We start from the raw sequence: 72089 nt of genomic DNA, 5'->3' as shown, positions 1-72089 counted from the left end.
TATGCTTTCTTAAGATCAATCTTTGAATAGAATTGCTTGCCTGATAGGCCAGCTAAACATTCTTCTATATTCGGAGACTGGAAAGGATCATTTACTATAAGCTCATTTGCTTTAACAAAGTTCCCTACAATACGATAACTGTTGTCCTTGTTCTTCACCAAGAAACAACTACTGGCGTAGTTCGAATGGTCTACTTCAATTAATATCCCCTGCCTAACTAATTCTGAAATTTGAGCATCAAATTCTTTTTCTTTATTTTTAGGCACAGGGAATGGATTTTGCTTAAAAGGTTTGTTGTCGGACAGATATAATTTGCCAATACAACCCTTTATACATCCGATTCTATTCGTAATAACGTCAGAGTACTCAGCTCTTATCGAACCCATGAAAGAATCTATATCAGGATTCCGAAAACTCCACGATTCTCGATTAGAGTTTTTCACCTGTATGTTTTCTGGGTTTTTCACCTGCGGGAATCGATCAGAACTATTAACTGGATCACGATTAATTTCCTCCCCAATATATTTCTTATTCTTCTTTAACAAGTCGTGGAATTTCTCTGACTGCTCGACGTCCACGTCAGAAGTTTCCGAAGAACTAGATGGTTCATTGTTCTTAACTTTCGAAGTCGCTGCAGGAACTACAACAACGTTCTTCTTTTCCTTTTCACACACAACACTACGATCGTGCTTAATCTGTTGATCATTTGCACAATCCATAATGTTTGTCTTCTTTTTCTTTGGCCTCTTCTTCTTCGATGGTTTCTGCTTCTTAATCTTGGAATCCTTCTCTGAAAGGTTTAAATCCGGAACAGTCTGATAACCGGTGTCACAATTCATATCTTCTTTCGAATTGTTCTTATCTTCAATGTCACCAACATTCGTCGAAATCATCGCTAAGTCCACTGAAGATCTACGATGTAAACCATCTTGATCACTATCCAATGACTTATGCGTGATGGAAGAGGTTTCTGGACATCCCTGATCAGTACCCAACCTCTGAATCTGCTGGTCTACACTAATGCTGTCTCTCGATAACTCTCCTTCAATTAAATTTCGTAGCCCAAGAAGCTGCGAAGCATCAGGAGCATTTATAGTTAATAAATGTTTTCCTAGATGTTGAAGATCGAGGTCGCACTGTACTCCCTTTTCGTTTGGACGGATTGAATATGAATCTGCCCTAATAAACATTGAAGATATTCTAGAAGATTTGTTAGATAAGTTCTTCTTTCGAAACTTTAAACCAGTCCCGTCTCGTTGACTAAGCTGTTCTCCAGATCTAACTCCCTTTCGGAATGATTCCACAAAATCCCTGCGATAATTAAGTCGCACACGTTTCTTTCCATTACACAGAACCAACAAATGTTTCTCGTAATCCACTAACGCCGATGTTGAACGCAGGTATGGAATTCCCAATAAAGAGTCGCAAGGAAGATTATCAGTTATTCTGAATATCACAGATTGAAAAAATCCGGATAAGTTTATCACCAAAGTCACCTCTTCGTCCCTAACAAAGTTAAGGCCAGAAGGCGCATTGATGGTTCGTTCTTCCACCTTACGAACATGTTCTTCCACATTGCATCTTTTCACTAGATCTCGATTCACTAGATTAAAACTAGAGCCCCCATCAACACAAATATTTGTTAAAATATTATTAATCGTTCCAATGACGAACGTTGCCACTAATCCGTTCATCTCTGATGGGACACTATTCTGCTTATTAATTGGAGGAACAAATCGATTCCTATTAAAGTTCCCAGAAAATCTTGAAGTATTCGAAACCCTAAAACTATTCTTCATAAGGTTCGATTTTACATTAGGTAATGTAGAATTCGGATTATTATTAACATATTCTTTCTTATTTACTAAAGAACCTAAATTCGAACAAGACATTTTCTCTTTGCCTTTGTTACTCCTCAATAATTTAACATACTCCATTTGTTCCCTATTTTGCGAAACATATTGTTCTGATATTTCTAACAATTCTTGTCTATTCGCTGGACAATAATAATTTAGCATCCGAAATCGTTGATTTGGATTCATACCATTTAAGATTATACCAACTAGTTGACCTTCATTCAACCCGAGTTGTAAAATATCCATAGATATCATTAAAGATTTGACATAATCGTTAATTAATTCTGTCAACCCCTGTTTTCTATAAACCTTTTCACCTACTAGTGAATGCACAACTGTGGGTGTAATATATCGATGCATAATATTATCACTAAAATGAACCCAATCAATATTATTATTCAAAGCTGAAGAAACTTCCTTCAATAAACTACCGTCACATCTAGAGAGAAGTACTGAAAGAATCATATTAAATGAATAACTAGTATCCATTAATATTTCTTGGATCTTAAATAACATCTCAAAAGTCTGAATGCTATTATTTCCACTAATGTTCTTTATTTCTGACAGTTTATTCTCTAAATATGTTAAAGATTTCTGAAAGGTAAATTTAGTCATCAGCTTATGTTCTAGATTAAGGTCTGAATATACATGATCTTGTCTATTCGTAGGAACGTTAATATCCCTATTACCTTCAGAACTATTCTGATTTCTATAATTCGAGTTATGATCATGCATTCTGAGATTAGGATTATTTAAACCCACTTTAGGAATTGAACTCAAAACATTAGAAACTCTCTTATAATAGTTTCCAAGATTTAGATATCTATTCTGCATTCCAACTCGTTCTCCTGAGTTACCACTATCAGAAATATTCGGAATATTTCTATTTAAAGGCTGTTCCGAAAAAGTTACTCTAAGATCATTTCTAACAATTTGACTATTAGATGGATTAGCCATACGACTGGCTCTATCTAGGTCAAATGAGTTCATAATCGATAGATTATTATCAATAGGAACACTAAACGATCTTACATTAAAGCTATTAGCTAATGGAGGAGTAAGTTCCATGCTCAAATGACCAAAAGTTGAGTTTTGATCTAAACTAGGATAACCAGTAGCATCTACTGTTAAGAAATCTGCATTTGACATATCAATGCTAACATAGTCTTGTCGAGACTCCATTATATAATCAGAATTTAAATGAACAAGTTTATAAAGAACAACAGTACAATATAAGAATAATATACTATAACTAAACATATACTACTATTATCTACTCTACAATAATACTGAGATGGAAATCTACACGACCAAAGTAACAACGCTGGAAGGAAAATCGAAAATTTTCAAAGATTCCAATAACATTTAATATATACAAAAATTTGTAAAGGCTGGCTGAAATATTTCTATCAAAATTCAAAATTCAATAAAAATATTATTCATTCAATTAAATTAAATTAATTGAGTCACTATTATTTCCAAAAAGTAATTCTATATTTAATTCAGTATTCAGAATTTCAAAAAAAATTTTGGTAGAATTATAATGTTGGAGAAGAACAAAATTTTTTCTCATTTTCAAAATTTATTCCAAATACAATTCAATAATCAAAGAACTTATTAGAGACTGAGAATCTATTTTTAATATTAACAATAACAATAATATACTAAACTAAATATAACAAACAAAAACTACTTTTACTTGTGTTCGTAACTTGTAACGCCCCTTCCACCTAGCATACACAGAAAGCTCCCAATCCAACAACTATTATTACTCGAAGATATAATAATAATCATAATAATAATAATAGTCAGACCGAATGCAAACCGATTAACGCCTAGTCGATGGGACTTTGAACCAGAAGATTTAGTTCTCCATCGTACATCCAGTCAGTGTGAAAGAGAATTATCATTCCAACATTTCCACACAAAATTAAATTCAAAATAATTAGGAAACAAATTATTATATATTAAATAAATGACGACAACAACAATTCAATTTTCAATAACAATTTTATTAACAATATTGGGTTGTATATTTGCACTATTGCGTTAGAATAGTGTAAATATACTATTGAAAAAAATACAATCAAAAAAATTTTATATAAAAAAAATATACTATCAAAAAAATCTGAGTGAATCTATAGGCAAAAAGTTTCTTTAATAAACTTGAAAACTAAATAGTAAATATCCAAAAAATAATTAAATGTATCTTCTATTATGCAAGAAACTACAAATGCAATACATTAAGTTCCTCTAAATATCAATGATTCTCAATTATTCTATAAACGTTACTTTTTACCTAAATTCATAAAGATAATCAAACTAACAATTTACAAGCGCGCATCTAAATTTCTCTTTCTTTAAGAATTCTAATAATATTTTATTACTGAAATATTCAATTTCAAGCAAATAAGTCTATACAATATGACTATATGATGTATTAAACAATGCATCTATTATATGAACTCTCAGTCTCAAATATTATAAAAGAGGAATGAAATTGTTGAATCTCAATTCTTAATTTAAACATATATTATTCAACATTTCACACAATTCTTAATCAATACCCTTTTAATTTCTTTCATTACTCTTTTCAATCAAGTGGAATGAGAATGTTAGAGGAAAAGATATTTGAATTCTAGTTTTTCAACGGCAAAATACTCGGAACTTTTCATATATAATGAATATTATCCATGTACTGTAAAAGAAACCAAATTAAGCTGGAAATATTGGAATTCTTAAGGATTTTTAATAATTGGTCACTTTTGTCGCCCGTACTACTTAACTCCGAAAGATGGAAAATTCCATAAAATTCTAGAAATTTTCGTAAGGGTGAAAAAATGATGGAATTGCCTTAGCAATACAACCTGAAGTGGATTTCAAATCGTACAACCTCACGATACACAGAATAAGACAAGTCACAGTCACTACTTGTAATAAGTCAAAAATTACACTCACCTTGACTTGTTTATAGTATGGATTCCCTTCTATGTGTAATGCTCGCTCTCTTTCGGTAGTCAGGCTTCCGTCTGAGCTTTCTGATGTTCGATTGAAATCAGATTGGTGGTAAAGACATCTTTTTTCGAAAGTAAAGTAATTCCTTGCAATAATCCTTTTATGCCTTAATTTCCGAACGAAAATATACAGCAAGAAAGAATTATTTTTGGTGTTTAAGCTAACTACACCAGCTAGTGCCCGATAGGAATTACTAATAAGGTGATCTAAGCGGGCTTTCACTCGGCACAATAGGCCCCACAAGCACTGCCCTTTAAACTTCACTATTCCTCTGCACAGAAGTAACAAAAAAGCAAGAATAAGCTTAAAAAGCAAATAACACTCTGTGCTACTATTTCACAAGCATATAATTCACTATGAAAGAAAACTTTCACTCTACTATTTACTTTCATTACTTAGCGACCACAAAACGATGAAACAAAAAGAGCCCGTTTGACTTGCCACTAAGTTTGCTTGCGAGAATAGAATAGACGAGGAATAAAACATTCCTTTTTTTACTGATCACTTCGTTATTTAACTGACTTAACACCAATGTGATTTCATCGACAGTCGACGATAATACTCTCATCACACAAAACAGGAATAAAAACGGTGAACAAATTCTCAAAAGAGAAATCTTGCCGAAACGAAACAAAACTCCATTGACTGCACAAATCCTCTCGTTATACCAATACTCCGTTTTGACACTATTCCAGCTATACAAAACGAACAGAGTAATCATCCGGCTATACCACTACGAAACAGAAGAGTAACATTCGGGTTAAATAAATACGACAGAGTAACCTTCCGGCTAAGTAATTACGAACACAAGTGAAGTAGGCACGGGACTCACTTTAGCTTGTAGATTCGGATTTTTAAGACCACGCCCACTATTCGCGACTGCAATCTTTCCTCTAACAGTCTTACCAACTCTACTTACACTTTTAACAGTTTCAATATTTTTTCTTCCTTCCTTCCAACATTTTTTACTTTTTCTTTTTTTAAAAAGAAAACATAATATTACAATACCAATGGTTCTGAAACAACCCATAGTGACTCTTACAATGAAATTTGATCAACTCAATCTAATTTTACATTGTTTTATCCTTCTTTGGATTAAATTCTTCTTGTGTCGTGTCCATACTCGTCAGCCTCATTCCACAGTCGGCCTAATTCCGAAGACGACACGGCACACCGGGGAGTATTGCGGATGTAATAGTGTTTCCCATCCAAGGCGTAGAATGGTGTCCCGGGTCATCCTAGCCACGTGGGGCTTAGCGTTGTTCTGTAACAGAAGGACAATTTTCCGATTCAAAAGTGGTGGCTCCAGAGTTTTGAGTTTTTCTTGAACACGGCTCAACTGCTGACAATACACAGTGGATGCTCTGACCAGCTGGTAGCAGTTCCCGATGAACGATGCCGCGAGCAGTCCACCAAACACACAGTAAGACCTTCTTCTGGCACAGTGATGCTAATCAGTAAGCTTTGTTCTCAGCCACATGTGCCATAGAGCCGTATTCACCACTTCACCTACCTTACTCCAAATTGGCATATATCCACTAATGTTACACGTTGTTTTCAAACACAATCGTTTCTGCAATGTCTTAATATTATATCACAACATGTTAAAATATATATGTGATATTTTATGTTCAAATTACCTCCAAAATTCAGCGCTCGTTTCTGCAACTCTTCTTGCCTTGCAAAGGCTTGCAAGCGGTATCTGCCATATTAATCAATGTTGCAAGATAACTGAGAAACTTTGTTCTGCGCATTAAACCCGTATGTGCGTTTTCCCCTGAGTGAGTCTATTTTTATTTTTATACATAGTGTTAAGAACAACAACAAAAAAAAAAAAAGGTCTACTAAACATTTGCAACAGGTGCAGAGTTGTTTAAAAATCAATTTAAATGAAAGAGGTACGGTATGAAACTAATGAGATCTGCATATTGAAGTACTAGAAAAATATAAATGCAATAAAACCTGCATACTGAAATACAATTAAAATTGAAATTTAATGAGATACTTATGTGTGTGAGCGAATAGTATTTTTTTCTGCAAGCTGGCCATTTTATTTTATTTGTTTCTCAAATCTTAAATGTAAACAACTTGCTTTTAACAGTTTTGGGTGATACTGAACATATGCAAAACAAAGTACCAAATTTACAACCATATGAGGTAAACTCAAAGTGTCGGCCTCGGGAAAATTAAAATACTCATTTTTTTTAAACTGTCCGAGTTTCTTTTAACCAAATTAGAAATCACGGGGGCTATGAAGTTTTAAAATTTTCAAACGAACTCCATTTTGAAACAGTATGACGGATGGAATTCGATATTTGTAATATGAATGAACTGATCAAATCTGGTTTTAATCCATTCGCCTTTAGGAAGTTTCTGCATCCACTATATATAAGAAATTGATTCTACTACTATTATTATAGACATGGATGGATATCGTGAAATCTCTACAATAAGTATATTAAAAATCCCACACAAGCTTATTACAACCACAAATTAGAAGGGGTTGCTGGCAAGAGGATGTGATAAAATGGGGGTCGTGATAGGAATTAGGTTGAGAACCACTGGTTTAGAGGAAGCTTGCGAGAACAATACTTGTAACTTCAATTTATACTTGCAATTCATTCCATATGCATTTGATCTCTTTCTGAAAATACATTGAGACTCAGGAAATACAATCTATCTGTTACTTGGAATGCAAAGTGAACTTACATCGTGTTGTGGTAAAGTATTGAAGGAATTTATTATACAGAATTAAATTCAGCTCAGAAAGTCAGCGTTATAGCTGATGACGCACGTGATATTAGTATCAAAGAACTACTTTATGTATATTTAAGATATAGGTATGCTAAATAATAAACCAGTGGAACATTTCTTTATCTCTCTCTCTCTCTCTCTTTTATTTTTTTTTAATTTGCAAAATTTAGAAAGGCCCCTGCGAAATCAAAAACTATTATAAATGTCTTGTGTGATTCGGGAGTAAAGATGAAAAGTGTATGTGTCGGTCAAGTGCAAGCGGTAGAGTCTATGAGATAGCACATTTCAGAAGTTCAGGCTATTTTCAGAGAATATATCTTTATGAGGCCTATACACATTGTTAGGCACATCAGCTTAATCTAGTATTATTACATGCTTGTTCATTAGGGAAAGCAAAGCATATTTTTTAATGTTTTAGAAAGTATCCATAATTATTTTTCCTCAGAGCTTCCTTACGGATACCTTCAAGATATTCAAATATCACGTGATCTGAAATCTCCCAGTATACCGGGCTCTTAAACATTGCGTTGGTTATCTCACAGTCAAACTCTAGCAGATGTATTGTACAATCACTGTGTAATTCTTGAAGCTTTACGAGAGGAAGAAAAGCACCACTCATCTTATGATACTAAGACCTACATTTAAAATCCTTATGGGCCTATAAGGTCTATACACTAAATATGAGTCTAAATATGACACTCAATATGGGCCTATAAGGGTCTATACACTAAACATGAGCCTAAATATGACACTAAATATGGGTCTATAATCATGCAACTGAAAAATCTACACAAAATCGCGTATTTATTTATCTTTGCACACATTTTTGGAATCACGGGTAGACTGAATGAATTTATGTAAGGTAAACATATTATTGTTCCAGATTCTTATACATTAATTATTTTAGTAGAAAAAGAAACATTACAGGAAATACGAATGAAAGAAGGATCTTTTCCAGAAGATACTTTGCCCTTTTCCGACTGAATTATATTTTTCTTACTTTAATTTGATATGATAGTAAATTATAGCAAATTAAGAGTACATTAGATTATATAAAAATGAATTTTACTTCTATTGTTGCTCAACAATGCTGAGGAAAAGGGAACTCAGATGTCCCGTCAGGTAGGTAGGCTTCGACATTATAACGCACACCAGTATTGCCAATTTGGGGGAAAAGTCGCTAAATCTGGAGGATTCGACCTCCACGATAGCAACAAAAAATAAATTTTTCGATTGGCGACTTTTTTTTGATGATTTTTAAATGACGATTTAGCTACTTACAAATTCAGCGACTTTTTGCTACAAACAACCTGTTTATTTGTAAAGAAACATTATTAATTCAAAACAGTTTTGTTCTTTTCTTTCTTTCTGTTTGTTTTAATCAGTGCAAGTGATGAAGAATTTGGGAATACAGCGTACCCACTCCCCCACAATTCTGCATTGTTATATGTTATCCTTACCCTCTAACGGAGAACAATTACAAACTTGATGTCCTTTAGTTTGCAGAGCTTCCGTTGAGAGACCCAAGTAATCCAGCATTACCGATAACAATGATTTAGCTACAGATGTGTGAATAAAAGCGAAGTGGGTGTTTGTTATATTTGTCCTTTCAGATCTTTTAATTATTCTGCACTTTTTCTATTAAAAAGTGCATAACGTAAGTAGTGTAGTGTTGATTATTTCGGAACTATTATGACTCCAAAATTTGAACAAAAGATCCTAAACAATGTGAGATGATCCCTGAATTCAAGAATTGATTGTACCCTGTTGACAAAGATGTGAGTAGAACATATTGTTTGATTGTTTGTTTTACATCTGCAACTTTAAAATAATGCTTATAGATAACAGATTTCACGATTCTTTTAAAGCGACTTTTCACCCAAAATTGGAGTAATTTCACCTCTCGTTTAGCGACTTCTTGTGTCAACATTTTGGCAACACTGACGCATACAGGAGAAATAGTGTATGAGCAAACAAAATTGGACTTAAAATTCCCGACAGTCGGAAAAGGGTTATTTGCTCAGAAAAATAACATTGATTATACCAGATCACGAGTTTAAGAGAAATTGGAAGTTTGCAAATAGCAAACTTAATGAATTTCACAATTACTACCAAAATCCTAACGAAAACATCGGCACATCTTGAGGAAAACAATTTTCCAGTTAATATTCTTTATCATGTTAAATGACATTTTAAAGGAGATTGGTGAACGCTTTAGTCATAAAGGGAAATTAATTTTACGAGGTCTGTATGCTTGCGATCCTAAATAATCGATTTTCATAAATACAATACATTGGATGCTTTGGAGAAAATATTTAGAACGGAGTTCAATGAGTGAAATAAATGTGGTGCTGCAGTATTATGTTAAAAATGTGGAAATTTTAATTAACCTCAACACCATTTCCGATGTTCGTGCTCTATTTTCCAAATCTATATTTTCTCGGAGCAGAGCTTTATTTCAAACAACATTCTGTTTATTTATTTCATTACAACAGTCATGATTGTCTGAGTTGTCTTAACCGGGCTCATACAACTGGGCTGTGTGTGATTATCACATCGGATCTCAAACTCATTATTTCTATATTTTTAGATCGGAGTTCGTTGCCTCATCTTTCGTTCATCAATGACCTTATATTACTAGTTCAAAACCGTGCTCCACTCCAAGTCGAACCCAGTGCCGAAAATTTTGAGGGAGCCAAGGGGGCTACTGCCCTTCCATTTAAGCTCCCTGTCGTTCTAGGGGGCCCACTTCATAATGGAACTTACTTCCTCCCATAGATACAATACGAACATGCATGTACGAACGAAGCATGGAATAGTTCCACCACATCCCAAAAACCAAAAGAAGAAAGAAAAATATCTTAGATAAAACGAGAATGTGATCCGGGCCCAGTTCAGTAAAATGTGTACTATTAGGGTCCCCTGAAATAATAAACATTCTTAAAGTCTTATGTCAAATATTGTCCTCTAAATTTAACTTGTAAAGCATAGAATTACTCCACAGCACTGTTTCTAAAACAACTGAAAATAATTTCAGGAGTTGCTATTCAGGGGCGCATCAAGAATTTTTTGTTGGGAGTTATCCAAGTTTTGGGGAGGAGGAGTCCAATACTACAAGCAGGCCGGTAGCCAGCCCAGAAATGTAGGGGAGGCCGGCTGAAGTTAGGGGGGACGATCCAAAAATATTATTGTTTATCACCATATTATAGTTCATTTGCAAGCCTACCGTGAAAATTTTAGGGGGGCCCGCCCCCCTAGACCCCCTTGGATACGGGCCTGACTACAAGCCAGTACGTCTATGTGGTATTGAGCGGGTATTATATTGTACTGGAAAATATGAGAAATAATTGTAAAATACTTCCACCCATATTTTCATGAAAAAATGATAGAACCAGATTTTTTTTATATATATATAAGAGAAAGAGTACAGATTAAGTGTAAGATCAAGTTTTCATGCTACATCAATCATTTACCTGTTAAACAAATATAGTTTTATTGAGAAAGCGTAGAAATGTGTGTTGAGTTAGCAAGTTTCAGGGGTGGTGGTTCCGGACTCGGTGGAACACCCCCGTGGGTACGCCCCTGCTGCTGTTGCCCATAATCTGAACAAAATATATTTTCCTGAAATGAAGCATAATTGCAACCTGTGTCCCACTTCAGTAAAACACCATTTTGAGACCCCCTAGGAATAATGAAATGTTTATAAACGTTTTAATTTCTATTGGGGCCAAAATTTATTATTTCTTATTTTTCTACGCTGGCCCCAACTATTAACGCTTCCTCTCCCAGGAAAAGTCCCAAGTGACGACACTGGTCGAGCTTGTGATCACACAGACACACTACTCCAATCACTCGACTATAGGGACTTTTTCTCTTGTATTGTAAACCTAAAATATTATGAAATAGTACAGTAGTGATAACTTAGGTGAGATAAAACATTTAACAACGATTGTTTTCAAGCCGTTGCATGCAATATATTGTTCACCTTGGAAGTTGAATTTTATAGGTTGTAGGAATCTCAATAAACGATATCATAAAAGCTTTTGTGTTCCGTTCGGATGTGTTGACATCGGCAGTTTCCGCCTTAGTATTAGAACGTGTGATTCAGCGTTTCACGCAACTCAAAAGAAGCGTATATTACCGGATGATTAACGAGGATAAGAAATAATAAAAACACATATAAAAAAATTTCAACAGTGGAAATCGATGCTTTTGATAATTCTCAGTATAAACCTACGTACATCGCCATTCAAGGAGGCCCATAGGGGGTCGAAAAGGAATTGGTTGAAACATTTAAGCGAATTTGCAATTGTAATCTCTCTTTTAAAAATGAGAAAGAAAAGAAGTCCTGACTGACTGTTCAACGCTCAGCCCAAACCGCTTTAGCTAGAACCTTGAAATTTGGTCAGTATATAGGATTTCAGGAGTAAGGTATCATTAATTAAAGATTTTTGGAAATTCAACCTGGAAGGAGGAAGGGGAAGTTGCAATTACAATAAGATGTCCATATCTCGAAATTTCATAAGGTTGGAGACATAAAATTTGGTATTTGGACCTCTCATTTAAAATAATGAGAAGCGTGTTTCAGCGTTCTTTGACATTTCACATAGAAAGGAAGAAATGAAATGAAATGAAATCTTTTGAGTTTTACGTCCCACGTATATGCCGGTTAGGCTAAAGGAGACGGTGATAATGAGAAATGAATGAAATGGTGGAATGAAGAAAGTGGGAGGAAACGGGAGAAAGGAAGAAAATGGTGGGAAGAAAACTTATGGTGGTTACAATTATTATATTAAGATATTCATAACTCGAAATTCCTTAAGTTTAGAGACATGGAATTTGGAATTTAGACTTTTCATTTCTAATAATTAAACATGCGTTTCAGCGTTTCTTGACATTTGCCCTAAAAGGGAAAAATAAGATAGGAAGAAAAATGTATCGGTGCTGTACATACGCAGGTTAAAAAAATCCTAAAAATCTTTAAGTTTTACGTCCCACGCTTATGCCGTCTAGGCTAAAGGAGACGGTGATGATGGGAAATGAATGAAATTGTGGAATGAAGAACTGGGAGAATCCCGATAAAACTCACCCACGCGGTGTTTGTCCACCACAAAGCTCATTTCGCGCGAGCTGAGATCGAACCAAGAACCCCATTCACCAGACGTGAACACTCTACAACTGAGCCACCACTCCCCCCTTCGCAAAACAAAACAAAACAAAAAAAATACAGTTACAGTATTATAAATGAGAAGTAGGGTGGGCCGAAAACTTTTTTTCAGATATTCAGGATTGAGTAGTTATCAAAAGTTGTGCATTGGTACGAAATGAAGCCATGTCAAATATGTTGATTTTAAAACAATATTTAACCGGGCCCCGTGGCCCTAAAGTTCCTAATTTTTTGTTCAAATAAAATGGTTTTAGGTAACAATAACATTTTACCAGACAATATTATTAATACATAAAACATGAAATACATGGTTTCAATATACGCAAATAACTATTAAGAGCTTAACTAACTTTCATAATTACCATATTAACACACGAAAAACCTTTGTGTTGATCCCAGCTCAGAACTCTCAAACTTTAAGAGAATATCACTTTTTCGCATCTGGATGCAAAATACATAACGCTGGCTTTCCGAAGGCGGCGCTTACATTGCTGAATTCAAATAAACTAGAAACAATATGGCTGCGAGCCTCCCTTCCTGTATTGTCTTGACTTCGAATTAAGCATATGATTTTGAATTACAACTCAAAATGCAAAACGATCATTAACCCCATTAAGAAATGAGATATACCCCATTAAGAGCCAAATTAAAGAAATTTAAGAACGGTGCTCAGAAGTTATGTGATATTTTCTCTTGCAAATGCTGCGATAGATTAACCTGTAAGTGTGGTAAATCAAATTATATACCGCTTTTGGACTGGGAGCTCATATTAGATCAGAGAAATCAGAGACAAATGACGAGTTGCAATGTAGATGAAGCAGAAACCCATAGGCTCAAAAGAAAGCATGACACACAGATCGATTATGATGCTGCGGTACCAATTACAAGAGGGTTACAATCGTTAGCCTCAATCCCGTACTTGGAACATACATTAAGCGCTTCCACCCCGAATTCAGACGATGAAGAGTTCGCATGGAGTAATCGTTTAGAGAATAAAATCTAACATAAACCTAAATAAACAATAGTGAGCCCTAAACAAATGAGTACCGCCAAAGATTTAACAGGTATATCGAATAGGTCGGCTACTAAAATTGTATCCGCTGTTTTAAAAGATATGAATTTACTGAACAAAACTAACTAAGACAAGGTAGTAGATAAAAACAAAACCCGTACGAAACTAGCAAAAAAGAAAAAGAAAAAGAAAAAAGAAACCGTCTACAGTGTAAAGCTACTAATTTTAAGGGTCTCTATTTTGATGGCCGATAATACCAAACTATAGTTCTAATTGACAATTGCAATAGGCAAAGCACTGAAGAATATGCGGATTATATCGATTTGACCGATTGGTCAGAAGTAATAGTAACGAAACCTCCAATTTCGGCTAAAGTATCAACAGAAGAACTAACCGAAATGATTGTGGAAAAGAGGAGGTTTCACAGTTTGTCACGTTCCCTTTCCACACACAGGATTTGGAGAAGTGTCTAAGAGTAGTAACAGAAACTTCTTCAGAAGTATGCGGTAGTGTTGCACGAGACGGTTATATTCGCGCAAAACTGGAAGCACGAAAGTATCTACCAAGCTTCGGACATAAATCTCAATATTTTGTTAAAGATTCCGCTAAGGAGCTTTAAGTAAGAGGAGGGTGGGTGGGAGGAACTCGCTGTGTAGCCATCTCCACGTGGTGAGTTCTGCGCTGGTTTGGTGTTTGTTGGTTAATTTTTCAACCTTACCTTATGTATTTGTGTCCGTACTATTATATCTACTTAACACCAATCAGGCGAAGAGCTGCACATCAGATCAGAACATTTAAAATCCTGGGGTCAAGTTAAAGTATTAGAAATCTTAACCAATTTTCTATACATACTTAAAATAATGGTATATATATCTAAAAAAAATAATAATAACACTTTTCGGACCCGCAGGGCCTGGTTAAATATTTTTATCTGCTTCTGTTTTGGGGAAGAAACATAACATTATACAACTTTTGCACGATACTCAAACTTAATTTTCTGAAAACAAATATTTCAATAATATTTTCACTACTCACAATCATATTTTTTCAGCATTAACGTTCTTTTGGGCTCCCGGGGCCCAGTTAAATATCTTTTTATCCGGCTCTGTTTTGGTGAGGAAACATGACATTATAAATTTTGCACGGTACTCAAACTTAACTTTCTAAAAAAAAATATATATATATTTCAATAATATTTTCACTATTCACAACTACTTTTTTTTTAAATTAACGTTCTTTGGGGCCCCCGGGGCCCGGTTAAATATCTTTTAATAAGGCTGTTTTGGTGAGGAACATAATATAACATTATACAACTTTTGCACGGTACTGAAACTTAACTTTCTAAAAATATATTTTATTAATATTTTCATTGCTGGCTACTTTTTTTTTCAAAATTACCGTTCTTTCGGGCCCCCGGGGCCCGGTTAAATATATTTTTATTCGGTTATATTTTAGTGAAGAAACATAATATTATACAACTTTTGCATGGTACTCAAACTTAACTTTCTAAAAACATATTTCAATATTTTTACTACTCGCAACTATTTTTTTTAAATTAACGTTTTTTGGAGCCCCTGGGGCCCGGTTAAATATCTTTTAATCCGGCTCTGTTTTGGTTAGGAAACATAATATAACATTATACAACTTTTGCACGGTACTGAAACCTTTCTAAAAATATATTTTAATAATATTTTCATTGCTGGCTACTTTCTTCTTTTTTTTTTTTGAAAATTAGCGTTCTTTCGGGCCCCCGGGGCCCGGTTAAATATCTTTTCATTCGGCTCTATTTTGGTGAAGAAACATAACGTAATATTATACAACTTTTGCATGGTACTCAAACTTAACTTTCTAAAAAATATATTTTAATAATGTTTTCATTGCTGGCTACTTTTTTTTTCAAAATTAACGTTCTTTGGGGCCCCCGGGGCCCGGTTAAATATCTTTTAATCCGGCTCTGTTTTGGTGAGGAAACATAATATAACATTATACAACTTTTGCACGGTACTCAATCTTAAATTTCTAAAAAAAATTTTTTTCGGCCGTTTTCGGCCCACCCTAATGAGAAGTCAAAGTACCATATTTCATGTCTGTAAACTTAAGAGATTCCGAGATGTGAACATCTTTTTTATAATAATCGCAATCTCCTTTTGTCCGCTTTCAAGTTGAATTTTCAATAATAATATATCTACATCTGACTACCTTAAGTTTAATTAAATATGCATTTCGGCGGGGCTTTTTTTTTTGTTTGTTTCTTTCTTTTTAATATTTGAATCTCAAAGAAAGAAAGAAAGAAAGAAAGAAAGAAAGAAAGAAAGAGATAAGGCGTATTACTGGGATGGAGATATCTATAGCTCGGAATTTCTTAGGTTTAGAGAAATGAAATTTGGATTTTAAAGTTTTGATTTAAAATAATTAAACACGTATTTCTGCTTTTCTTGATATTTGACAGAAATAGGGAGAAATCGGGTTGGAGTTTGAGTAGAGCTCTCGCCGCTCCTCCATCTTCAATCGCTCGCCCTGGCAGAAATTTGACGATAATGCACAAAGTTTGCAATAAACATCCACACAAGTGAGGATATATGCCAAGAACAGAAACTTCTGTTAGTCTGTTTAAAATGTATAATTTACTATACATAAACAACGTTTACGAATATCATCTATTCAAAGGATGGGAAGGGAAGGTTGTAGATGAGAATTATTGAGTAAGTACAAAAGCACGTTATTTAAATAGGGCCCATGTAAGAGAATGGAGTCAAGGTGCTTGGGAGAGGTAGTACCTTTGTTTGGAGTCGGTTCGGCATTGGTCCTCATCAGCCTCAGAAAGATACCTGGAGAGATGTGCAAGATCTTAGCCTGCGAGAACGCTACATACAAGATCGTTTGTATGTGATGGAAATCCTCATCCTACAAGAAGTGACAGTGATAACGTGAAACACGGTGGATATAGTTTAAGAAGATGAGGATCATTTTTGGCCTTGAAAATAGCAAGGTCAATATTGACTAAGATTACACCGAAGTATTGCGGGAAAGGCTTAAAATGAGATAGCTAAGGGTGTAGCTGTAACAGTGAAAACAGCCTTAGTACTGTGATTAAGAATGCAACGGAATAATACCACATTATTCCCAAGACCAGCAACTATGGATTGAAGTATCCTGAAGCTGGGTTTTGGAATCCAGAAAACTGCAGGAGAGGGAATAGAAATTCTCAGGTCGTCATCTAGAGAAATCCGAACTACACATAGAATGAAAATGGGAACACGGGACGTTAGAACTATGTTTACATTTCGAAAGCTACAAGGAATCAAAACTGCAATGATATTGATATTTTGGGTGTTAGTGAGGCAAGAGGGGGAGAAAGTAATGATTTTCCATGGGATTATTTATAGTGATGTGGAGCGATTTGGACAATGTGGAGTTTCTCTAAGAAAAGATGGAAAAATAATGTTCTAAATATCCTTCACGTAAACGAGCACCTGCTAATGGTAGAAAATCAAAAGAAACCCTGTAAATTTAGTGAAAATGCAAGTGCGTATGCCGAAAACGAACAGCAAACATGAGGAAGTTTATGATCAAGTAGAGGAGTTACTATGAATAATAAATAAAAATGAGAATGACCCGATTATGGATGATTTCAATATATCAGGTGGGCCAAAGAATCGTGGAAAAGTGCTGGCGACAATTTGAACTGGGAATAGCCAATCATAGAGGAGAGAGGTTGGCAGAGTTCTGCACGCAACACGAGAAGAAAATAACTATATACGGAAGACACGAAGGGATAGCGACTGGTACCAGGTCTATTATATTTTAGTAAGACAACCAAATTAAATCAAGTCATAATTACTCTGGTGTTGACAGAACAGCGACCACAATTTAGTCTTTACCAAGTATAATATTACTTTCAGGAAGCTCGGGAAGAAACACCCAACCAGATAGTGTTTACAAAAGCTTAAAGAGTAGAATATATTGAAAGAATTTAGAAAGAAAGCGAATGAATTCAAAAATGGCAAACTAGAAAGGGAATGTATAAAAATAAGCGTAAAGAACAGAGTAAATGAAGTTTTGGGTAAAATAAAAAAAGCAATTGAGTCCAGAAAACAGCAGATTACTTCAGAAACCCTCAATCTTATAAGGATTAAGAGTAGTATGAGAAAACAATGAAATTGGACAATGTATGAGAAAATTAACAATGTTACCACACTAAAATTTTGTAAGAGAAAGGAGATATGAATTAAAAATGTGTAAGGATATTCAACTTGATAAACCGTGGCCTAACAGACAAAGCATACGATAAGCTTTGTGCAGTACAGTACAAAGCAACAAGAAGAAATGACATTGTGAAAAATACATATAGTTAATGTAAAGTTCTCATCGATGAAGAACTGATCAGCCAATGACTGTATGGTAAGTAAGGAGATGACTAGGAAGAATATATTGAGAAAGAGAACGAAGTTGAAAAGGATGAAAAGTGTTAACCTCTTTCTTAGACAGAACTATATTAATCATAGAGATATCTCCATAACAAAAATGTTACTAAGCCAGACGATATTCCTGCAGAATTGCTAAAGAACATGAGTGAAGGCATGAAAAGGGCGCCACTTAAACTATTACCGACAGTTACTCAAAAAGAAAAGTTTCCCATGACTTTTCACAGAGTAAAACAATAAACACTGTAGAATGTTCGGTTTATAGAGCAATATCCCTTCTTTCTCTTGCTTCTAAAATTTTGTTGAATATTGTAAAGAACAGTATTAAAAGGAAGATTAAAAAATCTGGACTATTAATTTGGCATCAGAGAAGGAAAAGGGACTAGGGAAGCAATTTTGGCACTTCGGCTTATTCTTAGAAAGGAAACTTAAGTAATTAGATCGACATGTGTAACTTTTATGGATATAGAGAAGGCATTTGACAAGGTAACTTTAAAGTTTCTTTCTCAAATGATCAATGATTTATTTGTAAGGATAAAAGGTTGACCTGCCACTGTATAAAAATATAAAGTACATAGACATGAATGGTAATAAACATGATAAAATAAGCAGGAGAGATGGAATCAATCTGATCTAATTTGTTTAACATGTTTATAGAAGAAACAATTGCTAAAATTTATTAAAAAATTATTCGAATAAATGGGGTAAGAGTTTACAGTTTACGTTTCGCAGATGACACTGCTATTCTTGAATAAATTTAAGCTCAAGATAAACAAGGCAAATATTAAAACGATGACAGTGTGCAGGAAGAGTGTGGGAAAAAAAATTCGAAGTTATAAGAATTCGAAGATATAAAATACTGGTAGAAAAAATTGATGAATTTTATTATCCTGGTAGCATTATCACCAATGGAAATGGGTGTATGAGTATGAGATCAGTTACAAAAGGATCTTATAAATCTGTTCAGGACCACCACCCTTATGAGGGCCACTTTAGACAACCACCATTGCCTACCTCAGGAACCAATCATCGCCAGTGCCACTAGTTCCTAGTATAAATGTTCAACATCAGGACCTCTTACTCACTTCCATAAGTTATCAGCTTAACAGACATGCGAACATGAAAATGCGACAGTTGCCTTTCGACGTCATTTCACATGCATTCAATTCATATGCTTTTTCAGCTGAAATAGGAGGCAGGGGTTCCAAATCAGAACCCGGTACTCCCACATTGGAAAATATCAGATACAAGAGAAGAAGAAGATGATGATGACAAAATTTTCCTACTACAATAAGAAAAGTTATATTGTGAATAAGAATATGAAGCTTAGAACATCATAATCATCATCATAGGTATTCTGCAGTTACTATTTTCATAGGTACTAGAAGAACCAAAAGAGAGTTTATAAAAAGTTACGTTTGGATTGTTATACTATAGGAAAGTGAAATATGGACGTTGCGAAACCAAGGACAACGGAAGTTAGGAGCCTTTGAAATGTGAGTTTGGAGGAGATTGAACAGAACCAGCTAGACCAATGTGGTTGTGCTGAAAGTTATAGAAGATATTATGAAAGTAAACATTGTGGGAAAGAAATGTAAAAGACAACCAAGACCTTCATACACCAAGAACGTGTGGAATCGTCTGCAACTTGAAAAAAGAAACAGAAGATTGCAGAAACAAGCCTTAGCTTTTAGAGAATTATGATGGTGTAAGATAATTTAAGTAGTGTCGAACTTCTGTCTATGGAAACTTGGCAGCTGCTTAAGGCCCACCCTTAAAGGGGTCATGACTAGGGAACAAAATGGCACACATTGAAGACACGTGTCATAAAAGAATAATACAATCTATAAGCTATGGGAGATCATCTGTTCCTTTGTAGAGAGGAAAGTTTGTCGTGTAGCAATGTAAACTTGTAACTATAAATGTAAAATAATATTAATAATAATAATGTGTAAAGGATGTGCAGCTGTTACATGCTAATATGTCTATTTCATTTGTATGTCTGCTTATTTATTTTCTAAAGTAAAGTACATTAAATAAATAAAAGTAGAAGTAAATATTTTTCTTTCTTTTCTTTTTCTTTTTTTTACTAAATTACCAAAAATTACTTCGTTAACTCTCTACGGGGTTAAGGAGAGACATGCCGTAGGCCATACGTGATGGGCACCTGCGCAAGTTATGGATATTTGGGCAAGCAGTTTTCAATTCTTTTGCTAATCCACATATTTCTTTGCAATATCTTAGAGAACTTTCCACTCTCTCTCTCTCTCTCTCTCTCTCTTTTGTCAATGGTTTGTTCGATATTACTCTCTAAGTTAACCAATGTTGTGATAGTAATTATATGAACATGCCACACCTTTACAGAGATTGGAGATCCCTCCTCCTTTTGTTTTTTTAAAAAAGTAATACCCATTCCTTTCCTCGCCAAGGACAGGATCGTTTGATTTTCCGTATATTTGTAAGTTTTTTATTTATTTTTTTGAAAGATTATACAGGCAGTGAGTTAAATTTCGCGATAAAGGTAATATTGCAAATACGATAAAAGACAACTATTCTTTCACAAAATGTTTTGACATCATAGAAAATAGGGTATGCGAGGAACTTGCCTCTTATTCAAGATGCACGAACAGTGTACAAAATATGTATTTAAAAAGACCTGAATTTTGATTTAAAACAAATTAACGCCAAGAGATCACTACAACTCTCGAGGCCGATTCTCGTAGCTGGTTTCTAATTATTACATACAGATTGTGAAATCGTAAATATAGTCGGCGCTCTCAAAAATTGTATTAGTGGGCAAACGAGTTACGAAAGAATGGATTTCGTGATTTAAATTAGCGTTAAGAGTTAGTGTAGTAGATTAATTATCATAAGTGTTAGTACAACAAATCATCGTAATATGAAGCATACCATTCAATATACTGTAAGCTAAACTGGCAGAGGCGCAAATCTGTCTTCAACATTGGGTAAGACCGTTGCTTTTTATATATATATATATATATATAGCGATGTTCAAAATAATTATGAAGTTGAAAAACAATGCTGTGGACGATCAGGAGAGCAGAGTTGTCTTCAACATGGATTTGAAGCTAATTATAAGGGGGGGGGGTAGTTGAGATTCATACTACGGTAGATGAATCTGATTTCTGAGGTAAATCTGTTATATATAATACAACAAGAGACATCAATTCCGTCTCACTTTCCTTTGTGGCAGTCGGACACAAATACTCACATTTCTCCCCGAAAAATACATTTCAAATCGGATTATTGGGGGGAGGGCAGTCCCTTCCAGTTCGAAGATTGGAGGGGACATGTCCCCCTCATCCCCCCGGGATTAGCACCAGTGACTGGCAGTCACATATTTATATTGTAATTCTTTTCTTAAATGTACACACCTGTCCAAAATTATTGTCGCATATCTATAACTGTTTTCTTGTAAGAATATGATTTGATAATTATTTTGCAGGGTACTTTTAATACTGAGACTATGTGTATAATCGGGAAATGTATATTTGTGCTAAATTTCATAGGAAAAGAATTATAAATACGAAAATTATAATGAGTAAAATAAAATGTTGCTAAATGAACAAGAAAATTTTATTTTCGGTTTATTGTTCTTATTTACTGCTCTTTCGACATGAAATTTGCAACATACATGTCTGCCGATTATACACATACTAACATTATAAGAAACACCGAGCGAATTAGTTATCAAATTATATTCCTAGAACAACATATTTATAGACATGCGACAACAATTTTGGACATGAGTGTACATTGAGCTCCTTGAAATTGTAAATGTTTTCTGGTGAGTTTTAGAATTAACTTACGGAAGTAACAGAACATTATATTTCATTAGCTTTCTTTAGAAGAGTTATTTCTATTGTATCCAAATGATATTCTCTAATTAAGATAATGGTCAATGAATAATCTCTTTCATTATACAGTGGCATATTTTTAAATTGCTCTGCTACTTGTGAGATCACGAAAGCACCTGATGCTGTTACTCCATTTTATTATTATTATTTTTATTTCTTTCTTTCTTTCTTTTTTTTTTTTTTTTTTTTTTTTTGTAATTGTGACCACCGATTTCTTACATTGGTAACTTGTATCAGGTGCATGAGATGTTTATTCGTAATGAAAAATGTCTTGCCAAAAATTATTTCAATATACTAGTGTGAGTGATTTTTTGTTGGTTTGTTTATTTGTTTGAGTGGTTTCGAAACCTATTGTCTTACGTTAGAAATCAACTTGATCTCCTCAAGTGAATCTTCGTACTTCGATACAGTAGACGATATGTCACGAATAAAGCTATTTAATGCATTTCCTTATTATTATTATTATTATTATTATTATTATTATTATTATTATTATTATTATTATTATTATTATTATTATTATTATTATTATTATTATTTGAAGTAATGTGCCTAACGTTATCAGAGAAATCGTTCTCTCAATAGTTCTTCGCAGGAATCATAATGAAAATACACATGTTCCTTTTAAAACAAAAATCAAGAAGAAAATTTGTATCTACTTGAACAAAAACATAAAGTAAATTACTTCCAATAAACTAGTCCATTTCATTATTCCAAGCATAACCCCGAGATTTTTTTTTTTGAAAATTCAATTCCTCTCTTAAACCTATTTTGTGTCTTCAATAGCGATTAAGCTTTCTCGATTACATTGCCCAATTTCATGCCCGCCCTTACTCACGCGACGAAAAGCAAGTGTGATAGCGCTCTGCACCATATAAGCTAGGCTGCGTTTGAATTTTTGTACGGGGGGAGGGAGCACGGTGGTTTACCGATAGAGCGATTACCCCTGGTACGTGTAGTCCCTGGTTCGATCCCCGACTAAGGAACTTTGTGGTGGACATCATAGTTTCTATTGATTTTCTCGGGATATTACTCTCATTTTCCTTCCACTTTCTCATTCCACCAATTTTTCCATCATCATGTGCTTGCCTGATTCATCATCTCTCTTAACCTAAACATTAAACATCAAACTGATATACATGTATTTGTTTTGAATTTTGTACTGACCCTTAAAATATGTTTCAATTAAATTGCATTTTCTACATTAATATTCTACGTACATTCTGTAGGCTGATTGAGATGTGGAGTATGTTTAGGTTCTGGGATCAGTGTGCTTCAATGAGAATATACTGATTAACTGAAAAAGCTTTGTGATAAGGAAAAATTCATATATTTCTACACGCGTGTTTAATTTTTAGAGCCAGCATATAAATATCAGCTAAATTCTACAAACACAGAAGTATTACTAGCACTCAACGAAGGAAAGATCGGACATATACCATTCAATAAATCACATCCAAACTAGCATGACAACTTGCAAACCGCTTGCCGTAAGCTTGCAAGCTTGCATCCAGCTTGATTCTAAAAACGTGCAAGCTTGCAGCAAGCTTGATTCCAGTAACGAAGTTACATGGGAGCAATCTTACATTCAGTGTTCCATTCAAGCTTGACGCAAGCGTTATACGCTAGCGGCAAGTCAATAGTCAATGAACGGCCAGTGATGCTATGACGCTCTGAGAAGGGTCTAAAGCATCGCTTGCAAGTACAACAAAAGGCAGATTGTATGAAAGCATGGCTTTCAAGTGCAAGCTTAGAAAGCCAAGCACGCGTCAACTGGTCGAAAGCTTTCTTTGCTACTTGGGATTGATTAGAACAAAAAGATATTTGTTAGTGTAAAAACTCATGCGTAATTTTCGAGAAAAAATACTGAATGAGAACCATGCCACTTATTGAGGTGAAACTAATATTAGGATTGAATTATGAGAAATAAGACATTTTGGGATGTTATTTTTTTAAAAAATATAGAATGTTCATATGGGAAAATAATTATGGGAAATATTATAGATATATATTAAAAGCATACGTAATTTTAATGGGTATAGCATTTAATATTAAAATTCAAGCTTAGACGTTTAACACCTAAGAACAATACTAGATGTAAGCAATTATCAGATAATAACTCGAACATTTTTACTTAGTATTCTATACAAGAAACATCACATACACTTTCATGAATAAGTTAAAGAAAAAAAATTATTCATATTGTCAGTTTGTTTTAATGGGTATTAAAATTCTAATTATATTCCATTGTGTTCTTATAATATGGACAGACGAATAGGTAAACACCCACGCCTAGAACACATGAAAGTGGCCGTAATTCACAAATAAGTATGAGGGTGAAAATGAGGTGTTGTGTTGTAAAATAAGATACTAAATTCGAACTTAATTGTTTTCATATAGGTACAATACATATTGTACTTCTCTAATGTCTATATATAACGTTTATCTTAAAAGTATTTCCGGTAAGAAGAAAAAAGACGATCTCGAATTATTGTAGTATAGAGCTGCTAAATTTTAGTGTGCGAACGTGTGTGTGTGTGTGGTGTGAATCATAGGAAGCTGGATGTAGTTAGCAAAAGGATTTTATAACACTTACACAAATGGACAAGTTACTGAGAAGATCTCACGCAATTTTGCACAACAATTTTATAGGTAACTTCTTTGCCTATCTTTGCAATTTTGTTATTACTCAAAAGTATTTTATTGTACTTCAGAGTAGACAAACCAAAAAGCGAATGTGCTTTTGGTGTGCGTAGTTTTGGGTTTGATTCTCGATAGTATAACAGAATTTTCAATGTATACTTATTTACTTAGAGTACAATGTTAAATTATAGGTATTATAAAAAAGTAATAGTTTTACACTATATACCACGTGAAGGAGTTTGGCCTGTGTTTCAAGGAAATGGATTTTTTAGTTTAACGTCCCACCTTTGTGCCTCTTTAGGCGAAAAGAGACGGATGATTAATGGAAATGAATGATGGTGAAATTATTTTTTCGTGCTCTCCCATCGGGAATCGAACCCAGAACCTCATCCACAAAAAGCGCACACGCAAGCCACTAGACCAGCAGGTAGCACTTGGCTCTTGATAAAACCAAACTTCTTAACAAGCTTAACTTTACCAAGCCTAGGGCTTAAATATGGTAGTAGATTACCTCAAACGCAGAGATTATTATTTTGCATCTTGAGCATTATACTAACCCGCTAATCTGACCAGCACTGAGGGTAGTCTACCAAGCAAGGATAATGTCCAGAATTAGTTCCATAGGAATACATTGGGGAATCGATTTATGATTGTCCATATCTTGGAATTCACTCGATGCATCATCTCCATCAAGGAACTCGATTCTTAACTTCTGACCTTCTACAACCTGTCTAAAATTGATGGCGAGTCATCAAATATCTCAGGATTTTGTGTCACCTGGACGGATATACGGACACTCAGACTAAATATATATATTTAAAAAATTCGGTTAACCAAGCACCTGAAAATTATTTGTGTTATTCTGTATTTTAAACACTAGTTTAAACAATAGAATAATACAACACCAAAGAAACAGTATAGAAACCAAAGTAGAAGAGAATGAAATATAAAAACAACCAAGAAAAATGAAAATTTATCAACATTTATCTCTTAATATTTACATGTCACTTTTTGACCTTACGAAATTTTTGTTCACTTATACGTAAAAAAAACAAAAAAAAAACAACCTTTTATCATCCTTATATTTAATTTGACGTCTTGTCAGAGAATCTCACATTTTATACAACTTTGAAAACGTCTTCTTGCATGTCATATTGTCTACTTTCCTTTAACAGTTTTATTAAAACTTTGAACAGGTATATTTTTTATGTGCTTTTGTTCTAGCTTACTTGAATTCAAATAATTCTGTACATATTTTTTTTTTTTTTTTTTAAAAAAAGAGGTTACTTCAAACATTTGCTACTGAATGGCATTTGCAACTCCTTCAACAGTAACATTTAACTTTAAGCTTGATTTTCCCGGAGACATTGCACGATTTTGATAATATTGACATAGTTAGTACTTTCTAGTAAGTAGAAAGGTTTGACCAGAGCAATGGTTCTCAAACTTTTTGGTAGTGTGAACCTTTCGCTGCTGGAAACCTATTTTGCTGCCCTATACATGTGTATATACGTTTATAAAGACTGGACGTTATCGAAATGTGTATGTGAAGACTGATATAGAAAGCGGGGAGGAAGAGAAGACGAATAAAGAAGTGTTAGGAATAGTAGAGATAAATACATTAATATTAGATGTAACTTAGAAGAAAGAAAAGTGGTTGAAACATTGAGTGAGAGGGAACTATATTCTGTAAAACGTTATAGAATGTACAGTGGAAGGAACAAGAGGGATGAGACGAAATAAGCAACAATTCATGGACAATTCTAAAACAGAAAATTGCTACATCAAGACAAGGAGGATATTTTAGAACCATTTTGCCTGGAAGAGTTTCAGTTTGCTACAGGTTACCTACAAAAATTGCAGAATAGCTATGATGATAATATGATAATATTATATGTATTGGACGGTTGAAATAACCAATACATATTACTAAAATACAAATTGCATGATTTCAATTCAGAAATTATAAATACTCGTATTTACTCTGAAACAACCTGAATGCCAGTGAGAAAACTTGAACTTAATTATTTTACTCCCTCTCGTCTAATGGCTAGTCCGTGTGCTATTGGTGCACAGGGTTTCAGGTTCGATTCCCGAGAGAGAGCCTTGGAAGATATAGACGGATTATGATGGTTAAACCGTAAACTGTAGGTCTACATCTCATATAACCTTGCTGCTGAAAAGGAATGCTTTGCTTTAATAAATAACCAACAAATGAACTTAATCTGTAGACACATAAGGCTCCCTTACGGAGACGCCACTGTTGATACATAAACCATAATCTATCTATCAAATGTAGCATAGATTTGCGAACAATGACAAGAGTAATTTGAGCGGATATGATGAGGATCGTACGCATTTTGATGAACAATTTGGTCACTATTAAACATGTTCTATCATGTATTACATGTGTGAGACAGTGTTAAGCTATTCACTGTGATAATAAACCAGGGAGTTTTATTACACAAAATACTTCATAGCAGCCTCCGCTTCCTCAACCGAGGGCTTAAAAAAGAAAGGAAGAAAAAACTGTTATTTCCAGTTGACATAACACAGTGCAATATCGAACGTCATTTCAGATGTTACTGGGTAAGTGTATTCGAGATTTGTTCCTTTCTTTAATTAAATTAATTAATTAATTTGTACTGAAGATTGGCTGGATTATAACACCTTGATTTTTAAGTTGCATTTTCTCATACAGACCAACTATTATGACTTGATCGGTGGTGAGATTAGGACAAGCACCTCTGGCGGTCCCTAGACCCAGGTTCGATTGCCAGTGGGAGCTCATATGGTTGAGATTAGGGTCTACATGTTCAGTTGTAGGTGTTCGTCTGATATAGCCTTGGTGCTGAAAAGTGATCTTCAATCCTAAAATATCAACAATAAGTTGATTTCTGGCAGTAGTTAAAACAGAAAGTGTAACGACCTATCGCAGCGTTTCTCAACTGCTGTGTCGCAAATACATGTCTGGTATGTCGCGAGATTTTAAGTTTGATGTCTTCTTATATTTCTAATGGTAGTATTTTTCTTATGTTCCTGCTTAAGAGTCGTAAGATTCTTTTATTGTAATATGTTTCTATTTAAGAGTCTTACATAATTTGCTTGTGAGATTTGTATCTCATAGTGTTTCAATAATTAAAAGAAGTGTATTATATGTATTTTTATATGTTTGCTTTTTTGTATCTAGGAAAAAAATCACAGCAAATTTGAAACGTACTTTGATGTGCCCCAAAGGAAAAAAGGTTGAGAAATGCTGACCTATCGTGTCGTTAAATAAAGAATAATGGCGTAGAATTTGGGTTAATATGAAGCAGGCCCGTAGCCAGTCCGAAAATGTAGGGGAAGCGATGAAAGTTAGGGGGGGCGATAAAAAAAATATAGTTTATCATCACCATATATAGTTCATTTGCAAGCCTACTGTGAAAATTTTAGAAGGAGGCAGTAAAAATTTAGAGGTGCGGTCCCCTAGACCCCCCTGGATAGGGCCTGATATGAAGTATAAGAAATGATAAACTGAAATAAGAAACGATAACAGGAAATTAACTGTGTATTTGCTGATAATATACAAGATTTGACATTTGTTGAAATATCTAATTTTTTTCTTTTGTCGTACTTTTTTCTACTGGATTGAAAAACGATCAGTTTGAATAGCAGCTGTAAACATTATTTATATCAAAAGCTAAAACCATTAACGATTAACTCTTTCGTTACAAGCGGTGTGTGTTTCACTCTTCAGAGTACGTGTTTCACCCTCAGAAGATAAACAACATAAAGAACGTAACTTTTGAAAAGTCCGCCATTTCTGTTCTAGTACGTTGGTAACACTGAACGCGATTTTCATCTGTTGTCTTAGTGGTTAGTAGTCATGGAGCGCCGAGTAGCACTTAATCGTCATCTGTTTCCTGTACAGGTGGGAATGGAGTGCACGATAGAACAGCATGTTGTCATAGTGAAAAACTTATTTCAAATGTGGTAAATGTTGTGCAGAAACTATTCGGAAACTCTATGGAATATTTGGTCAACGTAATACACCGAATAAGTCAACTGCGATGAGATTGATTGCTAAATTTTTTTAGAAAACCGGTTTGGTTGTGGACATTAAACTCTTGAAACGTCCTCGTGTTCGTCGTTCTGCGGAAATATTCACTATAACAACATGCTGTTCCGTCGTGAAGCACTACATTTAGGGATGGGTACGAGTCCAACGAAAACTCGACTCGACTCGAAACTCGAAGCTAATTCGAGTCGAGTCAAAGGTAATTTTCTCGAGTCGAGTTCCGAGCCGAGTCATTGTTTCAAGATCGAGTTTCGAGTCGAGTCGAGTTTGATAAATAGCTCGCTCGTTTAGCTCGTTTTAACTCGTTTTGAAATCATGGCCTGCTTAGACTGAAAAGCGAAAGCAATGAGAAATGTAGGCAGTAATGTGGAATATTTTTAGAGTTGCTCACGAGATGTGACACTGCTCACAACTCGTCTCATCTCGATCAACAAGAAGATAATTGATTTTTTAATATAACGAGACAGTCTCAAATGTCATGAGCACCAAGTATATAGGTTCTACTGTAGTTCTTACTACCAAGGCTGAGACCTGCACGGTCAAAGTTTTGAGCCTAAATAGAAACCCAACCCGGGTAGTGATGTTAACCGGGTCAACTCGGTTCAACTGAGCGAACAGCTCGAGCCGGCTTGGTTGAGATGAGGCACCGACTTGGCTCAGGTGAGCCATCGGCTCTGCCAGCTTGGTTGGGGTGAGTCATCAGCTCGCTCGTTTCAGCTCGAGCCGGCTCGGTTGGGTGAGCTGTTGGCTCGGCTCAATAATGAATGAACTGTGAGCCAAGCCACTCGATCCGTTGAGAACCCTAAACCCGGGCCGGGCAGTTTTGAACATGTTTGGCCGGCGCCCTGTAACTTTTAACAATTTTTGGTTCGAGTCCCGATACTTGCTCCTTCGGAACTCAAAAAACCCAGAACCTCATGAACATTGTCCTCCTTGCCTCCTAGACTTCATGACTACCGAGGTCAGCAGTCAACTAGTTTTTAATATTCAGATACAAGCCGCCTATGTTTCATGTTTATACATGGTGGTGTTGTTATAATAATAATAATAATAATAATAATAATAATAATAATAATAATAATAATAATAATAATAATAATAATAATAATAATAATAATAATAATAATAATAATAATACTTGAAGAAAGTACTTGAAACTACACACAGTATTTGGCTCGATTTGGCTCGACTCGACGAGTCGAGTTGAAGGAAATTTTTCGAGACGGGTTCTTGAGTCGAGCTCAAAGATGTCTGTTTCGAGTCGAGTTTCAATGAAAACTCACTCGAACTCCTCGTGCCCATCTCTCACTACATTTGTACCGATACAGAAAACAAATGACGATCATACGCTATTCGGTGCTCCATGACTAAAAACCAAAAGACAACAGATGAAAATCGTGTAACGTTCACTGCTGCCAAATTACTAGAATAATAATGGCGGGCATTCCAAAATTGCGTTCTTTTTGGGGCACCCTTTAAAATATGCTACTTACCAGGGTATTTTCCACATATATGAATACATAAATAGATAAAAATTCTGTTCCAACAAAATATTAATTGTTAATTATTATTGACAACGAACAATATACATTTTAGCACCATCAAAATTCTATTTTTCTCAATCTACTCGAAAAGTACGCATGGGAATTACCCTCTGCATGTTACTTCGTTAAGCTCTATATTGATTACTACAAGATACTTCGTGTTTGGACAAACTTATAGTTAAACAACAAGTAGTATCGTCAATTTTCAATTTCTCATTACTTATGATCTAAAAGCAATTCGATAATCTATACAGTTACAGTATGTTTCACATCCTGTATCCGCGACTGGATCCATGACTGCGCGTTCGCCACAAACACTTGCATATTCCATTCTCCTTGTCTCTTCCCCTCCTTTGCTCTAGTGTTTCTGTGCTATTTCTCCGATTGTGAAAACGTGCTCCTACGCCATACTTCGACCAGTTGGAAATGACTGTTCTCAGGGCCGGCTTTAGGTGGTGCGGGGCCCGATTGGGAACTTTTTGTGGGGCCCCAGGTTTACAACTAACTTGCACCAAGGTCTGTAGAACACACATACAATATATATATATATATATATATATATATATATATATATATATATATATATATATATATATATATATATATATATGTATATCGGGTGCCTCAAAAGTCCCCTGACATAAGGCAATTTCCTTGTTATCAGAGTAACAACAAAATATAAGAGGGGAAACGGTCTCCAAATATGATATTTTCAATCAATCTGAAGGAACTTTTAAATCAGGCGAACCGTTTGGGCTGTACACTCTTAATGCACCCAATATAAATGAAAATGCAATGGTGCTATTTAGTTGCAGCCAAAACATAAAGTGATTGGGGGCATGTTTGAAATGGGGCTGGTCATTGACACGTTAGCGTAGAAGACAGTAACTTCAATCACTTATGTTGCTGCTTCAAGTGAATTGCAACGTTGCATTTTCATTTAACATTGGGCGCATAAAGAGTGTACAGGCCAAACGGCTCGTTTGACTTTAAAAAAAAAAAAAACAAAAACAAAAAAACTCAACTGAAAACGTCATATCTGAAGACGGTTTCACCTCTTACATTTTGTTGTAACTCTGATGATAACGGAGTTCCCTTATATCAGGACACATTTGAGACAGCCTGTATATAATTGCACTCTCCCTGCTGGTCTAGTGGTTATACCCACTTGCATTTATAACGCTTTTCCATCTGCAAAATGGAAATCTAGAGTGAATGAATTTTGAAATACATATTTCACCCTTGTGCTTCGAATTTTTCAAGAAGGTTCTGTACCAGTATTTCATAGTTTTCTTCTCTTACAAGTAAACCTATCAATGTCGAAATCTAGTTTCTTGGCCATATTTGGTAGAGAAGTATGGAATATCGAGAAACGAAGTAAAATTTAAAGTGCTTCCGTCCATAAAGACGGCTGCAGTGGCCAAAAACCTGATTGATCAGAATAAGGCACAAGAATGTGCTTCAAGTTTGAAAATTTTATTTTATTTGTAGGACGACACTGTAAGGGAGTAGACATCTACTTGAGGGTATGCTTATCATGGCCGCCATCTTGAAGTCGGCCATCTTGTATCTCGCTCGACTTTTTTAAATAGGAAGATATCAAAATGGAAATCAAGATATCAAATAAGATATCATGATCATGTAAGATCATGTAAGATGGTCATGTAAGATATCAAATTGGGCTCGAATTTTAGGAGAAATATAATGGTGAAGTCTGTGTTTCCATAAGTCCATATCTGTAAGGCATAATGAAATGTACATTGATATGATTTCGTTGGTTCAAAGATTTCTTAACAGCTGCATCTTTTTGAAAAGAATTCAAGTCAGGAAAACCTAATATACGCTTGTGAGAATATCGTAGGTAGCTACTTATGAAACGTATATTCAGCTGGAAATCGTTATCGACTGCAGGCAAAATGAAATGGAGATGAGAGGATCACAAACCTTAAGCAACTGATGGAAGATGGGTTACATATTTTCCATTGGATTATTTGAGTTAGAATACAAACCTTCATAGGCAGCCACCTATTGAGAGCGCACTAGTATATATTCGTTTTCCTGACCTAATTAAATAAAAAAATAATACATCGCCGGGAGTTTTCGTAGAAGAGTACAAAGTTTGCGCTCTGGTTTTGTATCTTTAATATAGCTACAATAACAGAAAGGATATGCAGAAAAGTCGTACAGAAGCTGGTTTACTTGATACCATCTCGGTATTCACAGTAGTGTCACATGACATAATAAGTACGAACGCCAGGAACTTTTACTTAGTGGGGTGTTGAAAATAAAAGAGGGTGTGCACCCAGAATAATGATATACATTTTTACACAAACTCAAAGAAAACAATATTTTTAAGCCCAGGGGTGTGTGTAAGGAAATTTTGGAAAGTGTTAGGGATGTTGATGGTGTGCAGAATACTCCCTGGATATAATATCTATTTTTACAACAAAAGTTATAAACGTAAAAAAATAAAGAAACTACTGCTGCATTAAATTCAGAAAGTATTTGCTTATATTCGAAACATTAATACAAACTATTCATTTACTTGTTAGGGAGAGGTCATACTATTCCTTGTGAGTCTATGGATGTAGCTGTATTCAGGAATAAAAGTGGATCTGAGAAGGTAGGGAGACGCATGAGGTCACGCCGTCCCCTGTGCCTATCTTTGCCCATTGTAATTATTTTAGAAAGTGGGGGGACGATACATATATTTTCTGGAAGTGATAGGACGACGTCCCTCCGCGTTCCCTCGCACTTTTACCCCTGCCTGTACTGCAATAATGTTGTTGTGTGTACTTGACAATCGAGAGTAAAAAAGCCATCTTAACGATACCAAAACTACTTGGCCGGAGGTCCCAAGAACACAATGGCATCTATTAATTACATGTATTAAGAGCAAAATTTAGTTATAGGGACCACAACACACTTGTTTGCTCTGGAGCCTAATATGCTGTCAAATCGGCACTGGAAAATAGATTAGACTGAAGAGTAGAGTAGACGGTACTAGCGCGGGGCCCCCTCAGGCGTGGGGCCCGATTGGAAGCAGTTGGTCCAATCGGCTTAAGTCCGGCCCTGACTGTTCTATATAAAGCCATTAAAGCAAAGTTTAACTTTATAAAATGAAGTTCTGTCAGACGAGGAGCCCTAATTAAGTATAATATATCATCCTTGAAACTATTTTATATCTATTGCGTATGAATAAATAAGTTTTAATTGTTTTGTAATATATAACTGAGAATAAGTAGTAGTTAAAATAATGCATAAAAAAATATAAACTTATCAAGGGAGTGCACTGCTTTTTCATCCAACTTTCGTGAGTTCAATTTACACCTGTACCCCTACCTGCCCCTGCGGTCCTGATTGATAGTATAATAAACAAGGATGTTATAAATAGAGGATCTGCCCATATGTATCTACATCTTATAAAATCGATGAAGCCAAAAAACAACCGAGCATCAGCATGTCTGATTGGCTACTCTCGTATCTGCCATCGTCTGATTGGCTACTTTCATTTCCGCCATGATTGTTGGCTCAAGATATTGCGATCTTATTGGGCAGAGTAGGGGTGGCGAAACTGCGACGTATGGTTTCAAGATTTTGTCGTAAGGGCAGATCCTCTATTTTATAAGATTCTTGATAATAAACGTAGAAGAGACATCTATGCAAGTGTTATAAAAATATGCTAATACATACCTAAGCCTTATAATAAATTACTAAATTCTTTAGATTTCAACCTCGCAAAACGAGAATTATATTCGGACCCTGTATTTATTATTATTATTATTATTATTATTTTCTTTAAAATTTTAGGAGCTGTGGTGGTATTTGTGGTGGTAACGGGAGCAGTAGTAGGGGAAAAGGTAGCAGTTGATTGCTCAACACACTGCACCAACTGTGTAGATGTTAGTCCTGACCAATGTCCACCAGGGACTGTATTTCGAGTGGATGGAGATGCTTGTGGATGCTGTGACTCATGTGTTATCTTAAAAAGTAAGTTGTCACAATGGTATTATCTGAAGTTCAAACTTTGTTAGAAACGTAATATGGAACACCTTCCAAAATTGAGGCAAAATTTATGATTACGAAAAATGTATCATATTCCACGACTTGATAATGATTTCAAGGTTATCCTATGCAGTCCGTTTCTAGTACTCAGACAAGGAACGTATGCAAACCGCGACAGCTAGATATTTATGAAAATTGGTACCCTGACTAACTGTGGATAGCTAATCATCGTGGTGATAGTAACTCGATGCGGAAATGCTTTGTTTACCCGCTACCTATAATACATATAGTTTACCAAACAGTGACCGGGTGAGGCTGTGCCGAGATACACCTCAAAAATGCCCGAAAAATGCAGAAAATGAAAAATGTTTGCAGGTAACCTGTTACCTACGGAATGGGGACATGTGACCAAAACACGGCAATAGTGTCACACAAGCAGTATTGCCATCCCAACTCAAACTTATAGGTTTTTTCAAATAGAATGTCTACCATTTTATAGCATTAAAGCAATTGGCATAAAACATGAAAGAAAATAAGCAAAAGGTGGGTTATCGAAGTTGCCAAATAAGGGAGACATGAGGCCCCAAAGCTGAGAAATTATGGAGTCCGTACAGAGAAACGAACAAATATACAACAACAGCAAGACTGCAGAAGAAACAAACGTATACTAGAAACTAAACTACAACAAGTACAGCATCTAATGACTAACGGGCTTGATACAGGATTCACCAAAAAAGGCACATGTTAGAGTAGCCGTAGAAAGAAGTCCATGTGACATAATGCGGAAATCTGAACATCAAGTCTCCTATAGCGCAGCAATTCCAATGGCGTTTGTGTGGAATCGATATCTCGAACCTTCCGAGAGCTACGAAAAGATCTGTCTTGGAGTTGCAATACTGCCTAAAATCCTACATGCCCTCCAAACCACAGAAACTACGACGTAGCACCTGAAAAGAGTACAGAAAGCTTTGGCACGAAAAGTAACAAATCTGTAACATCAGAATCGTGCATCAGAATCGATTCACAAAGATTAATGATCTGTGATAGGTGTCAATCGAAATTATCGGAGACGTTGGCATGTGAGACAATGATGAAGACAAAACACACTACATTCAGGCTACCCACAATATATAGGCGCAAAATATTTTAACTAATAGACCGAAACGTACACCAAAAAAGGCAAAGAGAGTATGGCTAAATACGTACATTTTTCGCCCTAGCTGCACACTCGATATGACGTATCAAGTCCGTTAGTAGTAACTGGATGCTGCGCATGCTGTGGTTTACTTCCCACTATACATTTGTTCCTTCTGCAGTCTTATTGTTGTTGTACATTTGTTCGTTTCATTGTACGGACTCCATAATTTCTCAGCTTTAGAGCCTCATATCTCCCTTATTTGACAACACTCATATCCACCTTTGGTTTATTTTCTTTCATGTTTTATGCCATAGTTTTTAATACTATAAAATGGTAGACATTCTGTTTGAAAACCTATAAGTTTGTATTGAGAGGGCAACACTGCTTGTGTGACGCTACTGTCGTGTTCTTGGTCACGTGTCCTCATCCTACAAGTATCAGGTTACCTGCACACATTTCTCATTTTCTGCATTTTTTGGCGATTTTGTGGATATAACTCGGCACAGCCTCACTCGGCCACAGTTTGGTATATGTATTATAGGTAGGAGATAAACAAGGCATTTCCGCACCGAATGTCTATCGCCACGATGACTAGCGATCCACAATTAGTCAGAGTACCTATTTTCATAAATATCTAGCTATCACGGTTCGCATACATCCCTTGTGAGTTTCGTGGAATACTGAATATACAGTGAGAATCCGATAACTCGAAGCTCAAGAGAATAGACAAAAATTCGGGTTATCGAGTTTTCAAGTAATCAAGGTTCGAGTTATAAAGGTGGCCACAACAAAAATTCGAGATACCAAGGATCTGCTTTCCTCATTAAAAAACACTAGATAACCTCTATAACTCGAAGTTTTATTCGTTCAACCTCTAGAACTCGAAGTTGTGAAAGTTTCTTAAACTAAGTAAGATGACTAGTAAAAATAAAATATTGTATATGTACTGTTTCGGAGATGGAGCTTTCATGTCTAGACATGAGTAAAACACAATTACAGTATATATTAGCAAGAATGACAGAACTAGCAATAATGACAATTACGTAAAAGCATAGAGATATAACTTCGAGTTATCGAGGTCACATCAGGAGAAATTCGAATTACAGAGTTAAACTTCGACTTTTAGAGGTTCCCAGATACGTAAGTTCGAGTTACAGAGGTGTTAAAATATGTTTATGAAACCCTTAAAATTCGACTTACCGAGGTTGTAATTTTTAAACATTCGACTTATAGAGGTTATTTTAGCATTCAGTTTTATGGAAAGTTTTCAAGGGAATGTAAAATGTCTCTAGTTATTGAGGTCCAACTCGATCCATTAATGAATACCATATTCATTTTAAGGATATCTTTATTTGTTAAATATGGCAAACTTGGCATTATATTATGAATTTCTCACATAGAATAAAATAGCCATTCTTTATGTATTTTCAAATTCTGATTTTTTATCAGCTTTTTTATTATATAGGGTTTCCGCAAAGGGTTGAGATCATTACTCTGGTTGATAACAATTTTTAAACTAGTACAACTACAGATATTCTGTCAGCACCATTCCTACAGGACATATAGATTTTTATGATAAATAGGATTGAGCAGAGAAAATCAGTTTCACACTGACATGAAAACTTTTCTAAATTTTGAGGCAGAAAATCATCATGGATTGCATCGGCGAAAGGTTGATTTGTACAGTATTATCTCTGCCAAACGTATAATTGGTTCTATATCGAGTTCATGACAAAGATGGCCATTTGACAAATCTGGTGTCACATTGGCTCAGACTCATTATCTTCAATGGAACTCCCGCTCAATAATGTCAATGATGCTCACGCTAGTTCAGATTGAGCTCGTGCTCACTATTCCCAATAAGACTCACGCTAGCACAATCATTCACTTATTTACCTCATTGAGCTCGCGCTCACTAAGGGCTCTGCCTAAATGGGACTCGCATTAGCTCGTATGCTCACGCTCGCTCGAACTCAGGCTCTGGCCGGACTTATAGCAGTCATGTTCACGTGAGTTTGCACTCATTAATTGAAGTTGAGGCTGATTGAGCCCGGGAGCCAGCCTCGTGAATTTTGACCACTCTGTTGAAGTCTATTTGACCATTTTTGGAGAAATTTTATTTCGATCTAGCAGAACTGAAGCGAGAGTAAGTTTTCTTCCAACACGACGGAGAACTCCCCACACTTCTGACAATTTCATTTCTCGTATTTTATGAGATGTTTACAACTGAGCGCACACTCTGGAAAGGCTTGTGACCCCCAAGGCCATTGGACCTGTTGATGACATACGATTATTATTTGTCACAGTTTTCGAGAGAAATGGCGCACGAGGGGAATCCGCTAATTGCTAAGGAATTAAAGTATAAAAATCAGGAATACCATTTAAAGCAGGGATGCAAATAAGCAACAAAATTTTACTCGCCCAGGAAAGAAGCTACTAGCCCACATCCCACAATAGAAATCATTTACTTACCCTTGGTATGATATTAAATACTCGCCCGCACCGATAAACCACTAGCGCCGGGCGAGTGGGCAAGTGGTTATTTGCATACCTGATTTAAAGTATCACTACATCAAACTGAACTGTGTCTACATGAACTTGTTTAAACATGTTCAAAAGTGTTTTGGATGTTGATGGAGTACAATTCCAGTATTTATAGTAAAGATCAGTGCTCGTTACTATGACATTATTCTTAGGATAGAAAGGTTGTCGTAGTGGTGAAAGTTTGTGCCTAACAATGTATAAAGATATTCATAAATACAAACTTAAGATTCTCCGCTAAACTCAACCTCTCTTTTAAAAATTTTAGTGAATTAGGGTAAGTATGCCTTAATTTCGTAGTATATTATATGTTTCAATTATAATATTTGCAAACAGTGGCGTATTTACGATTTTGTTTCGGGAGGGGCTTTGCTAACTTTCGGGGGGGCTTTGCCTGAAAATGTGAAAATTCTGCAAGATATTTCATATAATTTACTATAGTAAGTAAGATTTCGGGACGGACTTAAGCCCGGAAGCCCCACTAAATACGCCACTGTCTGCAAATAATAACAGATCAGATAATTTTATAAGCCTATTCTAACATGAATAGGTACATATATGTTCTTATTTTTTGGTTTTAGAAATTTAGATAATTTTGCCCTTTTGGTCCTAATTTCGCAATAAGGAAAGTTACTATTTCTTAATAAGCAATAAATAGGCTAACTTAATTTCGCAATAATATCTTCTTGTTACTGACTTTACGATGAAAAGATCCAACAATGGTACGTCTTCTTGTCTGCCTTTGCTTTCACTGTACCGAGTCTTTTTTTTAAAAAAAATCTTACAGAATTAAACCTATAATTGGCTATAGCTACATAAATTTTCAGTACTGTACAGGGGCGGCGACTAGAGGTGGCAAGAGGGGGAAGTTGCCCCTCCACTTTTTTGAAGTGACCCCTCAATGTATGTAGTTTCATTTGGAAATGTAAAGTTTTTGTATGAATTACTGGTTCATGAAAAAAGATGGTGCCATATAATTGTATTTGCCGTTGCGTGAGTACGTGTTGGTTAATTGTCTTCCTGTGGAGTTAAGAAAGCTACCAGAATTGCGTTTTAATTGCAATTCAAAGCAATGAAGATTGCAATTGCGTGTCGTAGCATATGCTTGTAGTATTAACTGTCTTTCATTTTCTAAGAGTAATAACATACATTTAATGGCATGTGTGGAATTGAAAATATAAGTTGTTCATTAATCCCCAATTTCAATGTAACTTCTACAAAACAAGACTCATTATTCATTACTATGATTAATATTATCCTTTGTATTTATTTGTTTTGCAAATTTGTTATTAAATAATCTGATGAAATAATTCTCCAGACAGAATTTTAAGATGTTCATGAGCAAGGAATCAAATCTCTTCTTACAATTTCGTAGTTTAAGAGTACAAAGGGCTACTGCCTACTTACGTTGCTCTTGTCAATTTACTTATTAAATAATAAAATATGATATAAGGTATTTTAACTGAAAAAGATAGTATCCTATTAGTGACGGTGGGGTGCTGACTGCCACGGGTGCTGACTGCCACAGCCAATTATTGGTGCTGATTGCCACGACTGGCACTGATTGCCAATATCAAGGTGCTGACTGCCACGATGGCGTGCTGACTGCCACGAGTCTGAGAGAAAGTTGCTAGACGTAACATTACCGGCCACCAAGAAGCATGAAAGAAACTAGATGAACCTTAGGATCGTGTTGTTCAGACCAACACCTAACAAAGGTAGACAGGTCTCTGTATGTTCACTCATGTCCAAAATTATTGTCACATGATTATAAATATGTTGTTCTAGTAATATAATTTGATAACGAATTCGTTCGGTATTTCTTATAATGTTAGTATGTGTATAATCGGCAAAGACAAATATGTGGTAAATTTCATGTCAAAAGAGCAGTAAATAAGAACAATAAAACGAAAATAAAATTTTCTTGTCCATTTAGTTACATTTTATTTTACTCATTATGATTTTCGTATTTATAATTCTTTTCCTATGAAATTTATCACAAATATACATTTCCTGATTATACACATAATATAATTATTAAAAGTACTCTGCAAAATTATCAAATTAAATCCTTACAAGAAGACAGTTATAAATATGCGACAATAATTTTGGACATGAGTGTACTTTCAGTTTTGTCAGGGAGCGGTGCGTACAAAATTGGTACTTTTTATGTATTCTCACTTGAAGTCCCCATGTCAGCATGAACTGTGTACAGCTGCGCAAATTGTTTCGAGCAGCTCTTGAAAGTTCCATCAAAAAAGCACTGCTGGCTGTCCCTCACAAGGGAAGTTCAGGAGAAAGCACTCGTCTGCAGAGAAACTAAGCATGCCATTTGAAGTCCCAATTCATGCTGATTATAACAAGCTAATAAAATTCCTGTACGGTTGAAAACGGTTCGAGATATTCAACTTGGAAGTTTATATGAGAAAATGAAAATATACGCATTTATACGCGTTAAGTACAACATAATTAGTAAAGAATATTGACATACAAATTGAAAGCTATCGGAAGTAACAGAAAAAAAGTATTTCGCAATAACTAACGGGTTTGTTAGATACAATTAGTCATTACATTGTTCACAATAATCACAATAATCACATATAACTTTGTAACTTATAGGATGCCACATAGATTTGCTGTGATGATTACTAAATTAATCCCTACTAAATTAATTAATGATCATAAATTTAGTATGAGGGATTAATTCCTCTCTTTCCAAATACAGTTTCTCCCAAGCTCGTGGCAGTCAGCACCTTCATATTTGCAATCAGCGACAGTCGTGGCAATCAGCACCAATAATTGGCTGTGGCAGTCAGCACCCATGGCAATCAGCACCTATCCAGTAGGGTGTATCGAAAAAAACTTTTTTCCGAAATCCGATTACGGCTAGTGCGGATTTTTGGCCAAATGGCATCAATAAAACGTATAGAAAATCTCAACTCGATCAGACAACTCCTTCTGCTGCCGAGTAGAGCCCAAACATTAGAAAAATCAACAAAAGATTCACATTTCAACTGATTTTCCAAAAAATATTTTTTAAATATTTCCTATATTTTTCGGTCTTTTAAATTATTGAAATAGCATTGGAAAGGAGAAATAAATACTTAAAACAAATTTATTACGGTTATTTCTGTACACCACAAGCATAAAAACCTAGTTAATTATTTCTAACTGATTTTCTGGCGTATCGTACAATTACATTTTAATATAAAATTATTGAAGTCTCTTGAATAACGAAGAAAACACTTTAGTGCTAAATTCTAAGAGCAGTAATAGTATAAATAATTTGCTCCCAATGCCGTATGCATCTGCTTATCACACTAGATCACCTGCCGCCCACCTCTCCCCGAACGCCTCTTCTCTTGTACTTTCCCAGCTGAAAGGATATGTCTTATCAGTCGCCAGTAGTCAACCAGCTGTGTCGAACGTGATTGTTGCTGCTTGAGTTATTTATTAGTGCTGTAGGAAATTTTAACTAAATAATTTGTTTTCGTGTGAAGTGCAGTATGTAGAAGTGAGAACAGTGTTTCAGTTGTGTTAAGTACTTTTTTATTAGGAAGAGAGTGACAGATACGCTGACGTTATGGCATCGACAAGTTTGTTACGGTCTGCTGTTAGGAATAGCATTATTGGGACACCCAAGGAATTGGGTAGAACACAGCTACCAACCGTTGAAATGTATTGAGACAATACCGATGGGAGCGAGAAGAAAAAATGAGAATTTCGGGATCCCGGAAAGAGCCTTCAACAAAGGATTTACTTCTATCGTCGCCAGGAAGATTGTAGAAAATTGAGGTTACGCCTCAATCAGCAGCGAAGCAATTTTCAGTGTCAGAAGGATTGTTGCAATGATATTGAAGTACCATAATATTGTTTGTGACTTGCAAAACTCAGCAAAGTCCGGTTTCCAAACTTCTGCGAAACGAATTGCTGATTTTCAACAGTCTGCCAAATATATTTCATTTGATATAGCCTTTTGTAAGTGTTCCGATTCTCTTGCATGCAACTGCGAAAAAGGAAGAAAAGTGCCAGTGATAGAAGCGCCTTTTCTTCTAGATCAAAGAACCACAAGATTGAGGCGTAACCTCAATTTTCTACAATCTTTCTGGCGACGATAGAAGATAAATCCTTGGTTGAAATCTCTTTCCGGGATCCCGAAATTCTCATTCTTTCTTCTCGCTCCCATCGGTATTGTCTCAATACATTTCAACGGTTGGTAGCTGTGTTCTACCCAATTCCTTGGGTGTCCCGATAATGCTATTCTAACGTCAGACCGTAACAAACTTGTCGATGCCATAACGTCAGCGTATCTGTCACTCTCTTCCTAATAAAAAAGTACTTAACACAACTGAAACACTGTTCTCACTTCTACATACTGCACTTCACACGAAAACAAATTATTTAGTTAAAATTTCCTACAGCACTAATAAATAACTCAAGCAGCAACAATCACGTTCGACACAGCTGGTTGACTACTGGCGACTGATAAGACATATCCTTTCAGCTGGGAAAGTACAAGAGAAGAGGCGTTCGGGGACAGGTGGGCGGCAGGTGATCTAGTGTGATAAGCAGATGCATATGGCATTGGGAGCAACTTATTTATACTATTACTGCTCTTAGAATTCAGCACTAAATTGTTTTCTTCCTTATTCAAGAGACTTCAATAATTTTATATTAAAATGTAATTGTACGATACGCCAGAAAATCAGTTACAAATAATTAATTAGGTTTTTATGCTTGTGGTGTACAGAAATAACCGTAATAAATTTGTTTTATGTATTTATTTCTCCTTTCCAATGTTATTTCAATAATTTAAAAGACCGAAAAATATAGGAAATATTTAAAAAATATTTTTTGGAAAATCAGTTGAAAAGTGAATCTTTTGTTGATTTTTCTAATGTTTGGGCTCTACTCGGCAGCAGAAGGAGTTGTCTGATCGAGTTGAGATTTTTTATACGTTTTATTGATGCCATTTGGCCAAAAATCCGCACTAGCCGTAACCGGATTTCGAAAAAAAGCTTTTTTCGATACACCCTACTATCCAGTTATACAACTTTCCGTCAAACGAAGTGTTAGAAACAATCAGGAAGACGAACATTGATAAACAAATTTTCAAATCATATCTTGCTCCCCCACTTTTAACGTTCAATCGCCACCACTGGTACTCTATATTATCCTTATAATTTCTCTCCTAGATTTACATACATATTCTACTCCAAAATCTATGGTAAAAATATCTGGTGAAGTTTGAAGTTACTGATACGAATATCCATACTTGAAGATACATTTTTACGAGGGCTTCAGGTCCTAACAAACCTGAAAAATCACACTACTAGTTTTATTTAATCTAATTTCTTAAAAATCCTCCGAAAAAATATTCTTTCATACAACTGAATACCACTCAATTAACAATGATGAGAAGTACTTCCACAGACATTTGTCGTTTTATAAATAGTATTGGTTCTTTTATATTGTTATATTTGTCATTATTCTTTATTCCACTCAGATAAAGGCGAGGAGTGCTCTTCGTTGGTGTTGCTGGACTTCCGCCCAGGAACCGTGGATCTTACTATTGCCAACGCTGAATGTCAACATGATTTAGAATGTGTCGGCGGAGTCTGCTCAGAAAAGATGGGTACGATATTTCCTTCTCTTCCTTACTTTTTTTCTATTTCAGTAGCATTGACGTCATTAGTATGGCTTTCTTTATATAAATTTTATATTTAAAAAAAAATACTAGCAGAGCCTCTGCAGTACTTCTATTTTTCGCATTCCTTATTATTTCTGCAGTACTTTTTCGTCATAAAGTTAACAAAAAACGTAGACTAGAAAATAACAACGTTAAAATTTTGTAAAATAATTTTAGTATTTTTTATGGTATGTTTTATTTACTATTTCAAAAATAAACAAGAAATACAGTATTATTTATGTGTTTATTCATAATATTGTTTCGAACAATGGTTTCTAACCTGAGGGAGAAAACTTCCGGAAGCTGTCGTCAGGAGCATCATTTGGGGAGGACAGGGTGAAGTCCCACTCCCCTGAGTTTGAGAAACATACACTTTTTTAATCAACTGAATACTAAAATAATAATTTAAAACCATGAAACTTTTATGATGGTAGACCATCTTTTGTCTCTTTCCCCTTGCAACACCTGAAATGACACCACTGACTGCAGTGAAGACCGTCCAGTAAATTAAATACCACACAAACAAGAATTAATTGTTGAGTAATATCTGTGGTTTCATTGAGAAAAAAGCTGATAAAAATTATAGTGCATTGGAGTAGTATCCAGAAATGTTGTTGGAAGTAAGTAAAAATTAGTGAGATTATTATTATTACTATTACTAATAATTTGAGAATTTAATGCTGCATGTAGGTGAATTTTGAAAAAAAAATATATCTGCATGTAAAAATATATCAAATATAAACATTTCCTCCATATTATCGGTATTTTAGAACAAAAATTAATATGTGTGAAAATTTCTGAAACTTGTCAATTTTCTTTTCTGAAAGAAGTAATGACTCGCGGTAGCTCAGTGATAGAGCGTTCACCTCTGGTACATGGGTTTCCTGGTTCGATTCCAGTTTGCGCCAAATGGGTTTTGTATTCACTTTATTCACTATGATCAACATCATGAGCTGCTTCGTGGCTAAGTGGTTAGCGACGCATCTTTGGAGTGAAAGATCCGGGTCCGATTCCCGGGAGACTGATGTAGTTCGGATTCCACGTACCATATAGCTTCGCTGCTGAACGGGACGCTAAGCTCAAAATCAACTCAACTTGTCATCATTGTCTCCTTTAGCCTTCACGGTATAATCGTGAGACATACAGATGAAAAATTTAATTTCATCCTTTTTCTCTGAAAGAAGTATCATGTGTGTTAAATCCAACATCTGCGTAATATCTGGATAAAGGGGTATATTTGCAACTGTTCACCTCATAGCACGATGAATAATTGAAAATAATACATACTGTTTGGTTGTAAAATACTTATGTTACATACTATGAAGCCACTTGAAAAGCACGCGTGCTATTAGTGGTACCCGAACACTTTCTAAGTGCATAATCACAAGATCTTTATCCTTTTTCTGGAAATACTAAGGGGAACTACTATAAATACGATATGGCAAATTGAAAATACTTTATCTAATTAGAAACACATCGTTCATACCTTTTTTTCCTCGTCAAATGAAATACTCATTTTCAAAGGAAAGATGCTTAATTTTTGAACAAAAAACTCTTTAATTAAAATTATTTCTTTTTGTGACAATTCCTTCCTTGTTTTCGCGACAAGATTTCTTTTTCGTAATCTTTTGTTTTCAAGCAATAAATATTTTCTTTACAAGGAAAATTATTTTATTTTCAAACAATTGATGCTTTCTTTTATAATTAACAAGATACTTTCCTTTCAAAAATAAAATAAAATAAAAAAATAAAAATAAAAATAAAATAAACGAAATATGGTTTGTTTCCAAGCAAAAGAGGTTTTTCTTTTCGAAGAAATTTCTTTCTTATTAAACAAAGACACTTTCCTTTTTTTTTAAAGAAAAAAATATTTCTTTATAAACAAAATATTTTCAAACAAAATACTTTTTCTAACTAAAGGTACTCTTGTTTTCAAGCAAAATATTCTTAACATAAAGCGCATAATAAATGGACGTTAAACTTTAACCGCCTTATGCACAGTCGTTTTGACGTATGATTAGTGTCATACTAAAAGTCTGACTACTGCAACTAACATATGTTAGTCGAACCGTTTAGTAAGGCACCAATCATGCGTCAGAACGACTCTGCATAAGGCCCTATTCATTTATTTCTAGTACTACTAGATAACCTTTTAATTTACAAATTAATGTAATATTTCTGCTATACTATCTAAAGGATAAGGAAATAATACACTAAAATCACGTAATATACTGTAATATAATTCTATATTATAATGCATAATTTCGTTATATTTTTCTATGACATTTTTGTAATTTTGTTAATTTTTAACAGGACATTGCAATTTAGATGATGCATCAACTTCGTATCCCTCAAAATGTATGGATTCTTCTTCCTTATATGCACCTCAACAGTGCAACAGCTCTCATTGTTTCTGTGTGGACGTATATACTGGTGCTGTACACGAATCCACTGCTATTTCTGCTAAGGAAGCCACGCGGAGTCAATGCAGTAAGTTATTTCATTATAAAGCCATTAGTTCTCATTTACTCATTTTTGTTTAATATTTTGTAGCTACATTTTTTAAAAACATTTTTAGTTTTCTGACATGTACTTTGTCGACTGGGTTTAGTATTCTTCAATAGGACGGTCATTTGCTGTGGGTCCTAATAATTTTTCGAATTAGCTGACTCAACAGTAACATTGCACGTATACTTAACCATCTTCAGTGAAATTTTTTGCTGATTAACTAAATTTTGCTAGAATGAGTTGAGGGCAATAATCTTTATTCAGTTGTTTAATAAGTTACTACAGCTATTTGCTCTTCTTTTCTTAAACATTCTTTTATCCTTATTGGGATATACATTTTAAAAGAGTTTGGTGTCCAATACACCTTTATATATTTATCCGGTCGGTCTGTGTGTTCGTCCGACCGTCCGACCGTCCGTCCGTCCGGGAGAGAAATCTCAATAACTATACTTGATGGATCTAGACGTAAGACATGGAAAGTTAGGACCCGAGTTCGTTGGCGGACCTGGTATTCAAACCGGAAGTATGGGGGCCGCTGTGTCCCAGTGGTAGTTCACCTCTGGTGCATGGCGTCCTTGGTTCGATCCCAGCTCGCGCCAAGTGAGCTTTGTAGTGGACAAACACCGTGTACGTGAGTTTTCTCTTGGTTCTCCCGTTTTCTCCCACTTTCTTCATTCCACCATTTCATTCATTTCTCATCATCACCGTCTCCTTTAGTCTAGCCATCATAACCGTGGGACGTAAAACTTAAAGATTTCATTTCTAACCGGAAGTGGTAGAAATCTATAATTTCCGGTTGTAACATTGGTCACTATAGAGCAAAGACGGCAATAGATAACAAGAAACTGTTTTTGGCAATCGATTAAGCATTCCAAGAATGCATGTCATCTTAATCCTTAACTCTCTACTAAAACCGGAAGTGATACAAATTCACTACAACTTCCGGTTTCAATATTTATCCATATAGTACAAAAACAATTAAAGATAACGAGAAGCGTTTTTCGGAATCGGTTAAATGTCCCAAGAATGCATTTTCATCTTTATGTACAAAGCAAACTTCTTTACGTGGTGTACACACGTCACTGATGATTGTTCATAATAAAAGTTCTAACTATTTCATTGAATGGATTAGGTTAAGATTAACTTGGCAAGAATACAAACATCTCTGAATGTGTTGATAGATTTCATCGTCTGCTAATGAGTTATCTCGATTGTTCCGTTCCGTTCCTCGAGATATTCTAGTTTGTAACTGTGTTATCTCCATTATACCTGAATGCACTTCTCTGTAAGCCTGATGTCTGCCTGAATTTCTAATCGATTAACACATTTTCGGAAGTGTGATTGCAAACAAACATCAGCGTTACAAACAACTTCATTTTTTTCTTATGTTGGAGGAAGAATCAGCTTTTTACGCAGCGGTGTTGCCTAATTTAGGCATGCACTTCTTTGGCAGAAACGGAGTTTATATTGTAAATTGTGATCATAAAGGCGTAACCAAGACTTTTCGTATCGGAGTGCACAAAAGTAATTATAGTAAAATTTTCATATGAGTGTGCACAAATAAAATGAAAGCAAAATTTTTCATATGAGTGTGCACAAAGGAAATTAAAGCAAAACATTTGATATGAGTGTGCACAAAGGAAATTAAAGCAAAGCTTTTCATATGGGTGTGGTCATATGGTCGAAGCTTTTAATATTAAAGCAAAGCTTTTCATATGGTCATATGGGTATGGTCAAAGGAAATAAAAACATTTTTTAATGGAATAAAAGCATTTTTTTAATATCCGCAAAGAAATTTAAATCAAAGCTTCTCATATAAGCGTGCCCAAAGAAAATGAAGCCGGATATTTCAAATTGGTTTGCACAATGGAAATTAAAGCAAAACTTTTGATATGAGTGTGCACAAAGGAAATAAAAGCAAAGCTTTTCATATAGGTGTGCACAAAGGAAAGTAAAGCAAAATATTTTGATATGAGTGTGTACAAAGGAAATTAAAGGAAAGATTTTCTTACGGATGTGCACAAAGGAAATTAAAGCAAAGCTTTTAGTGTAAATGTACAGAAAAGAAATTAAAGCATTTTTTTAAATGTGCGCAAAGAAATTTAAATCAAAGCTTCTTATATAAGCGTGCACAAAGGAAATGAAGCCAGATTTTTCAAATTGGTTTGCACAAAGGAAACAAAATCAAAGCTTTTCATATGGGTGTGCATAAATAGAAATGAAAGCAATACTTTTCGTATGAGTACACACATAAGGAAAAAAATCATATGGGTGTGCTCAAAGGAAATTAAAGGCCACTCACCATCTCACTATAATATTCGAATATGTTTCTTTTGTTGGATTTTAAGCGTAGATCTGCTAAAAGAAAATACATTGCTAAGAAAATTACAGATAACAAAATTTTTGAATACGTGGCAAATGAAAGAAAGAATTAAGCCATTTTATTAGGGTGTGCGCATGTACACCGCGTAGCTACGCCTACTTTTGTGTCTTTACGTTTGTTGTTTTTAGACTTGTCTTTGAATATGTTCTAATCGCAGTTGAACACATTTATATATTCACTTTTCGTCTCCTCTCTTAGAAAAAGACAGATTTGGTAAGATGAATTACTGATGATTCCTGTTTTTCACATTTGTGCCCATATAATTTTCGTTAAAAATTTCAACACACAAAGCCTCCCAAACCAGCTGTTGGAGGATACTCATTTATTGCTTTATCTGTTTCAAATTACAAATGTGTCACTGTATGAACTGTCCTCCAATCACGCAGTACTACCGTCCAAAGCAGAAGATAGCGCGCTCGTCGTTGGCTGCAGCTGACTTCATGTCCGTGAAAGTACTTGGCTGTTGCCACGTCACCCCAATGATCAAAAGCTGTATAGCCATAATTGTTTGGCGGATGTTCATAGGAGTGCACCAAATTGCAACAAAGCGACAAACAAGTCGGTTGAGACAAGGTCGGAACTAACAGTATATAATTGGATCCCTAAGCTTCTTCGTAGCTAAGTTTTAACGTATTGACTACCTAGGCAATTCTTTACTTTTTAGCCTATTTGTTTGTATAGGGAATTACTTTTTCTATTTTTTTTTTTGAATAAACTGGAATAATAGTTATGTGATTTTACAAGCATGATTTCTTTTTCAAATCAAAAATAGCTATAAATTTTAGAATATAAGGAAAAATCATAATTGATGGATATGGGTGCAATATGAGAGGGCAAGACAATATAATCGTTCCCTCTTGCCACTTCAACAGTTTTTCACTTAGAAAAATTGAAAGTGATATGTATGAATACTTGATTAAATTGCTCTAACGCTCCTCTTCCTACGGAAATCTCCATTTAGTTTGTATTGCCTTTATCCCAGGATTTGAAAACCAACACGGAAAATTAGGATGTAAAATATTCACATTAGTTTATTGTGTCTCTATCCCAGGAGTTAGTAAATAACACGGAAAACTACTGTAGATGTAAAAATCTGTATTAGTTTGTACTGTTTTTGTTTCAGGATTTGATAAGCAAGACGGAAGGGTCTAAAACCAATTACATAATGCGTCTTTGCGTACTTCTAAAGTAGCATTCCAAGCATCAAAATGAGGAGTTTTGTTGTACCTATTCCACAATAGTTCGCAAGTTTTTCGTTGTTTCTATATTTAGGTCCCTACTTGTTGAAATGCCCGTTCTTTGCACTGCACTGGGAGAATATTTTGTGGAAAATACATGAACCTATTTGTTTCTCATAGGACACGCATTTCAATGAAAGTGATCCAGTTATGGTCACTGGTGATTGTGATCCAGTTCTTCTCTTGCCCAGTATCAGTTTCAGCCACATATTTTATTTTATTTTATTTTATTTCTATGCTTCCTTACGTAATATACACTATCTTAATAACTCGATATATTATTTACACTAGTTACCTTACTGTTGGTTTACCTTTTACTAATTACTCAAGATTGGAACCAACATAATATCGTATTATGCACGTTCTTCGCACGGAGATAATAGGTTTATGTCAAATATTTGAACCTCTTCCCCCTTTTAGGAATACGCATTTCAATGAAAATGGGATGATAAAAGTCCGTAATATCACCTCTTCCCACCTCAAACCCCCTCACATCCTCCACGGCAATGAATTTGGACTTCAATGGCTTTGCGGATGTTACTATCCACCTCAGCGACCCGACCCCGAGAACTATGCATTAGGTACTAATGTCGGTCGTGTTCAACTAGTTGACATGTTACTCTCTCTCATCTGTTCTCCATCTCACCTTGCCAAAAAATGTGATAAGAACGTTAAGTAAGGTCAGGGTTCACTCATGTACTAAAAATCATCAAAAAATCGTTACAGCAGTCTAAGAAGAGTTAGCCGTCAAATCTTACATTTGTTTTTATTTATACAGGTTTACATATTCATGTACTAAGTTAAAATGTGCGAAATAGCTGCTTTTCCGCAGTAAATTCGAATTTGATTCTAAGGCGAAAAGATTATGTTTGTCGTATATTATTACATAAGCTCTATTTAATATACATGTAATCATATACCGATAATAATATACCCACACCTATTACAGTGATTCAAATTCCGCCTTAAACTGCAGAATCATTTCTTACAAATAGACCTAGTGCTCAAAATTGACATTAAACTTTAACAAACAAATAAATCAATGTCTGTGCAAAAGGAAAAACTGTGAACGACTTTTATTCAGTGATGCCAATCCGTTGGAAAAACCCCATTTTGTGGGTGTTTTAGACATTAATTTTTCGAATAGGGGTAAAGAGAATTTTCACCAAAGTTGGCAGCATGTATGGGATTTTCCATATATATATAGTAATGTTCTACGTGGTGTTGTATAGAAACAACTTCACGCTCACGCTTTACAAACACCATCATATGGTTATACAAGAGGATTCTACACATCAGATGGATCCACTATCACCTGGAGACGACGGATTTCTGGCTCCTCCCACAAAGCAGACGACGACAACGGAGCCACTGCCGTCCGAGGACCCGTATAAATTTGATGACCGACAATATGTATATAAAATAAAATCCACCAAAATTCTCTATGAGCGGAAAGAAGGTTAATAACACTTGAATAAACGTGAAATCATTGCTAGTTATCAAATTTTGTTGTTGGAAAGCGCATGTTAGTGTGAAACTGATTTATGCAGGAACTTGTGACTCAAAAAAAAAAAAAAAAATAAATAAATAAAAATAAAAAATAAAAATAAAAATAAAAATAAAATAAAATAAAAAAAGCACCAAGGAACGTAAATTGTTCTCTGGAGTTTAGGAAATAATCATAAACGGAGGAAAGTAAATTATCAAACGATAAACAACCAATTTCTAAAACATCCCACACGAAATATCTGGACAATGAAGTTCATCTAGTTTCACTACATTCAGTAAATTGTGGCACAAAAGCGAGATGGAAATACTAAATTCTGATAATAAAATATACTTGCTGTCATCAACAATTTCAATAGTCTCTAGTCTCTTTTAATTAAGGAAAATACTTATAAGGAGTTCAGAAGATCAGAATTTACGAATAATTCACTCAAATATGAAAGAAAGTAAGTGACATACAGTATTTTCAGTTTCCATATTTTGTAAATTTTGTAACTATAGTATATCGCGTGGGAAATCTGAGAGCAAAATGGAAATTCCTGCATTTCAAGATGGGATTTTATAAGGTTCTAGGTTGGCATCACTGCTCTCAGTTTCCATGGAATGCCTCCTCTGATCTCTCACTTTTTTTTTCTTTCTTTCTTTGCGTGGTTACATAAAGGGTATTGTTTGTATTCATTCTCTTTCTCAATCCATTGATGAACTGATGGTTTGCATTAGCAAAGCTACCCAAATCATCAGTACGACATCGTCCGGCACGTGAACAAAGAATTTAAATATTTGGTAGAGAGGTTGCCTATATAGTGATGAAGGAAGTGTACTGAATGTTCGTAAACAAACAGAAGGAAAATTTGTTAGTTATAGTGACAAAGCAAAATAGAACTTTTGTTTCATTTTTTTTACAATATAATTGAAAAATATATATAGTGATTTCTCATATAATCATTTTGAAAAATTCCGTACTATTACTGGAATCTCTTTTTGTCAATGAAAATAAGGTTATTCAGTTGAAGTAACAAACATTGTAATCAGGATTATTTTTGTTAAATAGTCAATAAATATTTACTCAATTACTGTTCCTTTTCTCTATTTACATATTAAAGCAACAAAATGCTTTCTGAATGCATTTTTAACATCACTTTGAACTCTATTAGTTTCTCGCTCATAATCTTAACTTGTAAACTTTCTACAGAGTATTTGTTTTCTTTGAAAAAAAAATACATTTGCAATTCTTTAACAGTTTTATCTAAATGTTTAATACTGAATAAAATCTCACTGTGTTTTGTTTTATTATAGATTGTGCTGGTGAAATAAGTTCCCAACTAAACAACGGAGCTCTGATTGAGGGTCACGGTAGCAAAAGATGCGACGAATTTGGGAATTACATGCCCGTCCAATGCTCTTCTTGGCACTGTTGGTGTGTGAATCCATTAACGGGAATCCCAAAGTCAGGATCAAAAGTACTTCTTCCACCCAATTATATGGATATCAATAGTTGTGAAGAATTAAGTGATTTCCCTCCTGTACCCAAAAGAATCAAAACATCTTCGGTAAGACAAGATCCAAAAAGTGGTACTTTGTTAGCGCATTTAGAAAAAGATTGCAAACTGGATTCTCATTCACAAGCAGAAAGAAAAGAGTCACATTCTCTAACAAGTTCTGGTTCATTGAAAATGAACGAACCATCCTTATTGCATTCACTAAACGTTACAAGTGGTCCAAATGTTTTTAATAATGACCATACCACGAAGGAGAAAACTTCAAAGAACTTTACGGTAGTACAACTATCAGGAAATAAGACAACTCATGAGGAGCACCTAGGAACGAAGGAAGAGGATGGACATTCGAAAAAACCCAAAGAAAAGCCGCAATCAAACGAAATCGAAATTCATCGGAGAATAGTTGTTCAGCGTGGTCATAACGTGTATTTAGTATTAAATTACGGATCTGATAACCACATCATATCTAAAGAAACAATCAAAAATGATTCCTCAATTCCTTATATAAACGAACCAAGAACAAAATTTATTAAATGGAAATCTAAACATACGAAACCTAAAACAGAAACAACACATAAGCAGGAAACAGACAAACCACAAACTCACAATAACGATGAACTGTCAGGAAGTGAGGTTAGATCTATGCTGCCACCTGGATCAGAGGTCGATCATCAGCATAACTTAACTCACCATTTAGATACCGCAGTTACAGCAACAAACATTTCCCACTTACAATCAACTGGAAATGAGGGTAGTGTATCGAAACGAGATCATGAATCAATATCTGCTAGACGAAAATTGTTAAATGGTACTCATGACGATTTCCATGGATCTAGGAAGGAACAATTATTGACAGAAGAGAAAAATGGAAATACACATATATCTGAAACACACCATCCGCTAGAATCTGTACAACTGACGATCAATCATTCACTTCACAAAGAAGACACAGGAACAGCAGATCACAATCTGCAAACTGACAAAAATAAAGTGGCTGGTTCTAAATCATCTCATCACGAATTTAATAATCACGACTTACACGGGAATAGAACTTCTCCAGATTCCCACAAGTCTTCCCATGAAAATCATCATGACTCAAATACATCGTCTGTAAATAACACTCTGGCAAAGAATATACAACATTCAGTCCAACCTCTAAAGGGAATCTCAATTACGGAAGAGTTTTCAGCCGGCCATACTCAAGATTTTCAGCACGAGTTTATCGGAGAACCATTAGCAATACACCTAACACAGGAAAATAAGGGAGTTACTTTAGTGCCACACGAATTCTTAGAGCACGAAAATGGAAAACATTTATCGTTTACCAGCAAGAAACAATCAAGTGCACCTTCACATATTTCTGAACAATCTCAACAGCAAGTTGCAATGCATGTTTTCAATGGAAATGTTGGAGAATTACATAGTAATAATAAGCACAATGAACAGAATCGAGACGAGTCAAAGACGATTTCTAATCATCCATTAACTGGTAGCGCAATGCATACCCAAATAACACAATCACACTCACCGAACACTTTAACTACGCATATTCCAAACAAACAACACCAACAAACTGAATTGTCACATGCAAACAATTTCCAGAACTTTCAATCTAAGGGTAAACTTTATCACACTGAGAAACCAGGAGAACAAAAAGACCAAGAACTATTAATTATGCCAAGTGGACTGCGTACTATAAATGTAGTGCAAGCAAATCCAAATATTCATGAAACTTCTACATGGAAATCTAACAAGATCACACATAAAATAGAACCAAGTCATGTATCTCAAGGAAACAAACACAATTCAGGCGAAGACAAATATGAAAGAGCTGATGACAACAATGGAAGTCATCATACTGCAAGTGAGAAACCTTTCTCAATAATTCAAGGTGTTAAAAATATCATCAAGAAATTGTCACCTTTTAAAAATAAAGACTCTTTACTCCCAGAAATAGCTGTAAAAAGTAATTCTGGCCTATTGGATAATAGCAACGTACTAGGGGCACCTTTGCAAGTAAGAATTCAGAGATCTCCTCATGAAGTGAACCAAGACAGCGATGAATATAACAGTCATGATTCTCTTGATGGAAATGAAGATCCAAGTTTGTTTAATGTAGATAGTATGTTATCAGAGAGCAATCAATTGATTAATGGTGGCATTGATGATATGTTCGAAAGCTCAATATTTGGGATTCGTAAGCCAAGATTAGCTGATGTTGGAAACAGTGAAAACATTAATGTCAATAGAAGTTCACTGACTTCTGATAAAAACAATTTTACGAATGATGAAAATTTTACATTAATTAATAGAACTACTAATAATTTAGCTCCACTTGAAGTGAACTTGCCTCCGGGTATTAATTTTGGTTTTGTTGAAATGAAACTTCCTCCAACGTTTATCAATCCAGCTTCAGCAACCTCCTCAGGAAATCAAGGGCTTACTCCAAGTAACGAGGGAATTAGAAGTTTAAATACTAATGGTCTCTTGTTAGATTCACAAACAGGTTTCGTTAAAGGACAACCTCAAGACACTAACTTTGAATTTAAAGATAATTCAAGTCCTCCAAATGTCTTTCCTGAAACAATGCCGTCAACTGCTGTTGATAGTTATCCAACAACTAGTGTATCTCAATTTACTAGCAAAGCTAATCAACTCTATGAAACAGAGAGTAATCCAACAACTAGTACATCTGAATTTACTAGCAAAGCTAATCAACTCTATGAAACAGAGAGTAATCCAACAACTAGTACATCTGAATTTACTAGCAAAGCTAATCAACTCTATGAAACACCTAACGTAGAAGTATCGTCTAAGTTATACAATTTACGGAATTTTCCAGCAGCTAGCTCGCCAGAACCTATAGAACTTGATACGCAAAGTGTACTAAATTTCACAAATGGTGATATGCGAAGCACTTCAGAGTATCAAGAGTCTGCAAAAACTAATGTTGCAAGTTCTGACTCAGAAAATGCTGTTACTTCTTCTAGTTCACCATATTTGTTCAGTACAACTCAGAAAGGTATTAGTGACTTAAATTCTGCAGTTATGGAGGAACCCATAAATTCAAATTCCAGACAAGGATTTGGAGTGATAAATGTAAATAAACCTCCAGAAGAACTTCTCCCACAAGCTAAAATCTCTGGCAACACTGAGTTACAGGGCACGCAACAGCCAACTTATTCTACAACAATTAGCTCATTTCCGAATCCCCTTCAAATTTCTTCTACCGATAGTGCTCCTACAAGTGTTATCAATAGGGACGCATTATACATTCAGTCAATGATAGATAACATCCAAAACTCAAACAGAGCAAGAAGTGCTATTCAACAACCATATTTAGTTCCTAAATATAATATTAGAGAAGCTAGACCTAAAATCGAACTAAATCCCAGTGCTCTACTATCCTTAATCACGTACTTGTTATCAAATGCTAACAATCCTCTGAAACAACTCCTACAAAACCTCAATCAAATGACACAGACATCATCACTGTTGGTAGATCAAGAAATTAGTTCAATTCCGAAGTCTAAAACTGTCGATATGAGCGTAAAGGATTACTATAAACCAAATTTACAATATTTATTGGAACAGCCTGCTAACAGGGAACCAAAAGTAAAATATGGTGGGTCAAAAGCCAAAAATGAAATATCTGGAAGACTTTTAGATTTTGAACAACAAGACGAAGATCTCATAGCGCCAATTTTGGAAAATCAACAGCAAGAATTAAATTCTGTCTTAAATAAGTATAATTTACAACATCTTACTGACCTGGAAACTGCGGATAATACACTTAAATATTTACAAGAGAACCCTCTGCTCGCATCGAATACTTTACTTAAAAGACCATTAAATAGCCAAATTAATCTTCAACTCCCGGACATAAATGCTGAAATGCAGGATATTCTATCTGGTTACAATATACAATTACATCCAAAACGTAGGGAATATGTCAACATTATAGACTCGGAAAGGAAAGTGGAAAATTATAACCAATTTCCTGAAACTTACGATTCTCGGAAGATGAAAGTTCAAACACCACAGATAGATGTTGCACCTGACAATTATGATACACAAGGTTCACACTTTAATTCATCTGCACCAGATGACTATGCAAGATCACCTTTAGTGACAGTGGCCAAACAAACAGGAATGGCATTGAACTTTCCCCGTAAGAAAGGCAAGAAAATTATAAGAAGACGCAGGCCTTTGAGACTATTGCGTCTCAGAAGTGACTCAGATCAAGAAATATCCCCATCTATTTACGCTGATTATGTGCCAGAGGAGAACCAACCTTTGTTGAAACTGAAAGTTCAACATTCCCAAATGCCCAAATCACCTAATATTGCACCAGCACTTTTGTCGTTTCAAGATCCCACTCTAAAAAAATCTACAAGTAAATAAGCTACAGAAAATACACTGAGTACTGAAGCGGAGTTAAATTCAAAACCTTCCGAAATGGAGTTTCTTTCAAAGGTAATACGAACTAGAAAATTACAGATTAAAGATAAAAATGACAGTTAAAAGGTAAATTTTTATATTGTTATAAATAATCAAAATGGATGCTAGAGCTTTCGTTTCATTTACCAGATTTTTGTCTTTTAAATTATATCAAACTTGTAATTCACATTAACTTTACATATGATATACTATGTAAAATAAAATAAATTTGTTTTAATAAAAATATTTCATTGGAAATGAGCAGAAATTAAGTATTGTTTAAATAATGTCAAAATGTTGGTCTTGTTCTATTCTCGTTTTTTACAATTCATGTAATTATACGAAGCCTGTACAGAAAGTACCCGATATTTTAGCCTGAAGGGGCAATGGGCGTGGCTAGAATCGCCATCTTGGTGTCAGAATGTTGCCACATCCAGTACGCATCCAGTTGTTGTAGCGTGAGGACTGTGACACTCTTACTGTGCTTTCTCTGACGTGTTACAAAGTGCGCTGCAATAGAAAATCCGCGTCTTGTGAGGTGCGTTCTGTGATTAGGTTTTTGTTGAAAAAAAAAAAAAAAAAAAAAAAAAAAAAAAAAAAAAAAAAAAAAAAAAAAAACAAGCCAATTGAAATCCGTTGACAACTTTGTGAAGTGTATGGATATGGAATAATGAGTGAAGGCCGAGTGAGGCATATGCACACACGGCCAATCGTATCGGACAGCTACTGGATGGTTTGGGATGGGAAGTGTTCGATCACTCACCATACAGCCCGGATTTGGCGCCGAGCAACTACCACTTCTTTCCAGCGATGAAGACATTGCTCGCTGCACAACGCTTTGATAAGTACGCCGAACTGCATGCCAGTGTAAGCCACTGGTTGAAATTGCAGTCGACAGACTTCTACCGCGACGATATTGAAAAGCTTGTGTCATGGTATGATAAGTGTCTTAATTTGGATGACGATTATGTGGAAAAATAGCTTAAGAGTACCTTTCAAATGTATATAATATAATTTGGCTTGTTCATTCTGTTACTTTTTTTTTTTCAAAACGTCTGTAACTTTCTAGACAGCTCTCGTATTTCAATATAGCTGATATCTTGCATTTTGGTTCATATCGTAAGTATAGTGTACGTAGAGGGTCGTTCAAGTTAATCTGGGACTTTTTTAAAAAAATACAACGACGGATTACACACCCTTGCAATTTCACGACAGATTATGCGACGATTGTCCTGGATCAGCTGCTCCACGCGCTGAATGTTCTCAGGAATGACTACCGTGGGCTGTGATCCACTACGACCGGGTTCGTCAGTAATAAAGACACGGCTATCTTTTAAGCGCGTACACTATTCAAATGTCTTTACTGCGACTGACTGCCTCATTACCGTATCAAACTTGAAGTCTTCTGTAAATTTAAGCAGATTTCATGCCTTCGTTCACTAACAACTTCATCACAACACGCTGTTCCACGTAGACGTTCACACTGTTGTCCGCCATCTTGAATAACGGTCTATCCAGAAGCGCGGGAAATGAGCGTCGTCTACCAGTAACAGGACACAGGTACCAGTTTCTACTGCATACACAACCTTCAGCTTAGGCGTCCATTTAAACCTTGAAAGAAAAAAAAGTTGTGGATTCACTTGAACGATCCTCAAATTTTACCATATAAGCCTATATTTCTGAATCCAAGACAAAATGTGCTTACCGCAATTTTAAGCCCCAAAATATGAGATCGTATTGTTTTCACGATATATGATATACAGTTTCTTCTTTATTGAAGAGAATCACGAGCTTCTATTAAGCTTTAACTTCACCATCTTCTTAGCCTAGCATTAGCCTTGAACGTTCGCAGAGTCAAGGAACCTTCTAGTAAAGAAGACTAAAGGCAGCGCCGTAGCTTTGATTTTCTTCTGGTGGGGCAAGCATTAATACACGTATTTGGGCCCCCTAGAAAAAAATTTCTAATTCTTGGGCTCCCTTTCCATCTTATACTCTTTATTGGCCCCCCGGAGCCTATGGACCCTCCCGCACGGCAAGGTCTATGAGGCCGTTAGTTACGCGCCTGGGCCCGTTCTATACATGACAGATTAATTATGGAGACAATATTGACAAATATCAAAGCCACACGAATACATATTATTTCTAGGGCATCTAATAGTAGACAGTTTTTAATGAAATGGACCCAATGACTCATTTTTGTTTTATTTACCTTTTGTATGTTGTTTTGTTCATGTAATGTAATGAACTTGTTTGATGCTTCATTTATAATTTCATGTTCGTACGAGTAAGAAAATTTTGTCTTAAAGTGGGCCCCTTCGAACAGCGGGGAGCTTTCCTGGGGGGCACTTGCCCCCTGTCCCCCACAAGTTACGGCGCTGACTAAAGGAGTTTTGTCCTGATTTGTTTTTTAGTGTAGTTTTATAGTAAGTTCTGAAAATATAAAACCATTATGTGCTGCAGACTTTTTTTTTTTCGTAAATGAACCTTTATTTAAATAAGTTGGGGATCGACTTGGATTCAAAAATATACAGTATATCAGAATTAAAATTCATATTTCACGCTTGCTAGTTAGTTCTTTATGGTTTCAGCTATTGATTTTTCCTTTTTGCCTAATACAATTTGGAAAACCAGTTTACTGTAGATAAAGAGCTCTAAGACCTATCCTAAATACTAAAGACAGGCAGTTGTAACAAAACCAAACACCTAAAATAGCAAGATAAATTTTAAAAATAACAGTTTATATTGCGAAAATGAATATATTTCTTGCATTTTGTTTACCTAATTTACCAAAACTTTTATTAAATGCATTAATTTATATTATTATTATTATTATTATTATTATTATTATTATTATTATTATTATTATTATTATTATTATTATTATTATTATTATTATTATTATTATTCTGCCTTTCGACAGATTCTGGGCCTAATGAAGTTTTTTAGATTTGGGCTTGAATATGTTTCTTCCACGTTTCTCGATCTTCAGCTTCCTCTTTTAACTCCCAATATTTTCTTCTATTCTTCAAATCATTGATCAGTTTTCTTCTTCTTCGTGTTCCTCACTTTCCTTCCTCCTTTTCTTCTATGGCGATGTGAAGACAAATTCTTCACAAAATGTGTCCAAATTAATGGCCTTCCTACGAAGAGTGCTGGCTAAAAGCATCTCTTCTCTCATATCCGTTTTAAAACATCTTCGTTTGTTGCTCTGTCTGTCCATTTTATCTTTTTCATCTTCCTCCATCACCACATTTCGAAGCTCCTTAGATATTTCTTCTCTAACTTCCGTAATGTCCAAGTCTCTGAATCATACAGTCCAATACTTCAAATATAACACTTGATCAACTTCTTCCTTAGTCCAACTTGACCAACTTTTCTCGTGTTTCCACGGCATATTCTGATGACTCGATTTTTCGATGTTGATTTCCATTCCACATAGTTTTCCATATAAACTATTTTGTCAATCATCTCCTGTAGTCCCTCTTCTGTTCTATCATCTGAATACCTGATCTTGTTAATGATCTGTTGTTTCAACCGGAAGTCACCACTGAATGTCTTGGATTGCTCGATTACTCTAGAACGAGAAGAGATAGGAAGGTGAAACAAGTGACATTCTATAGCTTAAACATCAGTGCATTAATGATAAACAGTTCAGAATCATGTTTGCAGCACTATTGTCCAAATAGTGGGCTTGGAAGCATTAGTTTCCGAATCACTCTCGTATCTTGTAATTTTATAAATATAAATGTATTATCCTTACCGGTATATTAAATATGATGCATTGTTGCCTAACATACTTGCGTATAAGTCTTGATTTAATATTAAATATTAATTCATCTTTTAACGATCATCATAGACAATGAGTGTGGCCATCATTGGATATGGGTTTCCTTTGATGATTATTGTAAGTAGATGGGTCATTCTTCGAAACCAATATGATATATTTTTCATGATATATTGTAAAGTTATAAGGAAAAGTTGTTAGGGGTGGCCATCATCGGCCAACTTACTCCAAGTAGGGAAAGAAAATATTTGAATCTACAGAGTGGATGTACGAGACAACTTACATTAAAAGAAAACCATATCATACGAAGTACAATTGTGTAATACGTATGAGAATGCATTCTTTGTGTGCTTTCTGTATAGCTAAAAGAGTCCTAGATTCAGCCATGATCCAATAAAACTGTTAAAGGATTTTCCTTTGAGGGCTATTCTCAGCTACTCTTTGAACTAGTCTTTGTTAACAGTGTTCAAAAGATTACTCAAGTTCTTTTCCATACTCTCTCTCTCTCTCTCTCTCTCTCTCTCTCTATATATATATATATATATATATATATATATATAGGCCTATTCATTCATTCCTAAATCCTCAATGTTAAAAGGAATTATCTTCTTTCTAGAATTAAAATATAATTTTGTGACTTTCCTTCCCACTTTCTTTTCCTAAAAAATAAATAAAATCCCTAATATTTATCTAATATTCATGTTAAAACAGAGAACATTGTTAAACTTTGAAAATATGCTAAGCATATGTAGGCCTAATGGATAACTGAAGTATACTTTCCCAAGTTTTTCATTATGACATTAGTAAGATGAATGGTTAATGTGATATAGCCCAAAATTATGTTCAACTCTTACCACAAGTAAGACGACCATACAGCATGGTTACAAGATATAGTAAAAAATTATGATTAACTCTTACCATAAGTAAGACAACCATACACAGCATGATTAATGAGATATAGCCCAAAATTACGATAAACTCTTACCGCAAGTAAGACGACAGTACACGGCATGGTTAATGACATATAGCCCAAATTATGATTAACTCTTGCCACAAGTAAGACGACCATACACAGCATTGTTAATGAGATATAGCCCAAAATAATCATTAACTCTTACCACAAGTAAGTCAACCATACACAGAATGGTTAATGAGATCTAACCCAAAATTATGATTAACTCTTACCACAAGTAAGTGGACCGTACACAGTATGGTTAATGAGATAAAGTTCAAATTATGATTAACTCTTACCACAAGTAGGCTGACCATACACAGCATTGTTAATGAGATATAGGCCAAAATTATGATAATTCTTACCACAAGTAAGATGGACATACACAGATTGGTTAAGAAGATATAGCCAGAAATTATGATTAACTCTTACCACAAGTAAGACGACCAAACACAGCATAGTTAATTAGATACAGCCCAAAATTATGATTAACTCTTAACACGAGTAAGACGACCATACACAGAATGGTTAATTAGATATAGTCCAAAATTATGATAAACTTCTACCACAAGTAAGATGACTATACACAGAATGGTTAATAAGATACAGTACAAAATTATGATTAATTCTCACCACATGTAAGATGACCATACACAGCATGGTTAGTGAGATATAGCCCAAAATCATTATTAACTCTCACCACAAGTAAGACGACTATACACAGAATTTTTAATAAGATAAAGACCAAAATTATGATTAACTCTTACCACAAGTAAGACGATCATACACAGAATGGTTAATGAGATCTAACCCAAAATTATGATTAACTCTTACCACAAGTAAGTGGACCGTACACAGGATGGTTAATGAGATAAAGTTCAAATTATGATTAACTCTTACCCCAAGTAGGCTGACCATACACAGCATTGTTAATGAGATATAGGCCAAAATTATGATAACTCTTACCACAAGTAAGATGGCCATACACAGATTGGTTAAGAAGATATAGCCAGAAATTATGATTAACTCTTACCACAAGTAAGACGACCAAACACAGCATAGTTAATTAGATACAGCCCAAAATTATGATTAACCCTTACCACAGTAAGACGACCATACACAGAATGGTTAATTAGATATAGTTCAAAATTATGATAAACTCTTACCACAAGTAAGACGACCATACGCCGCATGGTTAATGAGATATAGCCCAAAATTATGATCAACTCCATAACTTTTGTTTGACCTCCTTGCTGGTCTAATGGCTAGCGTGTATTCCTTTGGTGTACGTTGTCTCTGATTTGACTCTCGTTGGCAAAGCACAAAAGAAAATTAAATCTCACTGTTATTCATTTTCATTAATCATTTGTCCCCTTTAGCATAAAAAGTATAAGTGTGGTATGTTTGACATGCCCCTCTTTCGTCGCAACTGCGATGGAGTCACATGTTCTTCTTTAGATGCATCTCTTATCATTATAATATTACTTCCTTCAAAGCAGCAGAAGACGAAGAGTAGGGTAAGTGTGTAACACGCAACGGAAGAAATAGAACGTCATACTGCGTGAACGCTGAAGCACTTACGAAGGCGACTTGAACGGCCCGAGTCGCCAGCTTAGGATGACATCCCAAGCAAGAAAACATAAACAAGCGCTTCCAGATACGGAAAACACAAGTGGATAGCGATGGACCAAGAATGAATTTACATCCTCACTTGTGGGTATATTCAAGCCTAAATTGAAATGTAAAAACATGCTAATTTTCTTTTTCTTTTTTAAAAAAATGCGTGATATGTAATACGGTGGAATTCAAGGTGGCTTCCTGATGACCACACTCCCAATCAATGTAATTTTTGTAATAATACCAATTGCAACATTTGCTTTTCTTCCGCGCAAAGCCGTCCTTATTATTGACCTGTTCCAATACTTTTGACTTACCCTGTATACAGATCCACATGTATGTTCTTACAACAAAATTAAACAATTGCTCTTCACAGAATATTTTTTAAACTAGTATTTCTATACTTTGATCCAAGGGTGGAAATGGAATTCCAGAACTGCGGGGACAATCATTATTAGTTGTAGTCTGGTCGGACTACGTCAAGAGCAAACAAGACCAGGGAGACGGGGAAGCAAGCAAATTCTCATGGCGAACCGACTTAAGCAATAGTGTTTGTTGCAGAACAAACAACAACCAAACAAAATCAAGATCCCACTCAAGTTTAATATTTTTTTACTAATAATTACTGATATTTTTTCTTCTTTTGGACAAACACTTCACCTTACTAAGAGGACACTATCACCTTGAGCCTGTCTGATTTTCACTCTTGCTTTGATCTCAGGCTTCTTAGCTATGAGTTCAATTTTACCCGGCTCATTTTAACAGTGGCTCTTTTGACACGGGGCCATTTTGACTCGAGCCATTTTTGTCCTCGCTCTTTTGTCCGGACCCTTCTAACATGGAATCTTATATATCATACCTGTCTCTAAATATTTAAGGTTTCTTATTTGGAAACAGATAAAAGATCAAAAGAAAACAATAACTATTATTTAGTATGATATGTGTAGCATATTTCTCTGGAACTCACCGGAAACAAATAATGATGCAAGTACTGTGAAAAATACATTACTTAAAATTTTATTTTATTTTTTTTTAATAAAAGGAGAAGTAAATGAACAGCAACAGAATGTGTAAAAGAAAAAGCACAAAGAAATAAATAAAAAGATAAGTAAAGAAAATGACATATTTAAGAAAGCAAAATACAGGGTGTTTGAAAAAGAACTCCGTAGTTTTAAGTATAAATTTAATTGGAAAATGAATGAAAACTTACATCAATGAGTACATATCATGAAAGAGATTTCCTTCAAGTTTTGTTTAAGGTTGGCAGACTTCAACGTGGGATCCATTTGTGGCCCTGCACACGTCGAGACGATATTCCACTTCTCGCCACGTATTAAACCATCAGTAGGTTTAATTTAATGTAACACTTGCAATTTGTAGGCGCGCAACTTAAGTCTTTTACGCACAACATCATGCAAAGTACCTTTAGGCACTTCTAATTGTAGACTACGTCTGGCCAATGACTTCTTCGGGCTCTGAATACAAGAAACACGGATCTGTTTAACAACATCTTTAAAAGTTCTCGGTCTACCTGGTGATTTTGTTTTTGAAACACTACCGGTTTCCTTGAAAGACTTTAGCCAATGACGGACAGTTTTTGCTGTAGGTGGTTCACTACCATACTGATGTCTAAAATTACGTTGCACTGTTATAAATGACTCAGTTTTCAGAAGCCAAATAACACACTGCGTTTTCTGTTGCGGAGTACACATTGTTGCTGAGTTGCTCTGCACTGCACGCCTGCCTGGACTGAACTGAGGAAACAGAGGGGAAAAAAATAAAAAGAAAAACAGCACTGGTGCCGTCTCAAGGTCAAGCAGACCCGCCAACTGCAGGGGATCCAAACTTGGAGAGTTGATGAATCAAACTCCGGAAACTAGAATAGTGTATGTCACTAGAATAGTGTACGTGTCAGATTCTAGGACACGTTAAAACTAAGGAGTTCTTTTTCAAACACACTGTACAGCGGACTCTCGTTAATTCGAACTTGTATAATTCAAAATATAGGATAATTCTAACAAAAGTCTATTCAACTTGAAAATATTGTTAAACAGAATGGTAGAGAAACGTGGTTAAATCGAACTTTTGAATATCTGTTCGGATAATTCGAAGTAGTACAGCACGTGTAAGAATTTTTAATGTTGAACAGATTGGAACGAAATGAAATGAAATGAAATATTTAAGTTTTACATCCTATGGTTATGCCGGCTAGGCGAAAGGAGACGGTGATGATGAGAAATGAAGGAAATCATGAAATGAAGAAAGTGGGAGGAAACGGGAGAACCCCCAGAAAACCCACGCACCTGGTGTTTGTCCAACTCAAAGTTCACTTGGCGCGAGCTGGGATCAAACCAAGAATCCCATGCATCAGAGGTGAACGCTCTACCACTGATTCACTGCGGCACCAGACTGGAAAGAGTAAGTGCAGTTAGAACTGGTTTTCAGTTATCCAGAGGCAGCCATAGATACGAATGACACAAAAACACAATCTCCATGATGAAATGAAATGAAATATTTTTAACGACCCACGATTATGCCCTTTAGACTAAGGGAGACGATCAGTAACCCAAGTGAATGACGATGGAATAATTGCTGGAATGAGAAAGTGGAGAGGAAACGGGAGTAGCTCGAGAAACCCTACGAACACGATGTTGTCCAATAAAAACTTCTTGATCAGGATCGAACGAGGAACCTCACACACCAGAAGTAAGTGATATACCAGTGAGCTACCGTGCTCTCTCACAAACTATATGATGTTAAAGAAGATGATAAGACGAAATAGTGTAAAACCAACAGCGTGTGAAGCTTCCGAAATGCTTGAAAGTTTTGAATGTAATAGTTGATTGTAATGTTCTATTGAATGCTAACCAAACGTTACAAGTAACGTATTACACCCAATAAATGAAAAATTGAAGATTTTGTGTGCAGTGTAAAAACAATCAATTCAAAGGAAACTAACCTAAGATCATGAACTTCTTTAAGTAAGATCAGGTAATTAAGATTACTACTCGTGTATGTGATTGCATGTGTTTAATTTATGTACGGTATTTAATTTATGTACGAGTAAACGTCATTTGTTTGTTTGCGGTATTGTTTCATGAAATAATATGCTCTCTTATAGAATTTACCGCATATTACTTTTTGTTTTCAGTGTATGTATAATAGTTTTGTTCGTTTAGATATTTAACAACGAATATTTCTAGATCATTGGAATATTGGACAATTTTTTTTGTGTCCCCTTCAACTTCGAATTATTTGTAAAAGTTGTATTTCAAGTTGTCTGAGATTTTTTTTACTCCTTACTTGAAAATCCTGAAAATACTTTACTTTATTACTCTACTCTTCACCCGTCAATTTGAGAACAAATGAGATTATGCTCCAACTTGAATGCATACGTTCAGTGGCGTATTTCAGAGGGGATATCGGGCTCAAACTCCCCTCTGAAATAAATTTGTTAATTTTTCGCATTCAACGTATTACAATAATCCTTTTTACCATTTCTAAGAATTTAATTGACTTTCCGTTATCTTATATTTTGTTCAGAAATAATACTGTATTTGTCAAATTTCGTTCCATGTAAGAACTGCCTTCATTCTTTCTTTCTTTCGTTTCTCCTTTCATACTTTCGATCGTTGTTAGTTGTGATTCAAGTCGTCAGTAACACCAAAACTAACAAGTAAACCTTACGTTTGGGTGAATCGAGTTGTTGACTGAGACACATATGAGAAAATAGTACTAAATGTAGTCAGTATTTCAGTGAAGTTGTAGGTGCGAAGCTCCAGGGGTTTAGGAGATACAGCTACCAGAACATCACATGGAAGTACACAATAGTCTTCATACCGTTGGAGGTAAAAGCTCTGTAAGACCTCTTGTAAAGACAAAAGGTGAATAACAAATATGTGGATACATATTAGGACTAGGGAGAAGTCATATAGTAAGGGTATACCTGACGGCGGCCATCTTGAAATCCGCCATTTTGAATTAAGGTTAAGTTTTTAAAATAGGAATAGGGTCATGTGATACATGATTTAAGGCGCAAATTTAATCAGAAGAACAATGGTGACGTTAATTTTGATTTACGCGCAATTGGTAAAAAGTTACAGGGAAATTAAATATTGTTGCAGCATATGTATTAGTCCCTTACCTCACCTTGTAAATTTTGTGTTGATGATAATAATTAAATAAAAAGCAGGTGGATAAATATTAGGTCTATGGTAAGAGTTGCCTTGATGGCGGCCATTTTCAAATCGATTGCCTTGTCAGGTGTGCTCACTGTGAGCAGAGCATTTGTGCAAGTCATGCACTCTTTTCTGAACTACATATTGATTGTACAAATTGAGGACTTTTCTGGAAGAAAGACCCAAGTTCAATTATGACTTAATTCCACTTTGGTCATTTTTCCTTAAATTAGCAACTTGTTTATGCGATAACAAATGCTGGTTAATGATAAAGCAAAAATGGTTATACCGTTGAATTTATGGTAAAATTTGCTATTAATAAGGTGTCACTGTTATGCGTTTTGTTTAAAACTTTTGTCTGTTTCAAAATGGCGGATTTGAACATGGACTCCATCAAGGCAACTCTTACCATAGACTTAATATTTATTCACCTGCTTTTTATTTAATTATTATCATTAACACAAAATTTACAAGGTGGGGTAAAGGACTAATACATATGCTGCAACAATATTTAATTTCCCTGTAACTTTTTACCAATTGCGCGTAAATCAAAATTAACGTCACCATTGTTCTTCTGATTAAATTTGTGCCTTAAATCATGTATCACATGACCCTATTCCTATTTTAAAAACTTAACCTTAATTCAAAATGGCGGATTTTAAGATGGCCGCCGTCAGGTATACCCTTACTATATGACTTCTCCCTAGTCCTAATATGTATCCACATATTTGTTATTCACCTTTTGTCTTTACAAGAGGTCTTACAGAGCTTTTACCTCCAACGGTATGAAGACTATTGTGTACTTCCATGTGATGTTCTGGTAGCTGTATCTCCTAAACCCCTGGAGCTTCGCAGCTACAACTTCACTGAAATACTGACTACATTTAGTACTAGTTTCTCATATGTGTCTCAGTCAGCAACTCGATTCACCCAAACGTAAGGTTTACTTGTAAGAGGAGCTGATAAGCGAAACTGATGTTCCACACCGAATTGCACGGCTACTATATCAATGTAACGGGACTTTAGTTATTATAGTAAAGAAATAATTACATCGTGTAGTTATAAAGAAAGGTAAATGTTTGAATTAAAGAAACATGAGAGGGGAGGAATAAGTAGCTCGGAAAATTAAGTAGGCCAAGAGAATGCTTCCTTTTTCTTCTGTGAATGGAATAAAATGTAAGATTCACTGCTAAGTTTTTGTATCATATCACATAAGACTCACGAGATAGCAATTCTTGCCATTAAAATTTCAATTTATACCCAAATTAAAATATATTTAATTCTCAAACTGAGGTGGACAGGTTGCTCCCTGCTTCCCCGTGTTCTGCATAACACCCGAAACAAAATTCTAAATATGCCACTGGTTACGTTAATTCTAGTTCAGTTTTCACTGCTGCTAACCAATTCGACTTATCTTCTATGTTGGTGTGTCATAAGCTTGAAACGCAAAATTAAAAGGAAGAGAAGATTATATATTACAAAAGTGGCGTTTGTAACAAGGGACAATAACCTCTGAAAGAATCTCTTCAACTTTATTAACAATATAATTCAAATAACAGTATTAGGTTCCACTCATCAGCGCAAAGGCTTTTCGCATTATCCTTGAGAGACGAATAAAAAGCTATTAAATCTTTATTTATTAGAAAACTGAATGATACCCCCCCCCCCAAAAAAAAAAGAATCTGGGTTGGAAGAAGAAAGAAAGAAAGACCAATCAGTAGCTTTCATTAAGTTCCACCCTCTCGGAGACCAGTCACCCTGCAAAATGTCTATTAGCTCTAGGGAGAAATGTATATTACACTATTTCTCGCTCTAAAGGATTCACAAGCCTTGTACCCACCAAAAAATATATGAGAATGAACCCCTCTCCTTCCTTCCTTTACCCCTGCGATGAAATTAAAATGCTTTCCCCGTCTTTATTCCCCTCACCGCGAATGCTTCATCTGCAAATTCACTCCCTGTTGTTCCCCTCCCGTTTCTGCTGGTATCCATTAGAGACCAAATCAAATACACCAAGCTCTTCATATATCTATCTGCCCAGGGAGGAGGGAATCTCTGATGGAGTGACTATGGAGATTGACCTCTGTGACTTTTCACTTGTCTCAATTAGTGGTTGTTCTCGGCCGATTAATTAGAAGAATTAAAATATATTCACGGCTCTTCGTCTTATCTTAACGTACAGTACGAAATCATCACCATTATATTTTTCCGTAAATGTTACTTCACATAGCATGATTATGTTCCTATATGGGTGTAGATATTAGAGCATTGTGAATTCTTAATGATGGAAGTGGTCACTTTATTAGCATTATTGGTACACTTACATGCAAATGAAAATAAATAAATAAATAAATAAACTGAATCTTACTACCAACAAAAGGCGCAAATAGAACTTTTTCTCTCTAATTATGTATTTTGAGACGTAAAGAAGTTTCACTTTTCCATTTCGTGCTGAATTAGGGATTGCATGGAGATCGAGACATGTCTTGAATTTCGACTCGACTCGAAAACAAGGCGAGATTTGAGTCGAGGCGAGACAAATGCCTATCTTGACTCGAAACTTCAAGTCGAGATGGTTCGTGGAAAATCTCGTTTCGTCTCGAATACCTCAAAAAAACTTGAAATATTTTTTATAACTGTTCAGAAATAAGTATTAAATCAGAAACAATTATCTACCTTGGAATCTACGTATATCTCCATTTATTACTTTAAAAGGGAAAAGAATGCCTAACTTTAATACTCAACCTTTCGAAACAAGTTTTACTTTTCACTCCATTTCAGTTAATTAAAACTAATTAACTGTCAAGTACCTTGATAGTTAATTTAAACTAACATGGGATCTGACAGTAATTACTTCAAATACATTAATAATACTTAAAGGTATAAAAAAAATATTGTGATAAACTGTGCTTCATAAGTTCTCTGAGTGAACAATTGGCAATTTGAAGTAACTATTAAAATGCTACAAGAGCTACAAAACAGCTTTATTATTATTTTTTTTAAAGTTAGCTAGCTATGGTGTAGTTAGCAACCACTGCGAGGGCTACACCCTCTATTTGGGAAAGAGATTTAACATTATTATGGAATTTCTGTTGGGCAAAGAGACATTTATTGACTTTATTAAACATCCATAAGCTTTTTTTAGTTATATGTTAGGAGGCCCTGTTAGTAACAAGCGGGTTTACTGTACATGATGTGAAGGTGAGAGATGGGCCGGTACGTGTGACGTGCTGAGGATACTGATGATGTTATAGTCCGGATGATTTGGAGGTACGGTATATTTATATAATGCGAAAAGCAGTGAGAAAGGTGTAGACGAGTGGTGATGGCTTTGAGTGTAGGGAGCGTCGCTGTAAACGGTTTCAAAAAATAAAGCGTGTTCGCTGTCATAGCGTTGATTGATATATTTAATACGATGAGCTTCGATATGATAAAGAAGGCGAGGAAATGTGATGCGGTCGTACAGTTCACACGTTGGGCTCGGTAATTTAATACGGTAGGCTAGGGGAAGAGCATGTCGTTCCATTATTAACAGCTTTTCGTAATGTTTTGCGCTTGCTGATATCCATGAGGTAAAACCAAACGTAAGAACGGGACGGCGGAAGACCTTGTAAGTATTGATGAGCGTAGAAGAATGGAGACCCCACGTTGTGTCTATGAGACATTTAAGTAAATTTAGTCTATTTTTGGCTTTGCTTATAACGGTAGCGAGGTGTGGACGTCGTGTAAGATGATGATCAAATGCTATACCCAAGTAGCTCACTGTCTTTGAGTGCTGTATGGCAGAATCATTGACGGTAAGGGCAAGACGAGCTGGGTTTCGATGAACTAATGATTTACGTTTTGGTGGAATAAAGGCTATGGCCTGAGCTTTGGTAGCGTTTATTGTTAAGCGTCACGTCCAACAGCAATCGCTAAAGCGACGGATAATTTCATTCATCGCGGTGTTTATTTGAGAGATAGTTTTTGTTAACACCAGGAAAGCCGTGTCATCGGCGTACTGAAAAGTATGAATGTTTTGAGGTAAGGACGACATGTCAACGACATAAAGCAGATACAGCAGTGGGGACAAGGCAGAGCCTTGCGGACTGCCGCTATGAAAAAAAAAAAAAAGCAGGATAAGAGACACTGTCATTGATGTAATTGTAAGCCAAGCGGTTTGAAAGGAAATGATAGATGATGCGGATGTACGTGATAGGAAGATGGAAAGACAGAAGCTTGAATAGAAGTCCCATGTGTCATACTTTATCAAATGCTT

At 35.2% G+C, this 72089-nt stretch overlaps 1 protein-coding gene across 1 annotated transcript; it reads left to right on the top strand.

Annotated features, from left to right (window-relative positions):
- Positions 1 to 31669: 31669 nt before the first annotated feature.
- On the top strand, positions 31670 to 57558 carry LOC145685240 (uncharacterized). Its single transcript, XM_081757602.1, has 5 exons — positions 31670 to 31730; positions 34164 to 34343; positions 43544 to 43672; positions 46040 to 46216; positions 52658 to 57558. The coding sequence occupies exons 1-5, from the start codon at positions 31670 to 31672 to the stop codon at positions 57262 to 57264; spliced, it is 5154 nt and encodes a 1717-aa protein (XP_081613728.1). The 3' UTR covers positions 57265 to 57558.
- The last annotated feature ends 14531 nt before the right edge of the window (positions 57559 to 72089 follow it).

The sequence above is a fragment of the Thermobia domestica genome, chromosome 5 (genome assembly GCF_964235325.1).
Source record: "Thermobia domestica chromosome 5, izTheDome1.hap1.1, whole genome shotgun sequence".
NCBI lineage: Eukaryota > Metazoa > Arthropoda > Insecta > Zygentoma > Lepismatidae > Thermobia > Thermobia domestica.
Note: the sequence above shows the minus strand (reverse complement) of the source record. Positions and strands in the feature narration are given on the sequence as shown.

What these genes read in the sequence shown, in the direction of transcription:
- LOC145685240 (XM_081757602.1), top strand. Translation starts at nt 31,670, where the DNA reads ATGTCGAAATCTAGTTTCTTGGCCATATTTGGTAGAGAAGTATGGAAT. An exon ending in AGTCTGCTCAGAAAAGATGG is followed by an intron (nt 43,673 to 46,039) that starts GTACGATATTTC and finishes AATTTTTAACAG; the next exon opens with GACATTGCAATTTAGATGAT. An exon ending in AGCCACGCGGAGTCAATGCA is followed by an intron (nt 46,217 to 52,657) that starts GTAAGTTATTTC and finishes GTTTTATTATAG; the next exon opens with ATTGTGCTGGTGAAATAAGT.